This window comes from Pan paniscus, chromosome 20, assembly GCF_029289425.2.
Source record: "Pan paniscus chromosome 20, NHGRI_mPanPan1-v2.0_pri, whole genome shotgun sequence".
NCBI classification, from domain to species: Eukaryota; Metazoa; Chordata; class Mammalia; order Primates; family Hominidae; genus Pan; species Pan paniscus.
Window position 1 is genome coordinate 7289648 of NC_073269.2, and position 70852 is coordinate 7360499.

The 70852-nt window shown below is 48.4% G+C and overlaps 2 protein-coding genes across 3 annotated transcripts; one reads left to right on the forward strand and one right to left on the reverse strand.

Annotated features, from left to right (window-relative positions):
• The first annotated feature begins 2398 nt into the window (after positions 1–2398).
• ZNF57 (zinc finger protein 57) lies at positions 2399–24368 on the forward strand. Its single transcript, XM_003819259.6, has 4 exons — positions 2399–5359; positions 21404–21530; positions 21960–22131; positions 22819–24368. The coding sequence occupies exons 1-4, from the start codon at positions 5357–5359 to the stop codon at positions 24182–24184; spliced, it is 1668 nt and encodes a 555-aa protein (XP_003819307.3). The 5' UTR covers positions 2399–5356; the 3' UTR covers positions 24185–24368.
• Positions 24369–38754: 14386 nt separating this feature from the next.
• On the reverse strand, positions 38755–56416 carry ZNF77 (zinc finger protein 77). 2 transcript variants are annotated; one of them, XM_034944913.3, is made up of 4 exons: positions 50546–56416; positions 44913–45039; positions 42054–42234; positions 38755–40352 (listed from the first exon to the last, which is right to left on the reverse strand). In XM_034944913.3, the coding sequence occupies exons 1-4, from the start codon at positions 50546–50548 to the stop codon at positions 39026–39028; spliced, it is 1638 nt and encodes a 545-aa protein (XP_034800804.1). In that variant the 5' UTR covers positions 50549–56416; the 3' UTR covers positions 38755–39025. The 2 variants fall into 2 exon arrangements, with proteins under 2 accessions (XP_034800804.1, XP_034800805.1); XM_034944914.3 differs by having other exon boundaries at positions 44913–45436.
• Positions 56417–70852: the final 14436 nt, after the last annotated feature.

A 70852-nucleotide genomic window follows, 5' to 3' on the forward strand; every position in this document is an offset into this window, starting at 1 on the left:
GTTTACAGCAAATATAAAAACAGTTCTAGGATTGTTCTAAGAAATACATACGGAACCTTGTGTTTGGCAAAAAAGTAGATTATTTTTGCAAACATAAAAATTGTGATTAACACAGATTTATCATTTAGAAACTGCATTCAGCTCTGAATGACAGAAGACTCCTATAATCTGCTTCGTATATCTACAAAGTGCATACTTCTCATATGTATTGTCCAGAAACAAAAAGTACAGGGTAAATGCCACCACCCAACACTACAATCAGGAAACAATTTCCTGATGCCATAATTGTAACTTTCAGGGTACAGTCAAGAACATGAGGACAGGCCGGGCACGGGGGCTCACGCCTGTAATCCCAGCACTTGGGGAGGCTGAGGCGGGTGGATCACCTGAGGTCGGGAGTTTGAGACCAGCCAGACCAACATGGAGAAACCCCGTCTCTACTAAAAACACAAAATTAGCCGGGCGTGGTGGCGGGTGCCTGTAGTCCCAGCTACTCGGGAGGCTGAGGCAGGAGAGTGGCGTGAACCCGGGAGGCGGAGCTTGCGGTGAGCAGAGATCGCGCCACTGCACTCCAGCCTGGGAGACAGAGCGAGACTCTGTTTCAAAAAAAAAAAAAACGAAAATAAATAACCTTTAAGTTCAAACTTTCAGCCTGCAGAACTATGAGAGAATAAATATGTTTCATTCGGCCACCAACTTTGTGGTGATTTGTTACAGCACCCCTTGCAAACACTTAAAGAAGTATTTACCAGCTGTGTTTCTCTCAAAAAGAATGAGAAATAATCGGCTAGAGGTCTACTTTAACATAAGGCACTAATAAACCCATGGCTAGACTTAAGACCTTTATAAACATTTTCTAACGGTATTGAAGTTATTCAGTACAGTAAGTCGTCTGCCTGGAACCTTTGCCACATTACTTACTAACATAGGGTTTCCCTCCAGTGTGAGTTTTCATGTGTTATTTTCAGGATGGGAGACAACAGAAAGCTTTTCCATGCTGCATACATTTAGAGAGTTTCTCTCCAGTGTGAATCCTTATGTCTTTGTAAGGACGAGAGTCTACCGAAGGCTTTTGTACACTCCTTACATTCGTAGGGTTTCTCTCTACTGTGAGTTCTCAAATGTCCTCGAAAACATGATGACCAACTGAAGACTTTCCCACGCTGCTCACACACATAGGGTTTCTCTCCAATGTGAATTCTCACTTGTGTTCGGAAGTATGAGGGACTACTGAAGACTTTCCCACATTCCCTACAGGCGTACGGTTTCTCTCCAGTGTGAGTCCTTACGTCCCTTAAAGGAGGAGGGAGAAATGAAGGATTTTCCACACTGTTTGCATCCACAGCGCTTTTCCCCAGAGTGTGTTCTCATGGGAACCCTAAGGTCCGAGGGCCAACTGTAGGTGTTCCCACATTCCACACACTTGTAGGCTTTTTCTCCCGTGTGCATTCTGGCATGTATGATCAGGTAGAAGGAACGAAAGAAGGCCTCCCCACATTCCTTGCATTTGTAGGCTTTCTCTGGACCGTGAACTTTTTTTTTTTTTTTGAGACGGAGTCTCGCTCTGTCGCCCAGGCTGGAGTGCAATGGTGCAATCTCAGCTCACTGCAAGCTCCGCCTCCCGTGTTCACGCCATTCTCCTGCCTCAGTCTCCTGAGTAGCTGGGATTACAGGCACACACCACCATGCCCGGCTAATTTTGTATTTTTAGTAGAGACAGGGTTTCTCCTTGTTGGTCAGGCTGGTCTTGAACTCCCAACCTCAGATGATCCACCTGCCTCGGCCTCCCAAAGTGCTGGGATTACAGGCATGAGCCACCGCGCCCGGCTTGTATTTTTTTAATAGAGATGGGCTCTCCCTATGTTGCCCAGGCTGATCTCGAACTCCTGGACTGAAACGATCCACCTGCCTTGGCCTCCCAAAGTGCTGGGAATACAAGTGTGAGCAACCACATCTGGCCCAACTTGCATAAAACCTTCTAAGTAGGCGGCCACATTTTTTTCAATTACTTTCCATTGCTAAAATTTCTCTGGTCAATTTCAGACACAATGACTGACAGGCCAGCCTGCTACTCATAGAAGGTCTGGCTACAGAACATGAGAAGAACAGGTAGGTGCCAGCAGGCTTCCAAGTGAAAGGAACACCATTTTCACTTCAATTATTTATCCCTGCTTGAATGTAACATCGTCAAAAATCACCATGATAGATAAAAAGAATGTAACGGTAGAAGTAAATCTTGTCATTGGAAGTGATAATATTGCTTTTCTGAGAAACTAAACATAACTGCAAAACTGCCAGAACTTGATAAAATACGTGCAATATACATAATTAAATGTATAGATGGACTAAAATTTCATTTTCTGGAAAAACTATATAAAATATTGAGGGAGAGGCTAAACACCACCTGCCGGGTCTGTGTGAGGACAATTTCAGGTATCTCATGAGAAGGTGACAGAGAGGTCGCCCATGGGTATATAAACAACTTTGTGAGGGTGAAGACTCCTCAATTCAAATGCATTTGCATTCTGTAAGCATATTGAGTTCAGTGGGCCAGGCACGGTGGTTCATGCCTGTCATCCCAGCATTTTGGGGTCCTGGCGGGAGGCCATGAGTTCAAAATCAACCTGGGCAACATAGGTAGAGACTGTCTACAAAAAATAAAAAGAGTTAACTGGTCCACGGGTTCTGGTTTACAGTGAGCTGTTTTTTTTTTTTGTTTTTTGTTTTTTGTTTTTTTGAGATGGAGTCTCACTCTTTCACCAGGGCTGGAGTGCAATGGCACGATCTTGACTCACTGCAACCTCCACCTCCCTAGTTCAAGCCATTCTCCTGCCTCAGCTTCCCGAATAGCTGGGACTACAGGCGCTCGCCACCATGCCCAGCTAATTTTTGTATTTTTAGTAGAGACGGGGTTTCACCATGTTGGCCAGGATGGTCTCGATCTCTTGACCTCGTGATCCACCCGCCTCGGCCTCCCAAAGTGCTGGGATTACAGGCGTGAGCCACCGCGCCCGGGTGAGCTATGATCTTGTCACTGCATTCTACCCTGGACAACAGAGCACGGCGTTGTCTCAAAAAAACACACACACAAAAAAACAAGAGACAGAGATTGAGAGACAGTTAACTGGCTTATCCCAAATTTATTTATTTAATTTTAGTTTTAAATTAAATTTAACTTTTTTTTTCAGACAGTATCTCATTCTTTTGCCCAGGCTGGAGTGCAGTGGCAGGATCTCAGCTCACTGCAACCTCCGCCTCCCAGGTTCAAGCGATTCTCCTGCCTCAGCCTCCTGAGTAGCTGGGATTACAGGCATGCGCCACCAGGCCCAGCTAATTTTTGTATTTTAGTAGAGACAGGGTTTCGCCATGTTGGCCAGGCTGGTCTTGAACTCCTGACCTCAGGTGATCCACCCACCTCAGCTTCCCAAAGTGCTGGGATTATAGGTGTGAGCCACCACGCCTGGCCTGGATTTTGTTTTTTTTTTTTTTTTTTTTGAGACGGAGTCTCCGTCTGTTGCCCAGGCTGGAGTGCAGTGGCGCCATCTCGGCTCACTGCAAGCTCCGTCTCCCGAGTTCAGCCATTCCCCTGCCTCAGCCTCCCGAGTAGCTGGGACTACAGGTGCCCGCCACCACGCCCGGCTAATTTTTTTGTATTTTTAGTAGAGACGGGGTTTCACCGTGTTAGCCAGGATGCTCTCGATCTCCTGACCTCGTGATCCACCCGCCTCGGCCTCCCAAAGTGCTGAGATTACAGGCTTGGGCTACCATGCCCGGCCCCGGATTTCTTGATCTAAAGAATGTCCGCCGGGCGCGGTAGCTCACGCCTCTAATTCCAGCACTTTGGGAGGCTGAGGCAGGCGGATCACGAGGTCAGGAGTTCAAGACCAGCTTGGCCAACATAGTGAAACCCCCGTCTCTACTAAAAATACAAAATTTAGCCGGACGTGGTGGCAGGCGCCTGTAATCTCAGCTACTCGGGACGCTGAGGCAGGAGAATCGCTTTAACCCTGAAGGCGGAGGTTGCAGTGAGCCGAGATCACGCCACTGCACTCCAGCCGGGGCGACAGTGTGAGACTCCGTCTCAAAATAAAAAAATCAATAAAACAAAAAACAATGTCCAACAAAAAAACAAATCCGGCGAGGCCAGACAGGATAGGGGCTCCCTGGGGTCAGCCCATCTTCGGGATCAGGTGACTCGAGGTTTGGTCCTTATTTTAGTGCAGGCTCAGATGTCGGGGGCGAGCCAAAGTGCAGGGGCCTGTGGGAAGGACAGGAGGCTGGGAAACGTTTGGGTAAAAGAATCAGGACACTGGCCGTGCGCGGTGGCTCACGCCTGTAATCCCAGCACTTTGGGAGGCCGAGGCGGGCCGATCACGAGGTCAGGAGATCGAGACCATCCTGGCTAACAGGGTGAAACTTCGTCTCTACTAAAAATACAAAAAAATTAGCCGGCGTGGTGACGGGTGCCTGTGTCCCAGCTACTCGGGAGGCTGAGGCAGGAGAATGGCCTGAACCCGGGAGGCGGAGCTTGCAGTGAGCCGAGATGGCGCCACTGCACTCCAGCCTGGGCGACAGAGCGAGACTCCGTCTCAAAAAAAAAAAAAAAAAAAAAAAAAAAAAAAAAATCAGGACACTGACAGCACGTGCTCCAGCACGGGGCCGGGCCTCCATGGGGTCCGCGCCCACGCGGGGCAGCGCGGTGACGTCACGGCTGAGGACCCCGCCCCACGAAGGGCTCACCCCACGCGACCCACGCCGCTCGCTCGCCCCTCCCCTCCACGCAGCACTCCGGCTGCTCCGTGGGGAAACTGAGTCTGGACTAATCGTGCCCGTTCGGGAGAAGGACGCGGGAGGGGCGGCCGAGCTGCGGGGAGAGGTTGGGCTCACCCCGGGCCAGAGCGAGTTCGCGCAAACGCGAGTGTCCACCGCTGGCGGGTCAGCCACTAGCGTTGGCTGCGCGCCGGTCACTCGGGCGACAGGAGGCGGGGCGGCGCGGAAGTTATCTTCCAATCAGGTGCTCCGGGGGCGGGTCCGGACAACTGTCGAATCAAGGCACGGGGCGGACACCAGGAAGCGGATTGCAGGTTTGGAATATTGTCCAATCGAAGGCCCCAGGGGTGAAGGGGGCGTGTCCAAAACGCTGTCCGCTCAGAGCGTTGAAAGGGCGGGGGCTTAGAAATTGTCCAATCAGGGCGCCGCTTCCTGAGCTCCGAGGCCCCGAGGGCGGGACGTTTCGTCCTCCCTGCCGCGCGTGCCCCGCCTACCCCGAGCGGCCCGGGAGTACCTGTACCTTTCAGCTACGCCGGCCGCGAGGCCACGGGGAGCTCGCCTTGGAGAGCCCAGGAGCAGGGGAGACATGGTGAGTGCGGGGCAGGAGCAGAGCCAGGGGACAGTCGGAGCGACGGGAACCGGCTGGAACCAGAGTCTGCCGAAGTCTGCGGCCGGGCTTGGCTGAGGGACGCGCGGGGCGGCGCAGGACTAGCACCTGGGACCCGGGGACGCCATCACAGCGGCCGGGCTGGAGGGCTGGGGGCAGTTTGGGGGGACGGAAGGGGCGGCAAGGAGCTGGGGGGTAACTTAGGGGGAGGCCTGGGCAGGAGGGGGGCTGGAGGTAGTTTGGGGGGACGGTAGGGGCGGTCAGGGGTCAGGGACCAGTTTGGGGGGACGGCAAGGGACGGTCAGCAGGTTGGGGATGTTACGCGTGTCCGTATAAGAGATCACCTGAGCAGGCTTAGTGTGAGCCACAAGGCTGTTTACTCACTTGGGAGCAAGTGGGCTGAGTCTGAGAAAGGAGTCAGCAAAGGGTGATGGGATTATTCTTGGTTTTATTTTTTTGTTGTTTTTTTTTGGGGGGGGGGGAGGGACGGAGTCCCGCTCTGTCGCCAGGCTGGAGTGCAGTGGCGTGATCTCGGCTCACTGCAACTTCCGCCTCCCGGGTTCAAGCGATTCTCCTGCCTCAGCCTCCGGAGTAGCTGAGATTACAGGCGCCCGCCGCCACGCCCGGCTAATTTTTGTGTTTTTAGTAGAGACAGGGTTTCACCATGTTAGCCAGAATGGTCTCGATCTCTTGACCTTGTGATCCGCCCGCCTCGGCCTCCCAAAGTGCTGGGATTACAGGCGTGAGCCACCGCGCCCGGCAATCATTAGTCCTTATAGGTTTGGGACAGGCATCGGAGTTAGGAGCAGTTTTTTTGAGGACAGTTGGTGGGTGTTACAAAGTACATTCTCAAGGGCGGCGACGATGTTTCAAAGTACATTCACAAGGGCTTGGGGGATGTATTGTCACAAGGGCTGGGAGGAATATTACAAAGTACCTTCACAAGGGCGCGAGCGTGTATTGTCACAAGGGCGGGGTACATTCACAAGGGCGAGGAGGACGGATCGTACAAAGTACATTCACAAGGGCGGGGGAATATCACAAAGTACATTATCACAAGGGCGGGGGGCTTGACCATGGTGCGGCCAGCTCAGAGAACCTTACAGGGGACAGCTTGGGGGGACGGCAAGGGACGGTCCGGGGGTCAGAGGCAGTTTGGGGGACGACCTCAGCGGTGGGAGTTACCTGCCCTGGGGGTTTTGTTGCAGGGTATCACTAATGCTGTGAAAGCTTTATTCGGGCAGCCGGTGTCAGTAAATATACTGTCTCCTGTTTGGCTTTTTTCTTCTCCTTAGTGACAATAGGAAAATGTTCAAGTGTGTTTTCTGCCTTCTGGTCCGTCAGGATAACACCTGTTTATTGTGGGTACAGGCTAAGCATGGCCTAAGAAGTCTCTCAGGAATATTCTGTCTCCCACCAGAATTGTAGAGAAAGTGTGCGCAGTTCCACATCTTATAGCAGCTAGAGATGGATTAAAATGTTCATAAAAATAGTTTTTCAAATGCCAAAGCAATCAGACAAAAAATAAGTTATTCTTCCATACAAGGTGCAGAGTTTGCAACAGTGTGTGATCGTGTTCCATTTCAGTTCAGCTAGACATGAGATTAATGCAAATTCTGCAAAAACCTGTAAAACTGAGGCGTGTTCCATTCTGGTTAGTTTCCAGTTTGTCACCAGGAGTATTGCTTCACTGATCCATCATCTGTTTGCTGACTGGGAAAAGCAGTTTCTGGCCATGTAAAGTCATAAAGACTGCCTTGGAACTCCCTTCCCCCACTTACACAAGGGGTGGAAAGCAGTGATTCTGCTGCATTCTCACTCTACGGGATGAGCGTCTTTGTGGCATTTAAAGTGTAGCACCTGGAGCAGGGAGGTGAGCCCCAAGACCTGTGACTCCAGCTGAGCCCACAGTTGAGCCTGCACTGGAGGCCGCTGAGGGTGCAGCCGGGTCTGGCTGGGCAGCCTCCGCCTGCTCAGTCCTCCTGCCTCCTAGAACAGCCACAGCGGGAACTGTTCATGCTGATTGAGGCTGCTGAGCATGGGAAAGACGATTGTCCTGGAGATGTGCTTGTGGGCGTTTTAGCCTTTCTGAGGTTGCACCTGTGCTGTCTTGGAGCCGTTTCTAAGCAGCTGGTTTAGTTTATGCTTTAAGTGTTGTTTTTCTTTTTTGGAGACACTGTGTCTCCCAGGCTGGAGTACAGTGGCGTGATCTCCACACGTTGTATCTTCCGCCTCCCGGGTTCAAGCAATTCTCCTGCCTCAGCCTCCCGAGTAGCTGGGATTACAGGCACCTGCCACCACGACCGGCTAATTTTTATATTTTTAGTAGAGACGGGGTTTCGCCATGTTGGCCAGGCTGGTCTCAAACTCCTGACCTTAAGTGATCCACCCTCCTCCGCCTCCCAAAGTGCTGGGATTTCAGGCGTGAGCCACCGTGCCCGGCCTGGATTAAGTTTTAATATAAACACCAGTGGCCTTACTACCCGCATAAATAGGCCTCTGGCCTCTCTTCAACACCTGTGTGCTGCTCCCAGTGCTCATCTCTGTTCTGCCCCCAGGGTAACCACTGTCCTTTTTTTTTTCATTCTCTCTACCTTTACTATTTATTATTTATCACCATACAGAGTTTTAATTTTGCCTCCTTTGAATTTTTTTTTTTTTTTTTCAGGCAGGGTCTTACTCTGTCGCCCAGGCTGGAGTGCAGTGGTGCGATCTCGGCTCACTGCAGGCTCCGCCCTCCGGGGTTCATGCCATTCTCCTGCCTCAGCCTACCGAGTGGCTGGGACTACAGGCGCCCGCCACCTCGCCCGGCTAATTTTTTGTATTTTTAGTAGAGACGGGGTTTCACCGTTAGCCAGGATGGTCTCGATCTCCTGACCTCGTGATCCGCTCGCCTCGGCCTCCGAAAGTGCTGGGATTACAGGCGTGAGCCACCACACCCGGCCCATTCCTGGCTAATTTTTATATTTTTTTGTAGAGACGGGGGGCCTTGCTGTTGCCCCAGGCTAGTCTCAAACTCCTGGACTCAAGCGATCTGCCCTCCTTGGCCTCCCAAAGTGCTGGGATTACAAGCATGGGCCACTGCACCCGGCCTGAAATGTCAATAAGTGACTGTGACCATTAATGCACCGTGAATAGCAGCTCAAAAGGCTTTTCTGTGGTTTCTTTCCTTTGCGCACATGCTGGTGTCTGAGACAGTGGGTGACGCAGTTAGTTCAATCATTCCAGCGTTTGTCAGGCTTGGGTTAATTCAAGTGTATTCATTTATTTTGTGTACTTATTTATTTTTAGAGACAAGGTCTTGTTCTGTTGCCCAAGCTGGAGTGCAGTGGTGTGATCATGGCTCACTGCAGTCTCAAACTCCTGGCTTTAAGTCATCCCCTCACCTCAGCTTTCCAAGTAGCTGAGACCACAGGTGTGCATCACCACACCCAGCCAAAGTTTTGTTTGTTTCTTTGTTTTTGTTTGTTTATTTGTTTTTGTTTTTTTGAGACAGAGTTTCGCTCTGTGGCCCAGGCTGGAGTGCAGTGGCACCATCTCGGCTCACTGCAACCTCCGCCTCCCGGGTTCAAGCAATCCTCCTGCCTCAGCCTCCCGAATAGCTGCGGTTACAGGCATGTGCCACCAAGCCTGGCTAATTTTTACATTTTTAGTAGACACAGAGTTTCATAATGTTGGCCAGGTTGGTCTCAAACTCTTGGCCTCAAGTGATCTACCTGCCTCAGCCTCCCAAAGTGCTGGGATTACAGGTGTGAGCCACACTGCACCTGGCCTCCCTTGTAGCTTACTGTCTGTGTGTGGGCATATGTGAGCACTTGCCATGCCTGGACGTTGTAAGAACTAACTTCTGAATGGGCTCTGCTTTTGTCATTCACAGTGAGATGTGCATTATGCCGGCGATTGAACTTGCAGTTGATGTGGACGTTCCTTATTCTCCCATAGATAGCATCTCTCCTTGCCCAGGTGTTAAACTGCCCCTCGTTTCCAGCATTGTCGCAAGGCTTGCTCTGTCATATATTCACGTGAGCACCATAAACACAGCTTCCCATCCTTTTGTGTCGGTCTATTTGTCCATCCTGACAATACCATCCTCTAATTACTATTTTTTCTTTTTTTGAGATGGAGTCTTGCTTTGTTGCTCAGGTTGGAGTGCAGTGGCGCAATCTTGGCTCACTGCATCCTCCGTCTCTGGGGTTCAAGCGATTCTTCTGCTTCAGCCTCCCGAGTAGCTGAGATTACAGGCACATGCCAGCACGCCCAGTTAATTTTTAAATTTTTAGTAGAGATGGGGTTTCATCATGTTAGCCAGGCTGGTCTCGAACTCTTGACTGCAGGTGATCCGCCCCACCCTCGGCATTCCAACGTATTCGCATTACAGGCGTGAGCCACCGCACCTGGCCCTCCTAATTATGATTGTGATTTAAGTGCCTTGATGTGTTTTAGAATTGTCCCTCTACCGGCTGAGGCGGGCGGATCACAAGGTTAGGAGATCGAGACCATCCTGGCTAATAGGGTGAAACCCCGTCTCTACTAAAAATACAAAAAAAAATTAGCCAGGCGTGGTGGCGGGCACCTGTAGTCCCAGCTACTCGGGAGGCTGAGGCTGGAGAATGGCGTGAACCCAGGAGGCGGAGGTTGCAGTGAGCTGAGATTGCGCCACTGCACTCCAGCCTGGGTGACAGAGCAAGACTCTGTCTCAAAAAAAAAAAAAAAAAAAAAAAGAATTGTCCCTCTACCTTGTTCTGTAGGAAACCTGGTTGTTCTTAGACATTTGCCTTTCATTTCAGTTCTTAGAAGTAGTTTTTCATAAATTCAAAAACAAGGAAAAAAAATGAGGCTGGTTTTGGATTTAATGGAATTTTATTCAAACCCTAGATCAGTCTGAGAGATCTGCTGACGTGGTGGCATCGTTTCCTTCCTAAGTCTGTGTGCCATCTCCCATTTCTCTCTCCTTTGATGTCATTCGGTAGTGTTTTATAATTGTTCCATGATGATTGTTTTATATCCTTCATTAGATATAAAATCCCTCTGTTGCCCAGGCTGGAGTGCAGTGATGCAATCATGGCTCACTACAGCCTCAAACTCCTGTGCTCAAGCGATCTTCGGCCTCAGCTTCCTGAGTAGCTGGGACTGCAGATTCATGCCACCACACCCAGCTAATTAAAAAAAATTTTTTATAGAGCTGGGGTCTTGCTGTGTTGCCCAGGCTGGTCTCAAATTCCTGGGCTCAAGCGATCCTCCCGCCTCAGCCTCCCAAAGTGCTGGGAGGAAAGGCGTGAGCCATGGTGCCCGGCCCTGAGTGTGAATTTTAAAAGGCTAATGCCCAAGCAGTGTATCTTAGTAAGGACAAGCAGGCCTGAAGGAGCTTTGGAACACTGAAGACAGAGCAAGAAAAATATGCCAGTGGGGCTCAGATCAAGTATTTTAGCAATGTTGATTATTCTGTTGTCATTGTGGAGTTGATTGCACAGCCTTGCCGGTCTACCCATATGCAAGAAGAAGCCCCTTTGCCGAAACCGCCCCCTCCCTGGCTGGCCAGTAAACAAACAGTCCAAAGCCACACGGTCATCTGCTGCGTGGCTACCAGGGAGCGTCATCCTGGCTGTGAAGCTTCCAGACAGTCACTGTCTGCTGTGTGTGGTTAGAAGGATTTGGACATCCGTGTTGTGTGCGCACAAGACTGTCCTCGGGGGATGGGCCAGAGGGCCCAGGTTTGCCTCGGTGCCATAAGTATCATTTCCATTTCAGGAAGGAGGTTGTGTGGACCCGTGAGTGTCACCACCGGAGGCATCAGGGCAGCTCCGGGCAGAGAGGCACAGGGCCCGTGGGAGCCTCCGTCTCTAGTGGGCTGTGGAGGCCACATGGGAGGACAGTGTCCTGCACCGGATCCCCATGGCCAATTCACCGCCACCGGGACTGGTCTGAGATTCCCTGAGGCTGGAGCGGAGGCTTCGAGAGCCTCTCCAGAGGAGTCCGGGCGGGGGCTGGGGGGGGCACAGTGGAATCCTCTCGTCCTTGCATTTTCCACAGAATCTAGAACCTCTTGTTGCCCACAAGTAGGCTGATTTCTGATCGCACAGATGGGTCAGAGTAAAACCTGTAAGTGAGGATATACCTTCTCTCCAAAACCCAGATAGACCTAAAAAGTGTTAGGCTTGCTCTGGCCGTGGGTGTTGATAAATGAGGTATGCTTCCTGCCTGGGCTGCTGCTTCAAATAACGACCAGAAATACGAACAAAGTGGTGGGGACTTGGGTCTAGTGGGGTGCAGCAGCTCGCCCCACCTGGAAAGTTCTGCAGCAGGCCCACGAGCCTGTCCCCGTGCCTGGCTCTTCCGAAAGCGCAAATTAAATCTCTAAAATCTAAAACCCTCTCATCCCCAAGGCCAGCTACCCTCTTCCACTTCATAATGTCATAGGAATTATTTTTCCCCCATCCTACACTTCAGTAGGATTTTCATTATCGTTATGTCACAGAGAGATCCATTCTTTTCCATTGGTTCGTTTGTCCATCCTTCTGCTAATACTGTACTGGCAAGATTGACAGCTCTAAAATCCTTGCCCTGTGTTAGGTAAGCCTTCACCCTGTTCTTCAGAAAGTTTTGGCTATTTTTAGACTCTTTTTCTCTGTTGGGTTTGGAAAGTAGTTTTGTTAAGTCCTAAAAAGTCTCATTAAGAGAGGATCTCACTCTGTTGCCCAGACTGGAGTACAGTGGTGTGATCACAGCTCACTGAAACCTCCTGGGCTCAAGTGATCCTGCTGCGTCAGCCTCCCTAGTAGCTAGGACTGCAGGCACATGCCATCATGCCTGGCTAATTTTAAAAATAATAAAAAAAATTGTAGACTGTGTCTCCTTATGTCGCCCAGGGTGGTCTCAAATTCCTGGCCTCAAGCAGTCTTCCTGCCTCGGCCTCCCAAAATGCTGGGATTATGGGCATGAACCACCTCACAGGGCCCCGATCAAGATTTGTTTCTCCATTGAAATCCTTTACTAGCCTTAAGTACTTATTTAACTTTGGATTTTCCCATAGTATGTATCAGCTTTTAAAAATTAATTTTCCAACTATTATGAAGTAGAAACATAATGCAATTTCTTGGAATCTTGGTAAAAATCTTTTTCCAGGATTATCTCTTTGTTCTGTTGGGGTTTTATGTGCATAATTCTTAGAAATGTGCATAAAGACAAGTTTATGTTTTATAATTCTTGTATATTTCCTGGTGGTGCTGGAACTAGCATAACGTTGACTAGAGGTGAGGTCATGGGCGGCTTCATTCTGTGTATCATGTTTTTGAGGAAGACAGTGAACTTCACATTCTTTATGTTGTTTAAAAACCAGCTTTACTGACATATAGAACGTACAGCCATTTAACGTGCACATTTCATTGTTGTTGTTGTTTTTTTTTTTTTTTTTTGAGACGGAGTCTTGCTCTGTCGCCCAGGCTGGAGTGCAGTAGCGCGCACTCCAAGCTCCGCCTCCCCAGTAGCTGGGACTACAGGCACCTGTCACCACGCCCGGCTAATTTTTTGCATTTTTAGTAGAGATAGCTAGTATGATCTCGACCTCCTGACCTCGTGATCCGCCCTCCTCGGCCTCCCAAAGTGCTGGGATGACAGGTGTGAGCCGCCGCGCCCGGCCATTGGTTTTTACAGTCACAGAATCCTGCAACCAAGACCACAGTCAACTTGAGGACATTTCCATCACCTCACGAAGAAACCCCCAGGCCCTTCAGTTATCACTCTCCTATTGCCCCGGAGCCCCTCCAGCACCCTAAGAAATGACTCATCTGCCTCTGTCTCTAGAGATTTGGCTGTTCTTGACATTTCGTATGTTGTTTCTTTTTTTTCTTTTTTTCCTTTTTATTCTTTTGTTCTTTTGACATTTCATATGAATGGAATCCTAATATGTGTTCTTTTCTGACGGCTTCTCTCACTGGACATGTTTTCTGGGTCATTCATGTTTTAGCCTGTTAGAGCCTCATTCCTTACATGGCTGAGTCATATCTACTGTGTGGACTGTACCACATTTTGTTTATCAGTTGATCAACTTTGAGTTGTTTCCACCTTTTGGCTATTGTGAATAGTGCTGCTGTGAACATTTGGGTACAAATGTTTCTTTAAATGTTTTCAAATTTCTTCAGTATATACTTCGGAGTGGAATTTCCATTTGATAATATTATGTTAACTTTTTTTCCTTATAATAGATTTTATTTTATTTATTTTATTTTATTTTTTTGAGACGGAGTCTTGCTCTGTCACCCAGGCTGGAGTGCGGTGGCGCGATCTCGGCTCACTGCAAGCTCCGCCTCCCGGGTTCACGCCATTCTCCTGCCTCAGCCTCCTCAGTAGCTGGGACTACAGGCGCCCGCCACCACGCCCGGCTAATTTTTTGTATTTTTAGTAGAGACGGGGTTTCACCGTGTTAGCCAGGATGGTCTCGACCTCGTGATCCGCCCGCCTCGGCCTCCCAAAGTGCTAGGATTACAGGCATGAGCCTCCGCGCCTGGCCGGGTATCTTGTTTTAATTTGCATTTCCCTGATGACATGATGTGGAGCATTTTTTATATACTCATCTGCCATCTATATCTTCACAGATGAGTTGTCTTAAGGTCTTTAGCCTCCACACCTGGCTAATTTTTTCTTAATTTAGAAATGGGGTCTCACTGTGTTGCCCAGGGTGATCTGAAACTCCTGAGCTCAAGCAATCCTCCCACCTTAGCCTCCCAACATGCTGGGATTACAGGCACGTGCCACCACACCTGGCCTATTTGTACATGCTTTACTCTACATCGCACTCTCCTGATGACTACAGCTCTCCAGAAAGCCTGGAAAATGCATAGTGTCAGTCTTCCAACTTGAACCTTCCCCTTCAATACTGTGTTGGTATTTTGAGTCTTTTACCTCTCCATATAAACTTTACAATCAGTTTGTCAATATCCACCAAATAACTTGCTGGGATTTTGATTGGGATTGTGTTGAATGTATAGATCAAGTTGGGAAGAACCAATGTCTTGACAATATTGAGTCTTCTATCCGTGGACATGGAATAACTATTCACTTAGTTCTTTGATGTCTTCTGTCAGAGTTTTACAGTTTTCCTAAGAGCTTGTGCACATTTTGTTAGATTTATACCTGTATGTTTTATTTTAGGGCAATGCTGATTTAATTCCAGTATTGTCTAAGAGCATATGATGTATGATACTCTTTTAAACTTGTTAAGGTGTTTTATGTCCCAAAATACAGTCTAGGTTGAGGAGTGTTCCATGTGAGCTTGACAAGAATGTGTTTTCTGCTGTTGTTGAAGTTGTCTACAGACATTCATCATTGGGGGTGCTGTTGAATTCAACTCTGTGCTTATTGATGTTCCACCTGCTTGATCTGGTTTTTTTTTTTTTTTTTTTTTTTGAGACAGAGTCTGGCTCTGTTGCCCAGGCTGGAGTGCAGTGGCGCGATCTCTGCTCACTGCAAGCTCTGCCTCCTGGGTTCACGCCATTCTCCTGCCTCAGCCTCCCCAGCAGCTGGGACTACAGGTACTCGCCGCCATGCCCAGCTAATTTTTTTGTATTTTTAGTAGACATGGGGTTTCACCGTGTTAGCCAGGATGGTCTCGATCTCCTGACCTCGTGATCCGCCTGCCTCAGCCTCCCAAAGTGCTGGGATTACAGGCGTGAGCTACCGTGCCCAGGTGCCTGATCTATTTCTAATAGATGTTTAAGTCTTCAGCTATGATTCTGGATTCATCTATTTTTTCCTTACAGTTCCAGCAGTTTGTACCTCCTCTGCCTGAAATTAATATATGTGCTCCAGCTTTCTTTTGAATAGAGTTAGCATGATTTATCTTTCTCCATCCCCTTACTTTTAATCTATTATGTATCTTTAACGTGGGTTTCTTACAGATAAGGGGTCCCCGGCCCCCAGGCCACGGACCAGTACTGGGCCACCCAGGAGGAGGTGAGTGGCGGGCAAGCGAGCAAACCCGAGCTCCATCTCCCGTCAGATCAGCAGCGGCGTTAGACTCACATAGGAGCCTGAACCGTGCTGTGAACTGTGCATGAGAGGGATCTAGGTTGCGTGCTTCTTATGACAATCCAATGCCTGATGATCTGGCACTGTCACCCGTCACCCCCAGATGAGACTTTCCAGTCACAGGAAAACAAGCTCAGAACTCCCACTGAGTCTACCTTGGGGTGGGTATGTAATAATAATGTGCACAATAAATGCCATGCGCTTGAGCCATCCTGAAAGCATCCATCCCCCACCCCGTCCACCTGTGGAAAACTGTCTTCCACAAAACCAGTCCCAGTGCCAGCCAGGCTGGGGATTGCTATTATAGACCACATATAGTTGGGTCTAGTTTTTTTGGTCCATCCTGACAATCTGTTAATTGTAGTCCATCAACTTGTAAAGGGATTGTTGACATAGCTGGATTAATAGCTTCCATATTTGTTACTGTTTCCTTTTTTCTTTTTTTTTTTTTTTTTGAGGCAGAGTCTCCCTCTGTTGCCCAGGCTGGAGTGCAGTGGTGCCGTCTCAGCTCACTGCAAGCTCCGCCTCCCGGGTTCATGCCATTCTCCTGCCTCAGCCTCCCGAGTAGCTGGGACTACAGGCGCCTGCCACCACGCCCAGCTAATTTTTTGTATTTTTAGTAGAGACAGGGTTTCACCATGTTAGCCAGGATGGTCTCAATCTCCTGACCTCGTGATCCGCCCGCCTCAGCCTCCCGAAGTGTTGGGGTTACAGGCGTGAGCCAATGTGCCCGACCTAATTTTTGTATTTTTAGTAGAGACGGGGTTTCACTGTGTTAGCCAGGATGGTCTCAATCTCCTGACCTCGTGATCTGCCCGCCTCGGCCTCCCAAAGTGCTGGGGTGACAGGCGTGAGCACCGCGCCCGGCCTGGTTACTGTTTTCTGTTTTTGTTGCCCTGGTTCGTTGTTCCTTATTTTGTCTTCCACTCTTTTTCTGCCTTTTTTGGTTTTGATTGCATGTTTTGTGTGATTCCATTTTTTCTCCTTTCTTAGCAAGTCAGGTATGCTTCTCTTTCCTTTTTTTAGTGATAGCCCTAGAGATATTTATTTATTTATTTGGCAGGGTCTTGCTCTGTCAGCCAGGTTGGAGTGCAGTGGTATAATCATGGCTCACTGCAGCCTTAATCTCCCGGGCTCAAGCCATCCTGTTACTTCAGCTTCCCAAGTAGCTGGGACCACAGGGTACATGCCTCCAAGCCCAGCTTATTCTTAAAAACTTTTTGTGGCCGGGCACGGTGGCTCATGCCTGTAATCCCAGCACTTTGGGAGGCCGAGGTGGGTGGATCACCTGAGGTCAGGAGTTTGAGACCAGCCTGGCCAACATGGTGAAACCCTGTCTCTACAAAAATACCAAAAAAATTAGCTGCGCATGATGGCGGGTGCCTGTAATCCCAGCTGCTTGGGAGGCTGATGCGGGAGAATCTCCTGAACCCGAGAGGCAGAGGTTGCAGTGAACTGAGATTGTGTCATTGCACTCCAGCCTGGGCGACAGCGGGGGAGTCTGTCTCAAAAACAAAACAACAACAACAAAAAACTTTGTAAAGACAGGGTGTCACTATGTTGCCCAGACTGGTCTTGAACTCCTGGCCTCAAGCAATCCTCCCGCCCCAGCCTCCCAAAATGCTGGCATTTCAGGCATGAGCCACCGTGCCCAACCTAGAAGTTTTCATTACATGTCTTCAGGCTCAGAGTCTTTCCTCAGCCACACCCAGTCTACTCATGTGTCCATTAAAGTCATTCTCCATTTCTGTTACAGTGCTTTTCAAATCTCTCCCATGGCTTTTTCATTCTTAGGATTTCCACTTCTCAGCCTGTATTGCCTGTTTTTGCATGTTGTCTACTTTTTCCATTAGAGCACTTCACCTGTTAATCATACTTGTTTTAAATTCCCAGTCTGATAATTCCAACGTCCCTGCCATATCTGAGGGGTTCTGCTTTATCTCTTCAAGCTGTGTCTTTTGCCTTTTAGTATGCCTTGTCATTTCTTTCTGGAAAGCCAGACGCAATGTACTGGGTGAAAGGCACTGAAGTAAATAGACCTTTAGTAACGCAGTGGTGAGATGCGGGCAGAGGGCAAGGATTCCCTGATCCTTTGATGACATCTCAGTCTTTTCTTGAGCCTGTGCCCCGCAACACTGAACTTCACAAGTGCTTCTCAGTTCTTCCTTCTCCTCTCACTTGGCGGGACAAGATGAATAGAGGAAGATGATGGGGGATACATCTCTTTCCACAGGTCATTTAGACACTGATGAAACCCCAACAGGTGAGGCTCTGATCAAATAGTTTTAAGGGAAAGGCCCGGTGAGAAAGAGCAGAAATATCTGGCCTATTTCAAAATCATCATTCTTCTCCTCTACAAGACTGGGCGCCCTGAGATTGCTAACTCAGACTTGGGCCCGCTGTGCCCCCAGCAATTCATCAGTTACAGCTCAGGGTTTCCCATCTAAGTAACGGTTCCCACAGAGGCTTCTGTTCATGGTTGCGTGTTCTGGTAAGTTATGACTCTCTGTATCCGCCTCTCTCTTCAGTTTGAGGGGGCAGAGCTTGCCTTGTGACATCAGTTCTCTGAAGGATGGAAGAAGAGCTTGTTGAGGTTTCAGTTTGTTCAGCTTTTTGTTACAACGGAGTAATAACTTCCAAGCTCCTTACATGCTGGACCGAAAACTAGAAGTCATTTAACTTTTAAAAAGAAGTGCCACACTGTTTTCTTAATTGGTTGTACCATTTTACATTCCCACCAGCAATGTGTGAAGATTCCTGTTTCTCCATGTCCTTGCCAAAACTTATTTTCCTTTTTAGTTCTTTATTTTACCCATCCTAGTGGGTGAGAAGTGGTATCTCCTTTTTGTTTTGATTTGCATTTCTTTGATGACTAATTACTGACAATGTTTATTTTTCTTGGAGAAATGTGTATTTACATCCTTTCCCCACTTTTTTGTTGTTGAGACTGAGTCTTGCTCTGTCACCCAGGCTGGAGTGCAATGGTGCGATCTCGGCTCACTGCAACCTCTGCCTCCTGGGTTCAAGCGATTCTCCCTCCTCAGCCTCCTGAGTAGCTGGGATTACAGTCATCTGCCACCACGCCCAGCTAATTTTTGTGTTTTTAGTAGAGACGGGGTTTCACCATATTGGCCAGGCTGGTCTCAAACTGCTGACCTTGTGATCCACCCACCTCTAAAGTGCTGAGATTACAGGTGTGAGCCACTGTGCCTGGCTGCTTAATCAGTTTTGTTTGATCTTTTCAAACAACTAGCTTTGGTTTCATTGATTTTTCTCTATTTTACTGTTCTCTATTTCATTAATTTGCCTGTAATATTTATTATTTCCTTACTCCTAATTGCTTAGGTTTAGTTTTATTTTCCTATTTTCTCGAGGTGGACCAGGTTAGGTTGTTGATTTGCAATCTTTAGGATAGGTATTTATAGCTATTGATTTCCTTTATATAAGTTTTGGTATATTATGTCTTTATTTTCCATCCATCTCAAAGTATTTCCCTTTTGATTTCTCTTTGATCCATTAGTTATGGAGGAGTGTGTTAATATCCACATATTAGTGAATTTGCCAAATTTTCTGTATTAGTTTCAAATTTCATTTCTCATTCCATTGTGGTCAGAGAACATACTTATTTCTGGGTTTTTTTTTTTGGGGAGACTAACTCTCACTCTGTCAGTGGTGTGATCAGAGCTCACTGCAACTCCTGTCTTCAAGCAATTCTCGTGCCTCACCCTCCCAAGTAGCTGGGAATCCATGTGTGTGCCACCATACCCAGCAAATTTTTGCATTTTTAGTAGAGACAGGGTCTCACTATGTTGCCCAGGCTGGTCTCGAACACCTGAGCTCCAGCGATCCATCTGCCTTGGTCTCCCAAAATCCTGGGATTACAGGTGTGAGTCACCAAGCCCAGACAATATTTTGTATTTCTATTGTTTAAAATGTGTTGAGGTTTCTTCTATGGCCTAGCAAAGGGTCTCTTTTACAGAACGTTCTTCTGCACTTGAAAAGAATGTATGTTTTGCTGTTGCTGGGTTCAGTGTTCTGCAGATGTCTGCTATGTCTAAATGACTTATAGTGTTCAATTATTTTATTTCCTCGTATTTCACCTAGATGTTCTCTCATTAAAAAGTGGGGTAATTGATGATGCTGTGCTCAACTAAAAAAAAAGAATGGGTGTTTATGTTTCAACTTGTAATTTTAATTATCCATATCTTTTATTTTTATTTATTTTTTTGAGTCTTGCTCTGTCACCCAGGCTAGAGTGACAGTCTTGGCTGGAGAGCACAATCTCGGCTCACTGCAACCTCCGCCTCCCGGGTCAAGCGATTCTCCTGCCTCAGCCTCCTGAGTAGCTGGGATTACAGGCACGTGCCACCATGCCCGGCTAATTTTTGTATTTTTAGTAGAGACAGAGTTTCACTATGTTGGCCAGGCTGGTTTCGAACTCCTGACCTCCAGTGATCTGCCCACCTCGGCCTCCCAAACTGCTGGGATTATAGGCGTGAGCCACTGCGCCCAGCCCCATCCTTTACTTTCCATCTGTTTGTATCTTTGGATCAAAAGTGTGTGTCTTATACAGCGTATATAGTTGGATTGTTTGTTATCCGTTTTCTGACAGCCTCTGCCGTTTCACTGGGTTCTGTGACTCATTCCCAGTTAGTGTCATTACTGACGCAGACATACTTAACGTTTGTCATCTTACTTTTTGTTTTCTGTGGGTTTTATGTCTTTGTTGTTGCTTTACTCCTTTACTACTTTTTTTTTTTTTTGAGATGGAGTTTCGCTCTGTCGCCCAGGCTGGAGAGCAGTGGTGTGATCTCAGCTCACCGCAACCTCCACCTCCTGGGTTCAAGTGATTCTCTCTCCTGCCTCAGCCTCCTGAGTAGCTGGGATTACAGGCATGCACCACCATGCCCAGCTAAATTTGTATTTTTAGCAGAGACGGGGGTTTCTCCATGTTGGTCAGGCTGGTCTCAAACTCCCGACCTCAGGTGATCTGCCTGCCTCGGCCTCCCAAAGTGCTGGGATTACAGGCGTGAGCCACTGCGCCCGGCCACTACTTTCATTTTCATTAAGTATTTTCCAATGAAACCTTTCAATTGTTTAACTTTTTACTGTTTGTTGGTCTCTTTAGGGGTTACTGTATTATAAATGCGAGGCTTATCACATGAGCTTCAGGTTTATATTCATCGCTTGATGCCAGTGAGATACAGAAATGCTGCGTGTGTAGCTCTATTCCTTCCTGCCCCTCCAACTTTTATGGCAATATGAATACATACTACATCCATGAATGTTATACGCCAAAACAGCGCATTTTAGTTAGTACTCTACCATCTATAGTCATGTCCCTTGCTTAAATATGCCTTTGCTCCCTCCCACCCTCCGCCTCCGTGCTGTTATTGGCAAATAGGTATTCTTATGTGTTATACATCCAACAGTGCTTTCCAAACATATTCATACAGTTGCCTTTAAAATAATTTAAGAAAATAAAGGGGGAAAACGGATACAATGTTGCCTAGGGCTCCAGGCAGACAAAGACAGGAATTCTTAAGTCACATTGTTAGAAACTCTGGCCAGCCTCAGACCCGTCCATACAAAGATCCCCTCACCAGGCAGGGGATTCCAAGGACTTACCATTTTCTCCAGTAGCTGATGGAAGGCTTGTCCGAAAGACCTGTGAAACGTGCATCGTTTGGACAACCGAGGCCTGCTGCGTTATGCAACGTTTCAAATGGAAAAGTTACTTCATTTGCATAGCATTTCTCTAGACCCTCCTGGTAGAGGAAAATAAGAGCAGTCGCAGTAAAAAGGCAGAGATAAGTTCAGACTGATAGTGGTGCTAAGAAGTTTACTAGGAAGTGATTGTGAATAAGTAAAAGATCTAAGATTCGCGTCATAGAGGAGGTGTTGGGACACCACAGAATCTTGTTTGAATTTATGAATTGAGTCCAGTTCCCCAGTACTTTCAGTGTCGCCAATCCTCCTGCACACCTGTGTGGTTTGTCTTAGGACTCAGTGGTCTTTGAGGATGTGGCTGTGGACTTCACCCTGGAGGAGTGGGCTTTGCTGGATTCTGCTCAGAGGGACCTCTACAGAGATGTGATGCTGGAGACCTTCCGGAACCTGGCCTCAGTAGGTGAGGATGGCATCATTCCTTCCCTGGGTTTTTAATGAACTCATTTCTTTCTCATCAGTTCTGTTGCAAGATGTGAAATGTGGGAAAGGGCTTAGACAGACATGTTCACAGCCACCATGGACCTAGAATCTAGTCATTATTCCCTAACAGTGAAAACGTGTGTGAAACAGATGTTATTTCTGTCTTGGTTTAAAGGACTTGAAGTTCCTTTAGTGTCATTAGTAGGGGTATAGATTTCACTGGTCATTTAGGATCACAGAGTGGTTCCTTGTTTGATACCCGTGACTTACTGTGTTTGTGAAATACCTAACATTTTGACCCCTTATGTCTGTTACTGATGAGGCCCTCAAAATGCTAAACTCCTCAGTGTCTTCCTTTGCTTAATACGTGTCTTATTCCTTATGAGATTTGTTTACTTTTTTGTTGCAGATGATGGGACTCAATTTAAAGCCAATGGGTCAGTTTCTCTGCAGGATATGTACGGGCAAGAAAAATCTAAGGAACAGACAATACCAAACTTCACAGGAAATAATTCCTGTGCCTACACTTTAGAAAAAAATTGTGAAGGCTACGGCACCGAAGACCACCACAAAAATCGGAGGTGAGTTGCACTCACAAGAGAAAAATCCTTGTATGCAATTAAATATATATCTAAGTATTACTCCAAATATATATTGCTCCAAATATAAGCATTGCTCCTAATTTGTTTATTCCTCAGAATTTTAACCAAAAAAAAAATTTGTATTTGACTAAGACATTGAGAATTTGAAACATAATTGTTAGAAGTAATTACAGGGGGCCGGGCGTGATGGCTCACGCCTGTAATCCCAGCACTTTGGGAGGCTGAGGCAGGCAGATCACGAGGTCAGGAGTTCAAGAGCAGCCTGGCTGACATGGTGAAACCCCGCCTCTCCTAAAAATACCAAAAAAAATAGCCGAGCGTGGTGGCAGGCACCTGTAGTCCCAGCTACCTGTGAGGCAGAGGCAGGAGAATGGTGTGAACCTGGGAGGCAGAGCTTGCAGTGAGCTGAGATTGCGCCACTGCACTCCAGCCTGGGTGACAGAGTGAGACTCTGTCTCAAAAAATAAATAAATAAAAAGAAATTACAGGAAAACCCCATATATAATAAATACTGCATTAAAAAATATGTCCCTTCAAACAATTCAGAATAGAAAAACTTCACGTATACTGAAATGTACTTAGACATTATTTCTAATACTTGTTAATACATCTCAACACATCATTACTAAACATACCATACATAAAAATGTTTCTCATTTTTAACAGAAATCGTGTGGTGGACAGATTCTGTACACATAATGAAGGTACTCAATATGGAGAAGCCATCCATCAAATGCCAGATCTTACGCTGCAGAAGGAAATTGCTGCTGGAGAAAAACCATATGAATGCACCAAGTGCAGGACAGTCTTCACGCGTCTTTCTTCTCTTAAAAGGCACGTCAAGTCTCACTGTGGACGAAAAGCGCCTCCAGGTGAGGAATGTAAGCAGGCCTGCATTTGTCCCTCACACCTACGCAGTCACGGAAGAACCGACACTGAGGAGAAGCCGTATAAGTGTCAAGCATGTGGACAAACTTTCCAACATCCTCGTTACCTCTCTCACCACGTAAAGACTCACACAGCAGAGAAAACCTACAAATGCGAGCAGTGTCGGATGGCGTTTAATGGGTTCTCAAGCTTCACTAGACATGTGAAAACTCACGCAAAAGACAGGCCATATAAATGTCAGGAATGTGGGAGAGCCTTCATTTATCCCTCAACATTTCAAAGACACATGACAACACACACTGGAGAGAAGCCCTATAAATGTCAGCACTGTGGGAAAGCCTTCACTTACCCCCAGGCTTTTCAAAGACATGAGAAGACGCACACGGGAGAGAAGCCCTATGAATGCAAGCAGTGTGGGAAAACATTCAGTTGGTCTGAAACCTTGCGAGTCCACATGAGGATCCACACTGGGGAGAAACTCTATAAATGTGAACACTGTGGGAAGGCTTTTACCTCTTCCAGATCATTCCAAGGTCATTTGAGGACGCACACTGGAGAGAAACCTTATGAGTGTAAACAATGTGGGAAAGCCTTCACTTGGTCCTCAACGTTTAGAGAACATGTGAGAATTCACACGCAAGAGCAGCTCTATAAATGTGAACAATGTGGGAAGGCTTTTACCTCTTCCAGATCATTCCGAGGTCATTTGAGGACGCACACTGGAGAGAAGCCTTATGAGTGTAAACAATGTGGAAAAACCTTCACTTGGTCCTCAACGTTTAGAGAACATGTGAGAATTCACACGCAAGAGCAGCTCCATAAATGTGAACACTGTGGGAAGGCCTTTACCTCTTCCAGAGCATTCCAAGGTCATTTGAGGATGCACACTGGAGAGAAGCCTTATGAGTGTAAACAGTGTGGAAAAACCTTCACTTGGTCCTCAACCTTACATAATCATGTGAGGATGCACACTGGAGAGAAACCTCACAAATGTAAACAATGTGGGATGTCCTTCAAGTGGCACTCCTCCTTCCGGAACCATCTGAGGATGCATGCAGGACAGAAATCCCACGAATGTCAGTCATACTCAAAAGCCTTCAGTTGCCAAGTCATTCTTTCTAAAACCAGTGAGAGCACACACTAATGAGAAATTCTATAACTCTAACGGGGTAACCTCACATTAATTCATGTATAATGCTCCAGAAAATTCACACCAGGAGAGAAATCTTACAAGTATGATATTGTCTTTGTCAATACCTCATTTGTAAAACAGACCCATTAGTCATGAATTTCCAGCTCTTTCAAAAATAAATGTTTATGTGAGAAAATAATTCTCTAAGTCCTCTTTCAGCTATAATACCTAAGTTTTAATAGTTAAGTGTTTTGTCTCTTAAATATTTTCATTTCAAACCATATTAGACCCATGGTGATTTGAAGCGTACTTTGAACATGACACAATTTTTTTTTTTTTTTGAGACAGTCTCGCTCTGTCACTCAGGCTGGGGTGCAGTGGCGTGATCTCCACTCACTGCAAGCTCCGCCTCCCAAGTTCACGCCATTCTCCTGCCTCAGCCTCCCAAGTAGCTGGGACTACAGCCGCCGGCCACCACGCCTGGCTAATTTTTTGTATTTTTAGTAGAGATGGGGTTTCACCGTGTTAGCCAGGATGGTCTCGATCTCCTGACCTCATGGTCTGCCCACCTCGGCCTCCCAAAGTGCTGGGATTACAGGCGTGAGCCACCATGCCCGGCCGAACATGACATAATTTTTATAGTTTCTATATTTTTCTGTATGGGATCATTACAACAATAAAACTTTGGTATTTCTTACTGGCCTACTGCTACAGATAGTGGATATCACTTACCTATTTTATATATTGTACCTTACCAAATTTTTTTTTGCAAAACCTTGTAAATATGCAGAGTTCTCTATAAAGTATAGTCTCTAATCATCTTTTGCAATTTGTGTTTCCTCATTTCTCACTGGGAGTTAGACAGCAGCCTTTGAATTAGGAATGGGGACCTACAAAACAAGAATGAAATCTGTAGATGGTTTTGTTACGGATATATGTGTAAGGCTGGGAACGACATTTCCCTGAATGTCTTTCCTTTATGGCACCAAGTTAAAATCTGCTGATTTTCTACTTTGCATGAGGTTTGGCAGTCAGGACTAGAGAAGTCATTACCCGCTTTGTAGAGCCAGCATACTCAGAGACATAAAGGTGGCACACAGGCGCACCATGCACACGGCCTTCTGGATCATTGTATTGATTCCTGCCCCTGTTAATGAAGAGTATCTCTACAACAGACACCAGCTGCCTAACTTTCAGCCAGACATCTCCATGAGCTCTCCCAACATGAAGACATTTAGTGTGGATTGCTACAACACCTGCCACGTCCACCAGGCCACTGATCCTGACTGTCGTGGTGATCATCTCTGAAGCTAACTCCCTCCTTTAGGTCTTACCTTATTTTTATTTTATTTATTTATTTATTTTTGAGACAGAGTCTTGCTGTGTTGCCCAGGCTGAAGTGCAGTGGTGTCATCTCGGCTCACAACCTCTGCCTCCCGGGTTCAAGCGATTCTCCTGCCTCAGCCTCCCAAGTAGCTGAGACTACAGGTATGCACCACCATGCCCCGCTAACTTTTGTATTTTCAGTAGAGACGGGGTTTCACTATGTTGGCCGGGCTGGTCTTGAACTCCGGACCTCATGATCCACCTGCCTTGGCCTCCCAAAGTGCTGGGATTACAGGTGTGAGCCACCGTGCCCAGCCCAGGTCTTACCTTATTTTTATACTAAACATTTTCTTTTGTTCTCTTAGTACTGCTTATGGTTCTGTGTGCAGACACAACCATGACAGCCTATGCACCAGCCAAAAAGCGCACACACAGTTTGATCGTGTACAGCATCGCTGAATGACTACTTAGTCCATGTAAGAATAATCACCTCTCTCATATCAGGCAGACTGGTGGAGTTTCCTATTACTCAGAGCCAAGTGCAACCCTTCAGTATATGTTCAATACTATGTTTAATTATATGCTATTAAGAACAAGACACTTTTTGTCAAATTCCTCTGTAGTGGTTTCTTAGATTTTATCAACCATGTTCAGATAAATTATATACTAACAAATATTTTTACTCTGAAGATATAAATATTCCATTGCAATTATGGAATATGAAATCAACTTTGTAATTGTGTCAGTTTAGGCACTATCAGCATTACCAGATGTGTACCAGCTCATGCACTCTTCCTAAAGGTCAATTTTTCATATACTTAAAACTTTTGACATTAACATAAATTCTTTTTTTTTTAGATGGAGTCTCACTCTGTCACCCAGGCTGGAGTGCAGTGGGGTGATCTCGGCTCACTGCAAGCTCTGCCTCTGGGTTCACGCCATTCTCCTGTCTCAGCCTCCCGAGTAGCTGGGACTACAGGCGCCCGCCACCACACCCGGCTAATTTTTTTGTATTTTTAGTAGAGATGGGGTTTCACCGTGTTAGCCAGGATGGTCTCGATCTCCTGACCTCGTGATCCACCTGCCTTGGCCTCCCAAAGTGCTGGGATTACAGGCGTGAGCCACCACACCGGGCACTTCTACCCTGACAATCTTAACCAAAGAACTACTCAGGGGTGTTTAAATGGTGGGGAGCAATAGATACACAGGTGTGCATTGTTGGAGTTAACAGTAATGACTCCCCGTAACAAACACAGGGGTATGCTTCAGCTTCATTTTTGCAATGGTTTAAACTTTTAGGCCATGTGATATGCAGCCATGAGTTTGAACACGATTGTCACTGATCAGAGGGTTCCCATTTGATGTGGACCACAGAGCATCTTACCTACAGGAGCTGTAAGTTGAGTGTTAGCCTAGCTCCTGCTGCAGCAGGTCCCTCCCCCAGCCTCCTGCATTCCAACCTGGGTGCTGGATGACATCCAACATCTGACGGCTATGATGTTAAGACTACAAATGCTGCATTTGATACTGGGGGCACAATTGCCATTATTTTATAAAGCGGGGGGCCTCCATAAAAGCCTGGGCGCGGTGGCTCACGCCAGGAATCCCAGCGCTTTGGGAGGCCGAGGCGGGCAGATCATGAGGTCAGGAGATCGAGACCACAGTGAAACCCCGTCTCTAGTAAAAATACAAAAAATTAGCCGGGCGCAGGGGCGGACGCCTGTAATCCCAGCTACTCGGGAGGCTGAGGCAGGAGAATGGCGTGAACCCGGGAGACGGAGCTTGCAGTAAGCTGAGATCACGCCACTGCACTCCAGCCTGGGCGACAGAGCGAGACTCTGTCTTTTAAAAAAAAAAAAAAAAAAAAAAAGCCTTTGTATGGCGAGGCTCGCCAGGCCAGGTGGCTGACGCCCGTAAATCCCAACACTTTGGGACGCCAAGGCAGGCAGATCACTTGAGGTAAGGAGTTTGAGATCAGCCTGGCCAACGTGGTGAAACCCTGTCTTTACTTAAAAAATACAAAAATTGGCTGGGCGCAGTGATGGATGCCTGTAATCCCAGTTTCTCAGGAGGCTGAGGCAGGAGAATTGCTTGAACCCGGGAGGCGGAGGTTGCAGTGAGCTGAGATCACACCACTGCACTCCAGCCTGGGCGACAGAACAAGACTCTGTCTCAAAAATAAATAAATAAAAATAAAAGCCTTTGCAGTATGTGGCTCTTGCATCTGAATGTTAAAAATTGACATAAAACATTCAATTTTTGAAATTTCATAAATAGTAGAGGGTTCATCTTATACGGAGAATGACTGCATGGCAAACGTGATTGCTGCCAAAAGCTGGAGTTTGGTAAGGGCATAGCCAGGCACTGTGACCTCCACCCATTCCTGACACTGGGCTCTTGACCCCCCACCTGGGGGATGCCTCACTGCTGATGGCTTGTGTTTGGCTTTCTGGATTCACTGCAGTTTGTAACAGTGGATGGACAGTTTGACCCTGCTTCCCTCACCATCTCCTGGTACACACAACTTAGTAAGGCAGTTAGCCCTCGGAAACAGACGGATCTTTTCTGAGCTGCTCACTGGATAAACGATCAGGACAAAAGGGATGGGAGGTTATGTAAAGCCATCTTGAAATTTTTTTGATAATTTCAGATTTTATCACAACCAATTTTTAAACCTGTGTCTTTGAGTAAATAGCATTAAAAGGTTTTTCTGTGGAAAAACTTTGTTCCTATTCCATACAACCCTTCCAGAAGAAAGGTCTGGATGACACTAAAGGATGATTTTTTTAAATGTAAAATGATTGCCCAATGGGACACAGTGACTTTGTAACAGGAGGAAATATGCGAAAGCATCTGAGGAGGTGGCTGGGGGAGGGCAGAGGCCAGTGTTCACCTTCGTTTTCAGAATCTTTCCTGCAACTTTTTCCTTCCTCCCGAAGGAAAACCCTCTGTGCTGCTTTCCAAACTCCCGTGAGTTCTTTTTATTTTATTTATTTTTTTGAGACAGAGTTTCACCTTGTTGCCCAGGCTGGAGTGCAATGGCGTGATCCTGGCTCACGGCAACCTCCACCTCCTGGGTTCAAGCGATTCTCCTGCCTTGGCCTTCCAAGTAGCTGGGATAACAGGCATGCACCACCATCCTTGGCTAATTTTGTATTTTCAGTAGAGACGAAGTTTCACCATGTTGGTCAGGCTAGTCTCAACCTCCTGACCTCTGGTGATCCACCTGCCTCAGCTTCCCAAAGTGCTGGGATTACAGGCGTGAGCCAATGTGCCCGCCCAGTAAGTTCTTTGAACGCAAACTGACTGCTGAGCCTAGACCACCCTGACACGCCGTGAGGGAGCCACCCAGCTGCTATTCCTGCCCTGCAGAACACCCTGAGGGCCACACTGGTGAAAGTGATGATCTGTGGTCATAGACAAGCAAACCATGTGGAACTGACTGCCTCAGGCAGTCCCTCTGAAATCGGGGACTCAACTAACCTCATTGGACAGGACTGAGAATTCTCCCTACAGGGGGAGTCCGCGCTGAGTGTCTGTTAACCTTCACTGCTGACTAATGGATGTCTTGCTTAGGTTGCCCTGACAATTGTAAACTCAGTTTCCAGCAGTACCTTGTGTGTCCTGTGGGACTGTAATCAGGTGTGGAACCTATTGCGACACCGTCTGAGCTGTGGAAGCTTCAAATTACTGGCAAGAGTTCTGCTCTACCACACACTTGGTGAGTCAGGACAGGTAAAAAGGATTCATACATAAGTTTGAGGAGGAGGCCAGGTGGCTTTCTAAAACAGACCTGTATTTTAACTAAGTCCGAAACCCCTAAAGGGCATAGCTGGAATCATTCCTGCAAACTCATTCCCCCCCATGCTGTGACGGTCTTACTGATGATTATTTTGCTGTAAAGCAGGGGCCAATAGGCTGCACTGCAAAAAACTTAGCAAAACAGGCCTGAGTGCTATCCCTTGAAAGGCCCGTTTACAAGGTCAGCTGTGTCAAAATTGCACAAGCAATATGGTTTATGCAAAACACCTTTCATTCCAGGCATCTGGAATCTTGGTATTTGCCAAGCAGTGAGTGCATCATAACCAGCTGGCAATAAAAAAAAACCCTGGCAGAGTCTCTATTGAGCTTCTCAGGTTGGTAAATAGTCACACATGCTGTTACAATTAGTTTCCCGGGCAGTAAAAGCATCTTGTACGCTGCCAACCAGGGAGGACCCTTGGAAGCTCATGCCTGGTTTCCCCGACTTCACCCCGTGTGCCTCATCCCTTTACTAATAGTTGGCTCTGTTTCCTTGCACTGTAATAAGTCTTAGCTGTAAGGCTGACTATATGCCAGTTCCCTTCAGTACCCCTAACAAATCACTGAACCACTGGGGGTGGCCTTGAGGCCCCCCAGCACACTTGACATCCTGAAACTGGGAAATTTTAAATGCATTTTCAAAAGAGTGGATGGAAGCTTTGTGTTTTAATAATCTGCAAAACTCAAAAAGGCCATTTTGCTTTTCAAAGATATGATTTTCATAAGTTTGCACTTCCACCAAATGGGCTCACAGGAAAGAGAAGAAAATGTAATAGCTTTCTGTGTGTGTGTGGTGGGGGGCGTTGTTTCTTTGTAAAGCTGAGGTCTCACTATGTTGACCAGGCTGGTCTGGAACTCCTGAACTCAAGTAATCCTCCCGCCTCAGCCTCCCAAAGCTCTGGGATTAAAGTTGAGAGCCACAACCCCTGGCCAATAGCTTTGCATTTTGTTAATGAGGAAAGCAAATGAAATTCTGTCAATTTCTCGATGTTAAGTACTGCGGAGATTAATATGACTTATCATCTCATTGCACCTCCTGTTCCCAGCTTCCCTCCCATCATACAAATGAAGAAAGTTAAGCACAAGGAACACAGAATCTTAACCTTAACTCACATATCTTGATGTAAACGTAGTAATCTAACCTCTCAGTTTTGAAGGCCTGTTATCTGCCACCTCTTATACTTAGCTCTGTCGATTGTTTTGTTTTTTTTTTTTTTTTCCCCAGACGGAGCTTCGCTCTTGTTGCCCAGGCTGGAGTGCAATGGCGCGATCTCGGCTCACCGCAACGTCTGCCTCCTGGGTTCAAGCGATTCTCCTGCCTCAGCCTCCTGAGTAGCTGGGATTACAGGCATGCCCGGCCAACTTTTTGTATTTTTAGTAGAGACGGGGTTTCTCCATATTGGTCAGGCTGGTCTCCAACTCCTGACCTCAGGTGATCCGCCCACCTCGACCTCCCAAAAATGCTGGGATTACAGGTGTGAGCCACTGTGCCCAGCCTGTCAAAAGTTTTTAAACTGAAAATTCTACAAGACAATAATAGGCTGAGCGCCATGGCTCACACCTGTAAACCCAGCACTTCGGGAGGCCAAAGTGGGAGGATTGCTTGAGCTCAGGAGTTCGAGGCCAGCCTGGGCAACATAAGGAGACCTTGTCTCTACTAAAAAAATTTTTTTTTAATTAGCAAGGCATGGTGCTGTATGCCTGGAGTCCCAGCTACTGGGGAGGCTGAGGCGGGATGATCACTTAAGCCCAGACGTTTGAGGCAGCAGTGAGCTATGACTGTGCCCCTCCCACTCCAGCCTAGGTGACAGGATGTGACCCTTGTCTCAATCAATCAATAAATGACAAGTATAATTAGCTAATTTTACAAATATGGCATCGAATTTTACAAACAGGGCTCAAAAGGCTACATATTTCACATAACATGACATTCTGGAAAAGGCAAAGATACAGGTGGCTAAAGCAGATCAGTGGTTAGGGGTGAAAGGTTGAGTACAAATGGGCAACCCAAGAGTATCTGGGGAGTGATAGAATGTTCTCTATTTTGGTGGTGTAAATATGCATTTATGAAAACTCATAGAAATATGCTTAAAATAGTCACTGTATGTATATTAAAAATAATAAAAAACAACAAACCACTTTCGCTTACTAAGAGAAAATGTAAACCCTCCTGAACTTTGAAAACGTGTAATGTGGCTGGGTGCGGTGGATCACGCCTGTAATCCCAGCATTTTGGGAGGCCGAGGTGGGCGGATCACCTGAGGTCAGGAGTTCAAGGCCAGCCTGACCAACATGGTGAAACCCCGTCTCTACAAAAATACAAAAAATTAGCCGGGCGTGGTGGCAGGTGCCTGTAATCCCAGCTACTCGGGAGGCTGAGGCAGGAGAATCGCTTGAACCTGGGAGGCGGAGGTTGCAGTGAGCCCGAGATAGCGCCACTGCACTCCAGCCTGGGCAACAAGAGCGAAACTCCATCTCAATAAATAAATAAATAAATAAAATAAATAAAAGAAAACGTGCAACGTTTCTTTTACCACCTTTGGATACTCAGGAAGCACTGAAGGTCTGAGGAAGGAGGGCTCATGCCCCAAATTTGCCTGTACTGATGTTAGGAAATGCCCTTTCGGGCCGCGCCTGCCAAGAACGCTTCTGTGAGAGTTGAGTTTATTCAGGTCCCCAGGGTCAGATCTCTGGAGATGCTGTGGTTTTGAAAACCTAAAAGCGCACTCCAGTTCTCCCAAAGGGGACCCTTCCTAGTGGGGGGTCCTAATCCTCAAGCATCAGCCGAGGACTTGGCTTCAGGCCAGTTTCGACTCTCCAGCTCCCATAACAACCCAGTTCCACGACTTCTTCCCAACAAGCCTCATTAAAGACCCGCACCTGCACCCTCTCGGGAGCACAGTTGCGGCTGCGGGGAGAAAGAGCTGGAAAAAGAGTGGCTGGGTCCATGTTCCACGGACACCCGCCGACCACGGCCACAGCCACCCCACAGCCGCGTAGCCACCTCGGCTCCCCAGGACAACCGCAACCACCAACCTCAAAGGCGCCCCACCACGACCAGCGCAGACGCACCCACACCCACCCTAGGTTCCCCCGACCCACTGCCTCTCGGTCCCCCACATCTGCAGGCGCACCCACACCCACCCTCTGTCCCCCACACCGGCAGCCACACCCAAATGCACTGCCCCTCGGTCCCCCACACCCACCCTCACCAGCAGGCCCACCCACACCCACCCTCACCAGCAGGCCCACCCACACCCACCGCCCCTCGGTCCCTCACACCTGCAGGCGCACCTGCACCCACTGCCCCTCAGTTTCGCAATCACCGAGGCCGGAGGCAGTGGCTGCACAAGCACCAGCCACACCAGACCCCGAAGCTCACCGCAGCACCCGCGCAGTCCCAGCCAGACAACTGCGCCGGCGAGGTCCCTGCCCCGGGGGCTTGTGGGAAACGGCGACCTCAAACGGAGGCCGCACAGTCGCTCAAAGCCCCGCCCATCGAGCTCCTCCCGGCATGCAGCGCGCCCCGCCTCTTAAGCCTCGTGCCGTGGGGCCCCCTGGGATTACGGAAGCCGCTGTAGCACCGGCGAAGTTCCCTACTTCTGCGAGGGCGGCTGCTGTGGTTTTTCCAGGCGACAGAAAAGGAGACTCAGACAGGGCGAGGCGGGAGATTACGGACATCCTGAACCCCTGCCCCGCGTTGCAGCAGCTTGCGGTCATCTTCTGGGTCTGGGGAGTGGCATCTGTGGCGGGGCCCCCACCCACGATGGACGATGCTCTGTGTATGGGGGTGACTGATGACAGATTCTGGAGGGACCAGAATCAGGGGGCCGCTGTGAGGCTGAAGAGTGGGGGCGATGATTTGTGGGTGTGTCCGTGTCTCTGGATGTGTCCATCCTTTTGTCCCTGGAACAAATGTGATTTTTGTCAGCCTTGGGGGCTACTCCTGCGTGTCTGGGAGGACTCGCTTGTTCGTGGCGGTCCCTGTACCTGGAGTGCGGTGACTCCCAAGTGTCAGTGGTCTCAGTGCACAGCTGTAGTTTTCTGCGTCTCTCTATTCCTAGTCTGAAATAACCAAAATAGAAAATAGGGCCGGGCGTGGCGGCTCACGCCTGTAATTCCAACACTTTGGGAGGCTGAGGCGGGCAGATCACGAGGTCAGGAGATCAAGACCATCCTGGCCAACATGGTGAAACCCCGTCTCTACTAAAAATAAAAAAATTAGCTGGGCATGGTGGCCTATGCCTGTAATCCCAGCTACTCAGGAGGCTGAGGCAGGAGAATCGCTTGAAGCCGGGAGGTGGAGGTTGCAGTGAGCCAAGATCTCGCCACTGCACTCCAGCCTGAGTGAAGCAGGAAGACTTCCATCTCAAAAAAAAAAAAAAAGAAAAGAAAAGAAAATAGAGGCCAAGGACGCTGGCTCATGCCTGTAATCCCAGCACTTTGGGAGGCCAAGATGGGTGGATCCTTTTAGCTCAAGAGTTCGAGACCACCCTGGGCAACATGGTGAAACCCTGTCTCTATTTTTTTTTTTTAATAATTAAAAAGAAGACCAGGCATGGTGGCTCATGCCTGTAATCCCAGCACTTTGGGAGGCCGAGCCAGCTGGATCGCTTGAGGTCAGGAGTTCGAGACCAGCCTGGCCAACATGGTGAAACCCTGTCTCTACTAAAAATACAAAATTAGCTGGGCATGGTGGCGTACGCCTGTAATCCCAGCTACTCAGGAGGCTGAGGCAGGAGAATCGCTTGAAGCCGGGAGGTGGAGGTTGCAGTGAGCCAAGATCTCACTAGTGCACTCCAGCCTGGGTGAGGCAGCCAGACTCCATCTCAAAAAAAAAAAAAAAAATAGAAAATAGAGGCCAAGCACGCTGGCTTATGCCTGTAATCCCAGCACTTTGGGAGGCCAAGGTGGATGGATCCCTTTAGCTCAAGAGTTCGAGACCACCCTGGGCAACATGGCGAAGCCCTCTTTTTTTTTTTTTTTTAATAATTAAAAAGAAGAAGACCAGGCATGGTGGCTCATGCCTGTAATCCCAGCACTTTGGGAGGCCGAGCCAGCTGGATCGCTTGAGGTCAGGAGTTCGAGACCAGCCTGGCCAACATGGTGAAACCCTGTCTCTACTAAAAATACAAAATTAGCTGGGCATGGTGGCGTACGCCTGTAATCCCAGCTACTCAGGAGGCTGAGGCAGGAGAATCGCTTGAAGCCGGGAGGTGGAGGTTGCAGTGAGCCAAGATCTCACCAGTGCACTCCAGCCTGGGTGAAGCAGCAAGACTCCATCTCAAAAAAAAAAAAAAAAAAAAAAAAAGAGAGAGAAAGTAGAGGCAAAGCACGCTGGCTTATGCCTGTAATCCCAGCACTTTGGGAAGCCAAGGTGGATGGATCCCTTTAGCTCAAGAGTTCGAGACCACCCTGGGCAACATGGCGAAACCCTGTCTCTTTTTTTTTTTGTAATAATTAAAAAGAAGAAGACCAGGCATGGTGGCTCATGCCTGTAATCCCAGCACTTTGGGAGGCCGAGCCAGCTGGATCGCTTGAGGTCAGGAGTTTGAGACCAGCTTGCCAACATGGCAAAACTCCATCTCTACTAAAGATACAAAAAATTAGCTGGGTGTGGTGGTGCACTCCTGTAATTTCAGCTACTCAGGAGACTGAGGCAAGAGAATTGCTTGAACCTGGGAATTGGAGGTTGCAGTGAGCCAAGATTGTGCCATTGCACTCCAGCCTGGGCAACAGAGTGAGACTTTGTCTCAAAAATAAGTAAATAGGCCGGGTGCAGTGACTCACACCTGTAATCCCAGCACTTTGGGAGGCCGAAGTGGGCAGGTCACTTGAGGTCAGGAGTTCGAGACCAGCCTGGCCAACATGGTGAAACCCCATCTCTACTAAAAATACAAAAATTAGCCTGGTGTGGTGGCGCATGCCTGAAGTCCCAGCTACTTGGGAGGCTGAGGCAGGAGAATGGCTTGAACCCAGAAGACAGAGGTTGCAGTGAGCCAAGATCTCACCATTGCAGTCCAGCCTGGGCAACAGAGTGAGACACTGTCTCAAAAAATTAAATAGATAAATACAAATACAGAAAAGCCAGCTGTGGTGGTGTGCACCTGTAGTCCCAGTTACTCAGGAGGCTGAGGCAGGAAAATCACTTGAACCTGGGAGGCAGAACTTGCAGTGAGCCAAGATCATGCCACTGCACTCCAGCCTGGGCAACAGAGTGAGACTCAGTATCCAAAAGGAAAAGAAAGGGTGGGTGTGGTGGCTCATGCCTGTAATCCCAGCAGTTTTGGAGGCCAAGGCAGGTGGATCACCTGACGTCAGGAGCTCGAGACCAGCCTGAGCAACATGGTGAAACCCTGTCTCTACTAAAAATACAAAAAAATTAGCCAGTTGTGGTGGCACACACCTGTAATCCCAGCTACTCGGGAGGCTGAAGCAGGAGAATCACTTGAACCTAGGAGATAGAGGTTGAGCCGGGCGCGGTGGCTCACGCCTGTAATCCCAGCACTTTGGGAGGCCGAAGCGGGCAGATCACCTGAGGTTGGGAGTTCGAGACCAGCCTGACCAACATGGAGAAACCCTGTCTCTACTAAAAATACAAAATTAGCTGGGCATAGTGGCGCATGCCTGTAATCCCAGCTACTCGGGAGGCTGAGGCAGGAGAATTGCTTGAACCCAGGAGGTGGAGGTTGCGGTGAGCAGAAGACGTGCCATTGCACTCCAGCCTGGGCAACAAGAGCAAAACTCCATCTCAAAAAAAAAAAAAAAAAAAAAAAGGAGATAGAGGTTGCAGTGAGCTGAGATCATGCCATTGCACTCCAGCCTGGGTAACAAGAGTGAAAATCATCTCAAGGAAAAAAAAAAAAAGAAAATGGAGGCTCAGTGGTCACTGCCACCACTCAGCATCAGCAATGCAACGAATGCATTCTTGGCTGCAACATTAAAACTGTCAGGGTGGAGTGAGGAAACAGGTTACGATTAAGGAACAAGACGCTTACTACAGAAATCATGTAAATATGAGAAGAGTTGGAGATAAAGGGGTTCACAGGAAGAGAGGAGATCACTAAATGCAGTAGCCTGGAATGGCCTGATGAAAACCAGAGGGATGGTGAAATCCAAGGATCTCTGTGTACCTGAATCCTAAAGAGGGGACGGTGGTGGGGATGCTTGTGGAACAGTCTATGGAGTGTGCTAAGAGGAAACTAAAGTCAAATGTCATGTTGGCTTTGGGGGCTGTTCTAGACTAGCAGAGCCAGAAGTCAGAAAAATGAATTGCAACTTAGGTTCGTAAGGTTACCACGTGTTTGTTTCCGGGTAGTCTATTAGAACTGAGAATAGGCAGGGTGCGGTGGCTCACACTTGTAATCCCAGCACTTTGGGAGGCCAAGGAGAGTGGATCACGAGGTCAGGAGATCAAGACCATCCTGGCTAACACAGTGAAACCCTGTCTCTACTAAAAAATATATATATATACAAAAAATTAGCTGGGCATGGTGGCAGGTGCCTGTAGTCCCAGCTACTTGGGAGGCTGAGGCAGGAGAATGGCGTGAACCCGGGAGGTGGAGCTTGCAGTGAGCCAAGATCGCACCACTGCACTCCAGCCTGGGGGACAGCGTGAGACTCCATCTCAAAAAAAAAAAAAAAAAAAAAAAAAGAACTGAGAATAATGCCTTCTTCGCTTCTACTTTTCAAAACTCATGTGCCTTCATCTTCTCATGAACATTAACTCACAACCATAAACAGAAGGGACTCTTGGATATATAGTTTCCAACCTTATTAGGGCTGACAGTACAATCAAGTAGAACAAGCTATACACTAACTTTCATCTTCATGTCAAAAGGTCTTTCTTCTTAATGCAGTTTGTCCAATTTCCAACCAAGATCAAGGACAATGAACAAGAAAATAGGGCCAGGCGCAGTGCCTCATGCCTATAATTCAGAATATGATCAGAAACCAGTTGAGAATGATGTCTGTCAAGAGTCTTCTATAAGGACTAATGTATCTGAGTTACACACAAGTGGTATCCACAAGGAACAAACAAATGTGGAAGACACATTTTTTTTTTTTTTTTGAGATGGAGTCTTGCTCTGTCACCCAGGCTGAAGTGCAGTGGCGCAATCTCTGCTCACTGCAAGCTCCGTCTCCCGGGTTCACACCATTCTCCTGCCTCAGCCTCCAGAGTAGCTGGGACTACAGGCGCCTGCCACCACGCCCAGCTAATTTTTTTGTATTTTTAGTAGAGACAAGGTTTCACTGTGTTAGCCAGGATGGTCTCAATCTCCTGACCTCGTGATTCGCCTGCCTTGGCCTCCCAAAGTGCTGGGATTACAGGCATGAGACACCGCACCCAGCTGGAAGACACATCTTTAAATAATAAAGACTGAAGGACACTGGGCATGGAGACTCATGCCTGTAATCCCAGCACTTTAGGAGGCCAAGGCGAGAGGACTGCTTGAGCCCAGGAGTTCGAGCCTAGCTTGGGCAACATAGCAAGACACTACCTCTATAAAATAAAACTTTTAATTAAAAAAAAAAATGACTGAAGGGAAAGGCAGAGTGACAGCAAATTCCAGTACCTGCAATAGTGGACTGGAAAAGAAATAACAGTCTCATGATCACACACTGGAAATATAATGGCAAGTGGGAATGAGGCCAGGCATGGTGGCTCACACTTGTAATCCCAGCACTTTGGGAGGCTAAGGCGGGGAGATCCCCTGATGTCAGGAGTTCGAGACCAGCCTGGTCAACATGGCAAAATCCCCATATCTACTAAAAATACAAAAATTAGCTGGACATGATGGCACATGCTTGTAGTCCCAGCTACTTGGGAGGCTGAGGCAGGAGAATTGCTTGAACCAGGGAGGTGGAGGTTGCTGTGAGCCAAGATCGTGCCTCTGTACTCCAGCCTGGGCAACACAGCAAGACTCCGTCTCAAAAAAAAAAATGGCCAGGCGCTGTGGCTCACGCCTATAATCCCAGCACTTTGGGAGGCCGAGGTGGGCGGATCATGAGGTCAGGAGATCAAGACCATCCTGGCTAACACGGTGAAACCCCATCTCTACTGAAAAATAGAAAAAATTAGCCGGGCTACTCGGGAGGCTGAGGCAGGAGAATGTCATGAACCTGGGAGGCGCAGCTTGCAGTGAGCCGAGATTGCACCACTGCACTCCAGCCTGGGCAACAGAGCGAGACTCTGTCTCAAAACAAACAAAAAACAAAAAAAAAAAACAAGAAAGTAGGAATCAAAAATGTTTTTCATCTAAACTCAGCGAGACTCTGTCTCAAAAAACAAAAAAACAAAAAAAAAAAACAAGAAAGTAGGAATCAAAAACGTTTTTCATCTAAACTCACACCAAGTTGTGCATCCCTGGGTCTAAAAGACATTTCAATGGAAATGAGACAGATTTTATATACCTATAATTATTTAAAGTCCTAAATGACAAAACATACATAGCTGAAAGTGTACAAAACAGGATATTTATTAAATGTTTACATCACAAACATACACTAGAAATTAATACACAAGGAATCACTATTAAGGCTGAGGCATGTAAAGGCAATACCATATTAATCATAATTAAGAGATTTCTCTCCTACTCTGAGTTTTTAGGTACAAAATAAGTGCTATACCAGGTTTTCCTACATGCTCTACATAAATAACGTTTCTCACATTTACAACAAGGTTTTACGGTTGAACACTCTCCCAGGTCCACTGTATTCGTAGATTCACGCTCCAGCATGTGTTCTCACATGTGCTTGAAGTGATGCGAGATACCTGAAGGTTTTCCCACACTGCTTGCATTCATACGGTCTCTCTCCAGTGTGCGTTCTCACGTGCACACGAAGGGACGAGGAACAACTGTAGGCTTTCCCACATTCAGTACATTCGTAGGGTTTGACCCCACTGTGTGATCTCACATGCTTTTGAAAGTACTGAGCGTGGCTGAAGGCTTTCCCACATTGATTACATTCATACGGTTTCTCTCCGCTGTGGGTTCGCACATGCTCTCGAAGGGAGGAGTGACAGCTGAAGGCTTTCCCACAATGCTTACACTCAAAGGGCTTCTCTCCAGTATGCGTCCTCACGTGGATTCGAAGGGAGGAGGAAAAACTGTAGGCTTTCCCACACTCTTTACATTCATAGGGCTTCACCCCGCTGTGTGTTTTCACATGTCTTCTAAAGTAAGTGGGACATCCGAAGGCCTTCCCACACTGCTTGCACACATAGGGCTTCTCTCCAGTGTGCATTCTCATGTGTGCTCGCAGAGAGGAGGGGTACCTGAAGGCTTTGCCGCATTCCTTACATTCATAGGGTTTCTCTCCACTGTGCGTTCTCCCATGTTCTCGAAGAGACGAGTAACAAGTGAACGCTTTTCCGCAATGTTTACACCGACAGGGTTTCTCTCCAGTGTGCGTCCTCACGTGATCTCTAAAGGAGGAGTAACAGCTGAATGATTTTCCACAATGCTTACATTCATATGGTTTCTCTCCAGTGTGTGTTCTGACATGTTCTCGAAAGTATGAGGGACAGCTGAAGGCTTTCCCACACTCCTTACACTCATAGGGTTTCTCTCCTGTGTGAGTTCTTATGTGCCGTGTAAGGTAGGAGTAATACATAAAGGTCTTCCCACATACTTTACATGCATGGGTTTTCTGCCCATGGTGACTATTCACATGTGCCCTGAAAGATGAGGGACAAGTGAAAGCTTTTCCACATTTCTTACATTCATAAGACTTTTTACTGCTGAGACTTTTCACGTATGTCGCAGATGCTGTCCTTGAGTCCTGGCAATTACAGGGTTTCTCTACAGTCTGCGTTTTCATAGGAGGGCTTTGGCAGGAGAGGCAGCTGCAGGCTTGCCCACATTCCTTACACGGTCTCTGTCCGGTGTGAGATCTCTGCTGATTCTCGAAGGCTTTGCCACACTTAGTGCACTCAGAGGGTTTAGCTTCGGTAGGGTAACTCTTGTGCACAAGAAGGTTCGCAGTCTGGCTCAAGGTCTCTCCGCATTGATGACCTTCATTACTTTCACAGAGTCTCCACAGCTGACTTCTGTTCAAAATGGGAAGCAAGCTACTAGTCATGAATGATTATAAGTGATTAATTTATTAATGGTTTTTAGTGATTATTTTGATTACATTATTTGCCAATTTCACTGAATGGGTCTATTTTCAGCACTGTCTGCCGGGTTTCTATGGAGAACAAGCTTAATGCTCTAGCTGAAGGCTCAACTGCAGCCATAAATTTCACAGTGTTTCTTTTCTTCTTTTTTTGAGACAGAGTCTCCCTCTGTCACCCAGGCTGGAGTGCAGTGGCGCCATCTCGGCTCACTGCAAGCTCCACCTCCCGGGTTCATGCCATTCTCCTGCCTCAGCCTCCCAAGTGGCTGGGATTACAGGCGCCCGCCACCACGCCTGGCTAATTTTTTTGTATTTTAGTAGAGATGAGGTTTCACTGTGTTAGCCAGGATGGTCTTGATCTCCTGACCTCGTGATCCGCCTGCCTCGGCCTCCCAAAGTGCTGGGATTACAGGTGTGAGCCACCACACCCAGCCTTTTTTTTTTTTTGAGACGGAGTTTCACTCTTGTTGCCCAGGCTGGAGTGCAATGGCATGATCTCAGCTCACCGCAACCTCCACCTCCCAGGTTCAAGCGATACTCCTGCCTCAGCCTCCAGAGTGGCTGGGATTACAGGCATGCACCACTACACCTGGCTAATTCTTTTTTGTTTTTTGTTTTTTTTTTAATAGAGATGGGGTTTCTCCATGTTGGTCAGGCTGGTCTCGAATTCCCGACCTCAGGTGATCCACCTGCCTCAGCCTCCCAAAGTGCTGGGATTACAGGCGTGAGCCACTGCGCCCAGCCCACGGTGTTTCTTATAGATGAAGTTTCCTGATATCGTTTCCAACTGTTTCAGACACGTGACATTGACATCACATTTATAAAAATACTCTCTTAGAAAAAGTCTCAGCTAGGGATGGTGAATCACACCTGTAATCCCAGCACTTTGGGAGGCTGAGATGGGTGGACTGCTTGAGTCCAGGAGTTTGATACCAGCCTGGGCAACACGGTGAAACTCCGTCTCTACAAAAACACAAAAATTAGCCAGGTGCGGTGGTGTGTGCCTATAGTCCCAGCTACTTGGGAGGATGAGGTGGGAGGACTGCTTGAGCCCAGGAGGCAAAGGTTGCAGTGAGCCAAGATCAGTGCCACTGCACTTCAGCCTGGTTGACAGAGTGAGACCCCCATCTCAAAAATAAATAAATCAATATAATAAAAATAAAATAAAATAAATAAAAGTAATTATTAAAATATATTTTTAAAAAGAGAAAATAAAAATTAAAAAATGTCTCTGTGAGTCTGAAATTGTGTAGCTGGTTTATACTTTTTTTTTTGAGATGGAGTTTTGCTCTTGTTGCCCAGGCTGGAGTGCAATGGCGCGATCGCGGCTTACTGCAACCTCCGCCTCCTGGGTTCAAGCGATTCTCCTTCCTCAGCCTCCTGAGTAGCTGGGATTACAGGCATGTGCCACCATGCCCAGCTAATGTTTTGTATTTTTAGTAGAGATGGGGTTTCTCCGTGTTGGCCAAGCTGGTTTCGAACTACTGACCTCAGGTGATCCACCCGCCTCGGCCTCCCAAAGTGCTGGGATTACAGGCGCGAGCCCCTGCGCCCGGCCGATACTTTTCTTTGAATTGCAAGTTAGTCTGATGCTCTGCAGAGAGGCCCATCCCTCTGGTTGAGCGCCACTCACCTCAGATGCCTCTGTGGGATTTGGTGCTGATCTCCAATGTTATCAAATCTCCAATTTTCTCCAAAAAGAGACCAGGAATCACTTCCTGTGAACTTTACAATTTCTTCATCATTGGATATTCCATTCCCAAAAACGTCCCTCTGAGAACTTGATCCACTGGTTCTAACATAAATGTAACAATCTGCAACAATCAATTACACAGTTTCTTAGGGGAAACATGTTGGAATAAAGGAAATAGACCACATACGGATTTCTTCTCATATAGTAATCCAGAAATGTACCGTTTATAAGGAAGAATAGACATGCTATCCAAGTGAGACTCTGAGGACCTCACCTACTTGAGAATTTGGCAATAATAAAAAACAGATGAGCCGGGTGCAGTGGCTCATGCCTGTAATCTCAAAGCACTGCGGGGCCAAGGTAGAAGAATTGCTTGAGCCCAGGAGTTCAAGACAAGCCTGGGCAACATAGGAAAATAAGAAGACCTCATCTCTAAACAACAATAAAAAATTTAAATTAGCCAGGCGTGGTGTTGTGTGTCTATAATCCCAGCTCCTTGGGAGGCCAAGGAGGGAGGATCACTTGAGCCCAGGAGGTCAAAGCTGCAGTGGGCCATGATCACACCACGGCACTGCAGCCTGTGTGACAGAGTGAGACCCTGTCTCAAAAAAAGAATAGTGCTGGATGCGGTGGCTCACGCCTGTAATCCCTGCACTTTGGGAGGCTGAGGCGGGTGGATCACCTGAGGTCAGGAGTTCGAAACCAGCCTGACCAACATGGTTAAACCCCATCTCCACTAAAAATACAAAAAATCAGCCGGGCATAGTGGCACGTGCCTGTAATCCCAGCTACTCGGGAGGCTGAGGCAGAAGAATCACTTGTACCTGGGAGGTGGGGGTTGCATTGAGCCAAGATTGCACCATTGCACTCCAGCCTGGGCAATGGGCAATAAGAGTGAAACTGTGTCTCAAAAAAAAAAAGGAAAAGATGAATGTGGCAACCCATTTACTAAGAAACGGAATAGTTCCAAACAGATGGAGACTGATGTTAAGTAAAATATTATCAGAAAAGCAAAGTTTGCACATGCACAAATGCTCCTCGTATACGAGGAAATCCAGAGGCTTTCCCCTGCGAAGGAGGACAGTGCAGGGGGGTGCAGGAGAAGCCACACAGGGCAGCTGAGAGAGGACACACCTCCTCCTCCTCAGAGAAGGGTTTGTGTTTCTTTTTTTTGTTTTGTTTTTTGAGACAGAGTCTCACGCTGTCACCAAGGCTGGAGTGCAGTGGCACTGTGTTGGCTCACTGCAACCTCCGTCTCCTGGGTTCAAGCAATTCTCCTGCCTCAGCCTCCCGAGTAGCTGGGATTACAGGCACCTGCCACCACGCCCAACTACTTTTTATATTTTTAGTACGCATGGGGTTTCACCACGTTGGCCAGGCTGGTCTTGAACTCCTGACCTTAGGTGAACCGCCCACCTAGGCCTTCCAAAGTGCTGGGGTTACAGGCGTGAGCCACTGCGTGCGGCCAAGGGTTTGTACTTCTAACCCACGCTGCCAAACGGAACCTTCTTATCCAGAACCCACTCCTCCCGAGGGCTGCTGCTCTCCTGGTGCCCACAGGCACAGAACCCGCTCCTCCCGAGGGCTGCTGCTCTCCCGGTGCCCACAGGCACAGAACCCGCTCCTCCCGAGGGCTGCTGCTCTCCTGGTGCCCACAGGCACAGAACCCGCTCCTCCCGAGGGCTGCTGCTCTCCCGGTGCCCACAGGCACAGAACCCGCTCCTCCCGAGGGCTGCTGCTCTCCTGGTGCTCACAGGCACAGGGCCCTCACAGGAGCCCTTCCTCCACTACGCCCGGCTGCCCTCAGGTGTGAGCACCGCCCACTCCTAGAGAATCACATGATGAGGAAGGATTGTGAAGGGCAACAAATGTTCCCCTGAGACAGGCCAACACTTTGACTTCCCAGACCACCGATGATGGCCGAGTGTGAGTTTTAATTGCAGCAAAATTACCATGTCAAACGTGGATTACTCACAGTGTAACTTGGATTTACTTTATCACAGTGTACTTTGATTTTCAAAGTACAGTTACTCTGTGTGGTGAACCACAAAGCTGCTTTCGTTGCCCCAACGTGACACAGAATACTCTACTTGGACTTATAAAATGTGGGCAGCCAAAGACTGGTGATCAAGAAAACCTAAATATCAATCATACACAAAACTTTGTTTTCATGGAGAAGCGTTTTGACTCCCATGTTCCCTGGGTGTTGGGGTCATGTCTATCTCTTTTCCAACATATTTCAATTTTTGAGCTCAAATAAAAAGAAAAACAAAGTATCTTAGGCCGGGCGCGGTGGCTCACGCCTGTAATCCCAGCACTTTGGGAGGCCGAGGCGGGCAGATCACGAGGTCGTGGCTAACACGGTGAAACCCCGTCTCTACTAAAGGTACAAAAAATTAGCCGGGCGTGGTGGCGGGCGCCTGTAGTCCCAGCTATTCAGGAGGCTGAGGCAGGAGAATGGCGTGAACCCGGGAGGCGGAGCTTGCAGTGAGCCGAGATCGCGCCACTGCACTCCAGCTTGGGCGACAGAGCGAGACTCCGTCTCAAAAAAAGAAAAAAAAAAAAAAGAAAACCAAGGTCTCTTTGCTCTCCAGGACGCAGTGAGGGAATGATGCCACCCTTACCCAAGGAGGCAGTGAGGGAATGACGCCACCCTTACCCAAGGAGGCAGTGAGGGAATGACGGCACCCTTACCCAAGGAGGCAGTGAGGGAATGACGCCATCCTTACCCAAGGAGGCAGTGAGGGAATGACGCCACCCTTACCCAAGGAGGCAGTGAGGGAATGACGCCACCCTTACCCAAGGAGGCCAGGTTCCTGCAGGTCTCCAGCATCACATCTCTGTAGAGGCTCCTCTGAGCATGATCCAGCAATGCCCACTCTTCTGGGGTAAAGTTCACAGCCACTTCCTCAAAGACCACAGAGTCCTAAAACATTCCACACATCCCACTTCAGCAAAGGCACCGCCTCCCCCATGTGCGCAGGAAGAGGGGTGAGGCTGACAGCCTGGGGAACTGAGCCACACAGAGCTTATGTCCTTGTGAGAGGTGACCAACAGTATGAAAAAGTGCGGTACACTCAATGCCGTGAGTACCTTCCCAACAGGGAGCAAAGCGCAATGACAGCCTCTGCCAGAGACTTACAAAGAATTACTGAGAAACGGCAGGTATGAGGGTGGGGAAACACTGAAAAATCTGAAAACATCATTAAGCTAAGGCTGGTGGCTCATGCCTGCAATCCCAGTACTTTGAGAGGCTCAGGTGTGAGGATTGCTTAGGGCCAGGAGTTGGCGACCAGCCTGGGCTGCATAGCGAGATCCCGTCTCTACAAAAAAAATAAAATACAATAAATTAACCAGCCATGGTGGTACACACCTGTAGTCCCAGCTACTTAGGAGGGTGAGGAGGGACAATTGCTTGAGCTCAGGGGTTCAAGGCTGCAGTGAACTATGACTGTGCCACTGCACTCCTGTCTGGGCAACAGAGTGAGACCCAATCTCAAAAAAATAAAATCAATCAATCATTCAGGTAACATGGAAATTGACATGACTTGCTCAAATTTTATTATTTCTTATTCAGCTATAATATCAGCACTTTGGGAGGCCAAGGTGAGAAGATCGCTTGAGGCCAGGAGTTCAAGACGAGCCTAGGTGACAGAGCAAAGACCCTGTCTCTTAAAAAAAAAAAATTAAATTAAATTAAAATTTAAAAATACAACTATGAAGAAAAGCAAGGAGATTATTTCCTTATAATTTAGGATATTGGCCAGGTGTGGTGGTTCACGCCTGTAGTTCCAACACTTTGGGAGGCCAAGACAGGCAGATCACTTGAGTTCAGGAGTTTGAGATCAGCCTGGACAACACAGTGAAACCCTGTCTCTACCAAAAAAAAAAAAAGGCTAAAAGAATTTAGGATAGGCCGGGCGTGGTGGCTCACGCCTATAATCCTAGCATTTTGGGAGGCTAAGGTGGGCGGATCACAAGGTTAAGAGATCAAGACCATCCTGGCCAACATGGTGAAACCCCATCTCTACTAAAAATACAAAAATTAGCTGGGCGTGGTGGCGGGCGCCTGTAGTCTCAGCTACTCAGGAGGCTGAGGCAGGAGAATCGCTTGAACCCAGGAGGCGGAGGTTGCAGTGAGCCAAGATGGCACCATTGCACTCCAGTCTAGCAACAGAGTGAGACTCCATCTCAAAAAAGAAAAAAAGAAAAAAAAAAAGAATGTAGGATACTGGCCTGATCTGGAGGGAGAAGCCTACCATTACACATCATTTCAAATTGGATGCCAAGGCTTCTTCGAAGACATGGCCTGGCTGTCGTTACACACTGTTCACTTTAGGACGTTTCCACTGACTCTGTAATTGTCTTACAAAAGTTCTACATGTGTTCTATTTTATAATAAAATGCTATCAGCAGCTGGGCTTGGTGGCTCAGGCCTATACTCCCAGCACTTTGGGAGACTGAGGTGGGAGGACTGTTTGAGCCCAGAAGCTTGGGACCAGCCTGGGCAATATGGTGAAACCCTGTCTCTACAAAAAATACAAAAATTAGCCAGGCATGGTGGGGCACACCTGGAGTCCCAGCTACTCAGGAGGCTGAGGTGGGAGGATCATTTGAGCCCAGGAGGTTGAGGCTGCAGTGAGCCAAGATGTCACCACTGCACTCCAGCGTGGGTGACAGAGAGACGCCCTACCTCAAAAAAAAAAAAAAAAAAAAAGGCTGGGTGAGGTGTCTCACACCTGTAATCTCAGCACTTTGGGAGGCCAAGGCGGGAGGATCACTTGAGGTCAGGAGTTCATGAGCAGCCTGGCCAACATGGTGAAACCGCACCGCTACTAAAAATACAAAAATTAGCCAGGCGTGGTGGTGCATGCCTGTAATCCCAGCTACTCGGGAGGCTGAGGCAGGAAAATCACTTAAACCCAGAGGCAGAGGTTGCAGTGAGCTGAGATCAAGCCACTGCACTCTAGCCTGGGTGACAGAGTGAGACTGTCTCAAAAATAAAAATAAAAATAAGTAAGAACACAGCCAAATCACCACTTTCAGCCCGTGTTAAAGGACAAAGGGGTGAGTGGTGGATTCTAGAAGATCTAGAAGTTTTTCTATCCCACAAAGGGTCCCATGCAGAAAACAGGTATCAGTTAATGATTAGGGTCTCATGCAGAAAACAGGTATCAGTTAATGATTATCCTCATGATAAATTGTTCATCAGTCCCCTAATCGGAATTGCCGCTTCTCTGTACTGTGGGTCGTATATTACAGAATGTGCATCTGTCTGATGCGCAGATACTAACAGGAGACGGAGCAGGGTCCCCCACTGTCACAAACTCTGCAACCTGCCTAAGTCAGTGCTAGTTTCATGAATGTTTTCAATCCACACCTTCGCCCACCTCACAATAAAGCATGGGGCTGTGTGTGCGCCTTTCCCCTCATCCTAATGGAAGATGCAACGTCTTCCGAGCTTGAGAGTTTTCCACAGCAGCCTTCTCGGGCTAAGCCACGGTATAACACCAGGCAGTGGCAGAAGGCAAAGAACACATCCAAGACAATGACTGCCCTCACTAAGGACAAGAAAAAAAGGCAAAAAGCATTTATTCCTTTTTTTTTTTTTTTGAGACAGGGTCTTGCTCTGTCTCCCAGGCTGGAGTGCAGTGAAACGATCTCAGCTCGCTGCAACCTCCGCCTCCCGGGTTCAAGCGATTCTCCTGCCTCAGACTCCCAAGTAGCTGGGATTGCAGGCACTTGCCATCACACCTGGCTAATTTTGATATTTTTAGTAGAGACGGGGTTTCCCCATGTCAATCAGGGTGGTCTTGAATTCCTGACCTTGTGATCCGCCCACCTCAGCCACCCAAAGTGCTAGGATTACAGGTGTGAGCCACCGCGCCCGGCTCTTTTTTTTTTTTTTTTTTTTCCAGACAGGTTCTAGCTCTGTTACCCAGGCTGGAGTGGAGTGGTACAGCCTCAAACTCATGGGCTCAAGCGATTCTCCCCCCTCAGCCTCTCAAGTGGCTGGGACCACAGGTGCGCATCCCCATGCCCGGCCTCATTATTTTACATTTACTAAAACCTGGGGCTGAAATAGGAACAATACCAATGCTGAGCTGGACACAGATGAGGCTGTTCGCAGCTGTCAGGTGACAATGTTGAACTGACTTCAGCTCTGTGCTCCTGGAAACCAGCAAAGGTGAAACCCCATCCTGCTGTGCTCTGGAATTGGGACAGCCAGGACCCTCCCTTCCCATACAACTTAGATAAGATTCACGCAGATGACAAGGCCAGATTCAGACCCTCCGAAATCCCATTCTTTGTCATCAGAAATGATTCACTAGGTTAGGTGTGCCCAGGCTGGAGTGCAGTGGTGTGATCATGGCTCACTGCAACCTCTGCCTCCCGAGTTCAAGCAATTCTCCCTGCCTCAGCCTCCCAAGTAGCTGGGATTACAGGCACACACTACCACGCCCGGCTAATTTTTGTATTTTTTAGTAGAGATGGGATTTCACCATGTTGGCCAGGCTGGTCTTGAACTCCTGACCTCAGGTGATCCACCTGCCTCAGCCTCCCAAAGTGCTGGGATTACAGGCATGAGCCACCGCGCCAGGCCTAGCCAACTCTTCAGATGCCTGCATACTTGATGGTCACAGAGCTCTCCCCCTGCAGCTGTCCCCCTGTGGCTACAGCATTAGTCCCGCAGCTCAATCATCAACTGTCCCCATGCCCCTGTTGCTTATACCCCCACCCCACTGCAATAGAACCCCAAGCCTCTGGCATTACTCTCCTGCCCCTAATCCAACTAACCCTTCTCCCTATTGCAACAGCCCCTACTCCCCCTCCCCCAATACCTCGCAATAATCCTTTTTCATAAAAGTTTCCTTACTACGTTTGGGTTTACACAAGCTTGACCACATGTTCGCAGCCTCCCGTTTCTTCCCCAAACTTTACTCAGCCTTCTGTCCTCTCCACAGGCCCCTGAACTTTGAGTGGCCCCCCCGAGTCTGAGCAAGCAGTAAGTGTGGAGTCCCCTGTCACCTCCCCTGAGCTAGCTGACCACAAGGAGGTACATTTACTGTCAACCCCCTTTCTGCTTGTCCCCTAAAACGTTCTTCCAAACCTTTTCTTGTGTATGAAAGTAAAGCCTTTTCCTGGTTGATTTGGAGACCTGGCAGGTTTCGGAGGCTGGGGCTTATCCCTATTTTTCTCTTTCCTTCTCTAGCCAGGATTTTTTGTTTGTTTGTTTTTGTTTTTGTTTTTGAGACGGAGTCTTTCTCTGTCGCCAGGCTGGAGTGCAGTGGCGCCATGTCGGCTCACTGCAAGCTCCACCTCCCAGGTTCACGCCATTCTCCTGTCTCAGCCTCCCTAGTAGCTGGGATTGCAGGCGCCCGCCACCACGCCCGGCTAATTGTTGTATTTTTAGTACAGACGGGATTTCGCCATGTTGTCCAGGCTGGTCTGGAACTCCTGACCTCAGGTGATCCGCCCGCCTCGGCCTCCCAAAGTGCTGGGATTACAGGCGTGAGCCACCGCGCCCGGCCCAGGATTTTATTATTTGACAGGCTCCAGGACAGGGCACCACCTCCTCCTTGGCAGACTTTCCCAAACTGACCACCAAAAACCCCTGACGGCTCCTGCCCTCTCCTCCCACTCTCCCCGATCCCCTGACTGCCTCTACTGTCCCCCAACACATCCCTCGAGCCCGACTCCCTTTACTGTCCCCCCAAACTGCCCTCAAGCCCCTGACCGCCTCTACTGCCCCCCTTAAAGTGCCCCTGAGCCCCTGACTGCTTCTGCTGTCCCCTCGAGCTGCCCCCAAACTCCCGACTGCAGCTACTGTCCCCCTAAACTGCCTTTGAGCCCCTGATCACCTGTCCCCCAAAACTGCCCCTTCAAACCCATGACCGCCTCTACGGCCCCCTCAAACTCTCCCCGAGTTCCTGACCGCTGCTATTGGCCCCCTAATCTGCCCTTGAGCCTGACTCCCTTCCACTGAACCCCCAAACTGCCGCCGAGCCCCTGACCGTGTCTGTTCCCGCAAACTGCCCCTTCCCTCCTCCACTGTCCCAAAACTGCCCTTGAGTCCCTGACCGCCTCTACTGTCCCCGCAAACTGCCCCTGTGCCCCTTAAACCTCTACTGTCCACTTAAATTGCCTCAAGCCCCTGACCACCTCTGCTGTCCCCACAAGCTCTCCCCAAACTCCTGACCTCTACTGTCCCCAGAAACTACCCCTCGAGCCCCTGACCGCTTTTGCTGTCACCCCAGACTGCCCCCAGCCCTACCCCTCGGCCGCTGTGACCACGTCCTCGGGGCCCAGGCGCTCGTCGTGCGCCGCCCCGCGCGTCCCTCAGCTTTCTCCGGCTGCGAACTCGGGCGGAAGCCGGTTCCTGCCGCCCCACCTCGCCCTGGGCCCGGGCTCGGCTCCCGCCCAGCACTCACCATGTCCCGCCCGCTCCTGGGCTCTCCAGGGTTAGCGCCCCGCGGTCCAGCGACCGGCGCAGGTGAGCACGACAGGACACCTGAGCCGCTCGGGGTAGGCGGGGAAGCGCGCAAGGCAGAGGGGAACTCGGCTTACCGTCCTCGGGGTCTGATTGGACAGATCTCGGGAAGTGGAGACTCTGATTTGACAGTGCTGTCGACTCCGCACCCCTGATTGGAGAATTCTCCAGTCAGTCCCCCTAGCGCCCTTGATTGGGCAGGGCTCCACTTCGGATTAACGTCTCTGATTGGACAGTTCCCTGGGCCCCGCCCCTGCCTGTCCTGATTGGATAATTCTCTCCTCCGTGACCGGCTCGTCGAGAACACGCGTGGCTGACCCTCCAGCCGGGCACCCGCGGATCTGGGAGAACTCACTCCAGTCCAGGGAGGGCGCGGCGTCCTCCTCCCTGACTGCACGGCAACTCCAGACTCAGTTTCCCCTCGGAGCGGCCCCTCGTGCGGGGAGGAGAGGAAGGGCACGGAGTCCCATGGGGCGGAGTCCTGCGTGGGGGCGGGACCCGCGTGCGTGACGTCACCGTGCTGTCCCGCGTGGGCGCGGACGCCTGGGGTCCAGAGACCTGGAGATCTGGAGACCAGGCGACGAGGCCCCAGGAGGCCGGACCCCACCAGGCGCTCCCTGTGTTCTTTAAAACTCTCGGCCGGGCGCGGTGGTTCACGCGGGTAATCCCAGCACCGTGAGAGGCAGAGACCGGCGGATCACCAGAAGTCAGGAGTTCAAGTCCAGCCTGACCAAAATGGCGAAAACCACTTCTCTCCTAAAAATACAAAAATTAGCCGGGCACGGTGGCGGGCGCCTGTAATCCCAGCTACTCCGGAGGCTGAGGCAGGAGAATCGCTTGAACCCAGGAGGGGGAGATTGCAGTGAGCCAAGATCAGGACACTGCACTCCAGCCTGGGCAGCAAGAGCGAAACTGAGTCTCAAAAAAAAAAAAAGCAGCCCTCCCACAAACAGAACCACGGAAGGTCATGAAGAGAGAGGTCTCACATTTATAGGCTTAATAACGAAAAAGACTCTACAAAAACCACAGGCTTAAACAAAAAATACTTTTACAGGGACACTCAGACTGGTGTGACCCTAGTTACTGATCTTTGTAGACAAGGATAATTATTTCTGAAAAATGATGTAATCCTCATTTAAAATTTTTTTTTTCCTTTATAAACCTTTGTCCCAGTCTGGGCAACATGGCAAAACCCCATATATACAAAAAATACAAAAATTAGCTGGGAATATAGGAGTGTGCGCCTATGGTCCCAACGACTTGGTAGGCTGAAGCAGGAGGATCGCTCGAGCCCGTGGGGATCGAGGCTGCAGTGAGCTGTGATCTCACCATTGTACTCCAGCCTGGGCAACAGAGACCCCCGTCTCAAAAAAATGAAAACAAAAAACAACCTTTGTCTTCCTTTACCTCCCTGAATAAGCACATAGTTTGCTATGCCGCGCATATTCCCACTGCAATGAACTGTTACCACCGTTTTTAGACAGCCTGTTATTTAGGTCAACACAGTAAAAACATGAATTATGACAATTATGTTTGTATGTAAAATGGCAAGCGATATAGAGTTTATACTTCTACTCTGTCTCAAGCTGGAAAGTCTTTTCGGAGATGAGCAGTCGCGTTCCAGGCTTTAGGAATTGCGGCTCAACTGAATAAAAGTATTCAGAATTTTCACGTCGAGTTCAAATTTATTTAAACTTCTATGATTATTTTCTCAAATGAGTTAAAATAACAATTCAATTACCATAGGAACAGGACAGCTTTTTACTTTAAAAAATTCTCTAGGGCCGGGCGCGGTGGTTCACGCCTATAATCCCAGCACTTTGGGAGGCTGAGGCAGGTGGATCACCTGAGGTCAAGAGTTCGAGACCAGCCTGGCCAACATGGCAAAACCCTTGTCTCTACTAAAAATATAAAAATTAGCCGGGCTTGGTGGCACACGCCTGTAATCCCAGCTACTTGGGAGGCTGAGGCAGGAGAATCACTACAGCCCGGGAGGCAGGGATTGCAGTGAGCCAAGATCGCGCCACTGCACTCCAGCCTGGGTGACAGAGCGAGACTCCATCTCAAAACAAAAACAAACAAAAAAACGCCATTTGAACGACACGTTTTGTTTCCCCCCGCTTTATTATTTTTAAAAAGTACCATGGTGTACACATTGCATTACAATTGTTTTTGTGGCTCAATGAAAAAAATAAATCCTCCAACTCTCTTCATCTTAATAGGTGACTTCCTTACTCCTTACAGATGTAAGATGATGTAAGTTGATGTAACAAGGTCTCTCTAAATAGACAGTGGACTTGTTTCCAATCTTTTGCTACTCAAAGCTTGTCTTATGTTGCACCACCATGCCTGGCAGATTTTTGTATTTTTTGGTAGAGATGGGGTTTCACCATGCTGGCCAAGTTGGTCTGGAACTCCTGACCTCAAGTGATCCGCTTGCCTCAGCCTTTATCAATGGATATTAATGAAGCTTAGGATACTCACATTGTGTCAAAGATAAGAGGCAAGGAAACTACAAAGAAATTGGAAGTGATAGGAAAACAATGGAATAACTGTCAGAGAGGAAGCAGTGGGAACAAAAGACAGGAAAGAAAAACATGCCTATTATCAGAGTCCCTGAAGAAGTAAACAGTAGCACAGCTTTTCACCTTAAATCATTAAGAAACACATAAATAGGCCGGGCGCGGTGGCTCACGCCTGTAATCCCAGCACTTTGGGATGCCAAGGTGGGCAGATCACCTGAGGTCCAAAGTCCGAGACCACCCTGACAAACATGGAGAAACCCCATCTCTACTAAAAATACAAAAATGAGCTGGACGTGGTGGCAAATGCCTGGAACCCCAGCTACTCGGGAGGCTGAGGCAGGAGAATCACTTGAACCCAGGAAGTGGAGGTTGCAGTGAGCCGAGATCATGCCACTGCACTCCAGCCTGGGCAACAAGAGCAAAACTCTGTCTCAAAAAAAAAAAAAAAAAAAGGAAAAGAAACACATAAATACTATAATAAATGTAGCAACATACCTTGCAGAAGATCCAAAGGTTGCTTGTGGAATTGGGCAAGGGAATCTAAATTTCCAGAGTTAGTATGCAGTGGTGGAGAGAGGGTTGTCGGAAATCTAATGTTAAGTTTTAAAGCAGAGGAAACAGTGTGACTTGGTATTTGAGGTGTGTGTGCGCATTTTCTGTTTTCCTACCAGACTCTATTCAGTTACGTGCAATTTCTTCTGTTCACTTAGTGTTTCTTGGGGTTGAAACTGAACATAAATATGAAATTCGTGTTATACTCACATTACTCAACATATCAGGTAATTTGTGAAGACAGAGATGTTTCCTGATCAATTGTTCTAGCCGACTGACAGCCTGTGTGTACTCACTATCTACATAGAATTATTTCAAAGTCGCAGGGCGCGGTGGCTCACGTCTGTAATCCCAGCACTTTGGGAGGCCGAGTTGGGCGGATCACAAGGTCAGGAGATCGAGACCATCCTGGCTAACATGGTGAAACCCCGTCTCTACTAAAAATACAAAAAATCAGCTGGGTGTGGTGGCGAGTGCCTGTAGTCCCAGCTACTCGGAAGGCTGAGGCAGGAAAATGGCGTGAACCCAGGAGGCGGAGCTTGCATTGAGCTGAGATCACGCCACTGCACTCTATCCTGGGCAACAGAGCAAAACTCTGTCTCAAAAAAAAAAAAAAAAAAGAATTATTTCAAAGTCAATTGAGTGGCTGGGGGCAGTGGTTCACGCCTGTAATCCCAGCACTTTGGGAGGCCGAGGCGGGCGGGTCACGAGGTCAGGAGTTCAAGAGTAGCCTGGCCAAGATGGTGAAACCCCATCTCTACTAAAAATACAAAAATTCGCTGGGTGTGGTGGCAGGCACCTGTAGTCCCAGCTACTCGGGAGGGTGAGGCAGGAGAATCACTTGAACCCGGGAGGTGGAGGTTGCAGTGAGCCGAGATCACACCACTGCACTCCAGCCTGGGCGACAGCTCGAGACTCCATCTCAAAAAAAAAAAAAAAAAGTAAATTGAGGACACTGTAACACTCTGCTCTTAAACACCTCCCAAATGCTATTTTAGAGAAAAATCTGTATTTTTATCTAAAAGTCCACACTTCATATTCACACTTTACATAGTTAACAATCATTCCTTTATACCTAGCCCATAATCATATTTCCTTCAATTATACCCGAAATGGTCTTTATAGCTGGTCCTCCGAAGATCCAACCCCAAACCAGGTATTGCATCTTCTTTTATTTTATAGTATTATATGGTCATGTTGAATTTTTCTTTTGAGGTGTAGTCTATGAATTTTTGTGTATGTATAGTGTTAACGGGTGAATTGCGTCCCCACAAATCCGTAAGGTGAAGGCCTAACCCACAGTACCTCAAAAGGTATTTGGAGATAGGCCTTTAAAGAGGCAATTCGATTAAAATGAGATTAAGATGGGCTCAAATCCAAAAGACTGGCGTGCTATTCATTGCAGGGTGTTGAGCAGCACCCTAGACCTCCTCATCCACTGGATGCCAGTAGCCCCAACCCCATCCCCGGTTGTGACAACCAAGTCTGCAGACACTGTCCAGTGTCCCCTGGGCGTAAAATTTCTCCTCCCCTCTTTGATAATCACTACTTTAGACTCTATTTGGTCTTAGAGTCTTTTCTCCGAAGTCCATCATTTTATCCGCCGTAACCCTGCTGTCTTCACTTAAGGGGTCCAAGACGTTTACAGGAGGGTGATAATGGTGATGATGAGCTGCCAATAATAATCCACACACAGCACTCATTATTTGACAAATGCAGGTAATGTTATGTACTTTCATTTTACAGACCTGGCAACTGAGGCACTGAGGGGCTTGGCAACTTGCCTAATATCACCCGAGAGCTGATTAAGGCTTGGGGCCAGGACTGGGACCCCAGGATGAAGCCCAGCTGAGCAGAAAACCTCTGTGCACAGGATGCAGCAATCAAGATAATAAAAATCAACTCCGACTGAGAAAGTATCTGCCTACACATTCACCAGGCTGGGAGGACAGACCCAGATGGTATCAGTTGGAAAATTAACAGAAAACAGTATTTTTGCCAAGGACACCTTTTTCTGAGCCATCAATGTCTTCTAGCTCGCTAAATGCCTTCCTTGCCCATTACAATCATACACAGTGATTGACATTTTATCAGTAAGAATAAACTTCCCTTTTCCGGCCGGAGGGTCTGATTTCCTTGGACACAGAGAATCCGTCTCCATTTCCAACCCAGGTGCAGGGCTCTGATAAGGGGTTTCCGGACATAACAATCTACAGCGGTCTTATCTTGTGGGTTCCCAAGGAAACAGGACCCGGCTGCACTTCGCAGCCCAGACCCGAGGGTGACCCCTTTACAAGCTTGCTCTTTGCCAAATGGAAACCACGCAGTATTTACATTTCACCTAAACCCCACCCTTCTCTCCAAATCCGATGGGTTCTCAGGCCTAGGATCCTCAGGCCTAGGGGGTCAAAACGCCCCGCGTCCCCAACCAAGACCCCTGAAGTCTAGCGGGGTTCCACGGGCCTCCGGAGCCTCCTCCCTGGGGCGCGGTGCCAGGAATTCGCCATTAAACGAGCCCGCCCCCTGCACTTTGAACTCTGCCCCCATCCTTTGACCCAAACCCCCCTATGCCCCGGCATCGGAGTCCCCTTGCTTGGCCTCTGCCACCAAGATACGGGGCCAGGTCCAGCAGTACAAGGAGGAGAAACCGCTCTCACGGGAGGCGCTGCGGCCACTAAGGGAGACGGCCGCCCCGGGTCACAGACGGATGCTTCCGTTTCCGGTTCCGGGGCGGCTGGGAGCAGAAAAGTGGGCTAGTAATGAGCTTGGGATTGCTGGAGCCTCAATGGTAGGCGGGACGACCTACGTCGTCCAATCGCTGCGCAGGAAAAGCTAGTTTCCGCCCTCTGGGAGATAATTGGCATTGTTGGCAGATCCGCCCCTCGAGGGCAAGTCTCAGGACAGAATCGCGCTGTGGGCGTGGCTTGTACTGGATCCGCCCCGGGGCGTGGCTAAAACCAGACCGAGGTCCCGGGACGAGGTTGGGGGCGTGGTCTTTCGCGCAATCCTCCAACGCCCAATTACCCTGATAAACAATAAACGCTAAAATAAGTAATAAATGCTCATTTCCTCCAGCCAACACATTCCTCGTGATAACATACTCCTGCACAAAGATATTCCCATTGTTGGGATTTTTCTTCCTTGAATGTCTGTTATTTCTTCCAGAAATAAGGTCATTTTTATGCATTTACATATGGCTTTTCTTATTAATGAGTGCGTTGTGATGTTCCCTTCTGGCCACTAGATGGCCACGTAGCTCACATTTTCAAATTCGCGGATATTTTGTTGTGTTGCTTTAGACATAGATGTCCAATTTTTGGCTTCACTGGGACACATTGGAAGAATTGTCTTGGGCCACACATAAAATACAGGAACACTAACTATAGCTGATGAGCTAAAACAAAACAAAAATTGCAAAATAATCTCATAATGTTTTTTTTCTTTCTTTTTTTTCTTTTTTTTGAGAGGGCGTCTCGCTCTGTCTCCCAGGCTGGAGTGCAGTGTCGCGATCTCGGCTCACTGCAAGCTCCGCCTCCCGGGTTCAAGCCATTCTCCTGCCTCAGCCTCCCGAGTAGCTGGGATTACAGGCGCCCGCCACCAAGCCCAGCTAATTTTTTGTATTTTTAGTAGAGACGGGGTTTCACCGTGTTAGCCAGGATGGTCTCGATCTCCTGACCTCGTGATCCGACTGCCTCGGCCTCCCAAGTGCTGGGATTACAGGCGTGAGCCACCACTCCCAGCCAATAATCTCATAATGTTTTAAGAAAGTTTACCAATTTGTGTTGGGTGCATTCAAAGCCATCCTGGGCTTCATCCGGCCTGCAGGCCCTGAGTTGGAGAAGTTAGCTTTAGAGTTTAGACACAGGAAAAATGCAGGGGTCTTTGCCTTCCATTGTGAGGCATGATAACTAAGATTAGGAGGCCATCCTGACTTGTCCCCTTGTGTGACGCCCAGTGGGCTCCGCATCCCTTGCATTCCCATGTCTGAGCACCTATCTCTTTTACAAGGTAAGCAGTCCTGAAGGATACCAGCAGACCGCCAGATGGGTTACAAGTTCCTCATATCTGGTACAGCCCGCGAAAGAGAACAAAAGTCCCTTATTCCTGAATCGGCTTCATCAGCTTCCCCAATCTCCAGCCAATCAACACCAAAAAGCCCAAGAAGCTATTAGCTACAAATTCCTGCCTTAAGGCCGGGTGTGGTGGCTCACACCTGTAATCCCAGCACTTTGGGAGGCCGAGGCGGGTGGATCATCTAAGGTCAGAAGTTCGAGACCAGCCTGACCAACATGGTGAAACCCTGTCTCTACTAAAAATACAAAAATTAGCTGGGCTTGGTGGCACATGCCTGTAATCCCAGCTACTTGGGAGGCTGAGGCAGGAGAATCGCTTGAACCTGGGAGGTGGAGGTTGCCGTGAGCCGAGATCATGCCATTGCACTTCAGCCTGGGCAACAAGAGTGAAACTCCATCTCAAAAAAAAAAAAAAAATTCCTGCCTTAAAAGGGGCCAGGGACTTCTTCCAGGCCCCACATGTGCAGCTAGAGTCAAGGTTTAGCTAATAGTAAACTTTTCCTCATTTTATTTTTTTGAGATGGAATCCCACTCTGTTGCCCACGCTGGAGTACAGTGGAACAATCAAGACTCACTGCAGCCTCCACGTCCTGGGTCCAAGCGATTCTCCTGCCTCAAACTCCTAAGTAGCTGGGACTACCAGCACCTGCCAATACACCTGCCTAATTTTTGTATTTTTAGTAGAGACGGGGTTTCACCATGTTGGCCAGGCTGGTCTCAAACACCTGACCTCAGGTGATCTGCCTGCCTCAGCCTCCCAAAGTGTCAGGATTACAGGCGTGAGCCACAGCGCCCGGCCAACATTTTCCTCATTTTAATAGTTAAAAAAAACAAAAAACAAAAAACAAAAAAAAACCTGAGGCTGAGGCAGGAGAATTGCTTGAGCCCGGGAGGCGGAGGTTGCTGTGAGCCGAGATCGTGCCACTACACTCCAGCCTGGGCGACAGAGCAAGACTCTCGAAAACAAAAACAAAAACAAAACCCACCCCTAGGTGGAGATTTTGTATGCTATTGATACATGCAATGTGTGTTAGAGCAGGCAGATGCTGAGTGCAACCGTAGGTCCACCTTTGCACACCTGACCTCACCGGTATTTTCTGACTATGTACGTACAGCCCCCAAAAAGGAATTTATCTTAAGGCACTAGCTGCTGCCTCTCCCTGTGAACAGTCTGCTCTGCGTCTCAGAGAGCACTTTCATTTTGCAATAAATTTCTTTGCTTACTCACACTTTGGACTTGCTCTCAAATTATTTGTGCAGTGAAGCCAAGAACCTGCCCAGCCCACCAGCAACAGTTGTAGCTGCCCAACAGGTTCTCCCTGCTCACTGCACAAACAAAATCGATTCACAAAGACCGTGGCATTGCAGTAAAGAGAGTTTAGTTGGCCTGAGGCTGGCTATGCCATGCAGGAAACGGAGTCATTCCTCAAACCAAGCTCCCTGAAGGCTCTGTCGCCCAGGATGGAGTGCAGTGACATGATCTCAGCTCACTGCAACCTCCGCCTCCCAAGTTCAGGCGATTCTCCTGCCTCAGCCTCCTGAGTAGCTGGGATTACAGGCACCTGCCACCACGCCCGGCTAATTTTTGTACTTTTAGTAGAGATGGGTTTTTGCCACGTTGGCCAAGCTGGTCTTGAACTCCTGACTTCAAGGGATCCACCAGCCTTGGCCTCCCAAAGTGCTGGGATTACAGACGTGAGCCACTGCACCCACTCAGGGGTTTTTTGAAGATAGTTTGGTGGTCAGGAGGCTAGGGTCTAGGTGCTGCTGGCTAGTTGGGGATGGGATCATAGGGATGTGGAACACGGCCCTCATACCCTGAGTCCACTTCTGGGTGGAGGCCACAGGATGGGCCAGGGGTGTCCATCTGGTTGTCAGAAATGCAAAAGCCTGGCCAGGCGCGGTGGCTCACACTTGTAATCCCAGCACTTTCGGAGGCCGAGGCAGGAGGATCACTTCAGGCCAGGAGTTCGAGACCAGCCTGGCCAACATGGTAAAACTCCATCTCCACTAAAAATACAAAAAAAATAGCTGGGCATGGTTGTGCATGCCTGTAATTCCAGCTACTTGGGAGGCTGTGGCAGGAGAATCGCTTGAACCTGGAGGGCAGAGGTTGCAGTGAGCCGAGATCACATCACTGCACTCCATCCTGGGCGACAGAGCAAGACTCCGGCTCAAACAAACAAACAAACAAAAAAACCAGAGCAACTCCATCTTGAATAGGGGCTGGGTAAAATGAGGCTGAGACCTGCTGGGCCACATTCCCAGGAGGTCAGGCATTCTTACTCACAGGAGGAGATAGGAGGTTGGCAGGACAGTATCACAGGACACAGGTCACGAAGACCCTGCTGTTAGAACAGAATGTGGTAAAGAAGCCACCAAATCTCACCAAAACCAAGATGGCGAAGAAAGTGACCTCTGGTTGTCCTCATTGCTCATTATGTGCTAATTATAATGTATTAGCATGCTAAGAGACACTCTCACCAGTGCCATGACCGTTCACAAATGCCATGGCAATGTCCGGAATTTACCTTATATGGTCTGAAAAGGGGAGGAGGCTGAGGCGGGCGGATCACCTGAGGTCGGGAGTTCGAGACCAGCCTGACCAACACGGAGAAACCCCGTCTCTACTAAAAATGCAAAATTAGCCGGGCGTGATGGCACATGCCTGTAATCCCAGCTACTCGGGAGGCTGAGGCAGCAGAATCGCTTGAACCTGGGAGGCGGAGGTTGCAGTGAGCCAAGATCGCACCATTGCACTCCAGCCCAGGCAACAAGAGTGAAACTCTATCTCAAAAAAAAAAAAAAAAGACGTGTGTGTGTGCACACAGAAATGTGTGCCTATTGTCTAATAAATACTCATAAAGCATCTCCTATGTCCCAGACTCTGTTTTCTGCACTGGGAAACACAGCAGTAAACATCACAGATATCCTTCTCTATATCCTTTAGATTCCAATAGGGAAGGACAGAAAGTTAACCATGTTGATAAATAGCATGTTAATAGATATATCCCAGCCAGGCACGGTGGCTCATGCCTGTAATCCCAGCACTTTGGGAGGCCAAGGAGGGCAGATCACCTAAGGTCAGGAGTTCGAAACCAGCCTGGCCAACATGGTGAAACACCATCTCTACTAAAAAAAAAAAAAAAAAAAAATAGCCAGGCAAGGTGTCACATGCCTGTAATCCCAGCTACTCAGGAGGCTGAAACAGGAGAGTTGCTTGAACTTGCTTGAACTCAGGAGGTGGAGGTTGCAGTGAGAGAAGATCGCGCCACTGAACTCCAGCCTGGGCAACAGAACAAGACTCCATCCCCCCATAAAAAAAGAAAAAATATTTGTGAAATGTATACACGCAGTTGTCCCTCAATGTCTGCAGGAGATTGCAAGATCCCTGCAGGTATCAAAGTCAGTGGATGCTCAAGACCCTGATATAAAATGGTGCAGTAACCAGACGCGGTGGCTCACACCTATATTCCTAGCTCTTTGGGAGGCCGAGGTGGAAGGATTGCTTGAGCTCAGGAGTTTGAGACCAGCTTGTCCAACATAGTGAGACCTCATCTCTACAAAAAATACAAATATTAACTGGGTGTGGTGGCTGGGGCCTGTGGTCCTAGCTACTTGGGAGGCTGAGGTGAGAGGATCACTTAAGCCTGGGAGCCCAAGGCTGCAGTGAGCTGAGATCACACCATTGCCTCCTACCCTGGGGGACAGAGTGACAGCCTGTCTCAAAAAAATAAAATAAAAAGGCGTGACCGGGTGCGGTGGCTCACGTCTGTAATCCCGGCACTTTGGGAGGCCGAGGCAGGTGGATCACCTGAGGTCAGGAGTTCGAGACCAGCCTGGCCAACATGGTGAAACCCCGTCTCCACTAAAAATACAAAAATCAGCTGGGCGTGGTGGCGCATACCTGTAATCCCAGCTACTCAGGAGGCGGAGGTGGGAGAATTGCTTGAACCCAGGAGGCAGAGGTTGCAGTGAGCTGAAATCATGCCGTTGCACTCCAGCCTGGGCGACAAGAGCAGACTCCGTCTTAAACAAAATAAATAAATTAATTAATTAAAATAAAATGGTGCAGTATTTGTGTAAAACCTCCACACACCCTCCCATATACTGTAGATCAGTTCTAAGTTGCTTATAATAACTAGTGCAACATCAACGCTATGTAAATAGTTGTTATACTGTATTTTAAACTTTGCATTATTTTTCTTCTTCTATTGTTACTTTTATTGGTTTTTTTTTATGCTTTCTTCTTCTTTTCTCTCCTTTTTTTTTTTTTTAATTTTTTGTTTTGAGACAGGGTCTTGCCCTGTCACCCAGGCTGGAGTGCAGTGGTGGGATGGCGGTTCACCGCAGCCTCGAACTCCTGGGCTCAAGCAATCCTCCTGCCTCAGCCTCCACAGTAGCTGGGACCGCAGGTGCAGCCACCACGCCTGGCTTCAAATATTTTCGATTCTGCTGAATCCACGGGTATGGAACCAGCAAATACAGAACTCGAGGACAAGAAACCCGCAGATACCGAGAATGAATTATACTAATTGTATCCAGAATATATAATGACGTCAATGGAAAAATTGCATGACCACCAGAGGGCGCACTTTTACACCCAAAACGTCCCACTTTGCTGTTTGTTTTTTTGTGGGTTTTGTTTTGTTTTGTTTTGTTTTGTTTGAGACGGAGTTTCGCTCTTGTTGCCCAGGCTGGAGTGCAATGGCGCGATCGATCTGATCTCGGCTCACCGCAGCTTCTGCCTCCTGGGTTCAAGCAATTCTCCTGCCTCAGCCTCCCAAGTAGCTGGGATTACAGGCATGCGCCACCACGCCTGGCTAATTTTGTATTTCAGCAGAGACGGGGTTTCTCCATGTTGGTCAGGCTGGTCTCGAACTCTCAACCTCAGGTGATCCGCCCGCCTCGGCCTCCTAAAGTGCTGGGATTACAGGTGTGAGCCACCGCACCCAGCCCACCACTTTGCTGTTCTTTGGAAATGTTCACAGAAGGTAAACAATGCTATTTGCTCTGAGTTAAGGGGGAGAATATGCATATATTAAATACGCATGTCCATACACACACAGAGAAGGATAAAGCAACAGAAGGCACAAAAATAGCATGGGGGAAGCGCGGGGAAAGATGCGTTCAGGGGTTCTTGGTACTATTCTTCCAACTTTTCTGTAAGTTTGAAGTTATATCAAAGTAAAAAGTTGGGCTGGGTGCAGTAGGTCACACCTGTAATGCCAGTACTTTGGGAGGTTGGGGCAGGAGGATCGATTGAGCCCAGGAGTTTGAGATCTGCCTGGGCAACATAGCCAGACCCCATCTCTACAAAAAAATATGAAAATTAGCAAGTGTGGCAGCAGTACCCGCAGCCTCATAGCTCACTACAGCCTTGACCTCATGGGCTCAAGTGATCCTCCTACCTTAGCCTCCTGAGAAGTTGGGACTACAGGCACACGCCATCACACCCAGCTAAGTTTTCTTTTTATTCTTTTCTTTTCTTTTCTTTTTTGTGAGATGGAGTCTTGCTCTGTCGCCCAGGCTGGAGTGCAGTGGCGTGATCTTGGCTTACTGCAACCTCCGCCTCCCAGGTTCAAGCAGTTCTCTGCCTCAGCCTCCTGAGTAGCTGGGATTGCAGGCACATGCCACCACGCTCAGCTAATTTTTGTATTTTTAGTAGAGACGGGGTTTCACCATCTTGGCCAGGCTGGTCTTGAACTCCTGACCTCCTGATCCACCCGCCTCGGCTTCCCAAAGTGTTGGGATTACAAGTGTGAGCCACGGTGCCCAGCCACGCCTGGCTAATTTTTCAATTTTCTTACATGTTGTCCAGGCTGGTCTCAAACTCTTGGTCTCAAGTGATCCTCCTGCCTTGGCCTCCCAAAGTGCCAGGTGCAGGAACCACTGTGCCTCGCCCTTTCAGGAATTTGAGAATAGTCTGTTGGCAGTTGAAGACGGGTCATCCAAAACAAAGTTGCTAAACTGAATCACCCAGAAGCTCTTTGCTTTTTGTATTTAATCCTGGATGTTATTCTTAAATTTATCGTGGTAAAAGCATTGTAATTGGACAATGACAGGGAAAATTCATTCATTTAGCTCCAAATGACCATTGCTTGCAATCTGCAGACAATGTATCCGTTTATTTTTCTTTTCTGGTTTCTAACGCTATTGGTATTCTCATCATAACATGGTTTTCTTACATTTCTATTAGCTTGTCTCTTTTTTTCACTGAAATTGTTATTGAGATAATTGTAGAATCATATGCAGTTCTAAGAAATAACACAGACATTGGCCGGGCATGGTGGCTCACTCCTGTAATCTCAGCACTTTGGGGAGCTGAGGCAGGTGGATCACCTGAGGTCAGGAGTTTGAGAGCAGCCTGGCCAACATGGCAAAACCCTGTCTCTACAAAAAATACAAAAAAAAAAAAAAAAAAAATTAGCCAGGCGTGGTGGCGGGTGCCTGTAATGCCAGCTACTCAGGAGGCTGAGGCAGGAGAATTGCTTGAACCTGGGAGGCGGAGTTTGCAGTGAGCAGAGATCATGCCACTACACTCCAGCCTGGAGGACAGAGCGAGACTCAGTCTCAAATAATAATAATAAATAATAATAATAATAAAAAAATACAGACAGATCTTTTCTTTTCTTTTTTTTTTGAAACAGAGTCTTACTGTACAGACATCTTTTCTATACTTGGCCTAGATTCCTCCAATGGTGACATTTGCAAAACTAAAGTACATTACCACATCCCTGATATTGATGCTGTTAAAATCTATCCATCTTCTTCCCATAGCCCCATTTTACTTGTGTGTGTGTATGTGTGTGTGTGTGTGTGTGTGTGTGAAGTTAACCTGGGTAAGTTTGTGTATCCATCACAGTCAAGGTACAGAACTTTGTCCGCACCACAAGGATGTCCCCTTAGATCCTTCTACAATCACACCCACCTCCCTCTAGCGCTCCCAGCCCCCAAACCCATCAGGAAGCTCCCTAAAAAGATGTTAGTCTCCTAGGGATCCCCCAGGTTCCACTCCCCAGTCTGCTGAGCTAGAAGCCCAACGCTGGGGTCAGAAATCTGCATACTTAATAAGATGCCCAACTGACTCCAAGGCTGAAGATAGGATTGGTGCAAAAAGTGAGCCCGGCTGGGTGCAGTGGTTCATGCCTATAATCTCAGCACTTTGGAAGGCTGAGGTGGGAGAATCTCTTGAGCCCAGAAGGCGGAGGTCGCAGTGAGTTATGATTGCACCACTGCACTCCAGCCTCCACAACACAGCAACAGAGCAAGATCCTGTGTCAACAAAAAAAGGAAGAAAAGAAAAAAGAAAGAAGGAAGGAAGGAAAAAGAAATAAAAGAAAGAAAGAAGGAAAGGAAGGAAGGAAGGAAGGGAGGGAGGCAGGCAGGCAGGCAGGCAGGCAGGCAGGCAAGCAAGCAAGGAAGCAGGCCAGACGCGATGACTCACACCTGTAATCTCAGCACTTTGGGAGGCCAAGGCAGACGGATCACCTGAGGTCAGGAGTTCAAGACCAGCCTGGCCAACATGGTGAAACCCATCTCTACTAAAAATACAAAAATTAGCTGGGTGTGGTGGCAAGTGCCTGTAATCCCAGCTACTCAGGAGGCTGAGGCAGGAGAATCACTTGAACCTAGGAGGCAGAGGTTGCAGTGAGCTGAGATAGTGCCACTGCACTCCAGCCTGGGTGACAAGAGCGAGACTCTGTAGAAAGAAAGAAAGGAAAAGAAAAAATCCCAAGGGCCCTTCAAAAGCCATTCCAAGGATTTCAGTTTTGCTTCTGAGTGAGTGGGGCCATAGGATGAGTATCAGCAGAGGAGGGACGGGATCTTACCTAACTTTTTTTTTGAGTCTCTACAAAAAATACAAAAATTAGGGGAGCATGGAGGTACACACCTGTTGTTCCAGCTACTTGGGCAGGGCTGAGGCAGGAGGACTGCTTGAACCTGGGAGGTTGAGGCTGCAGTGAGCTATGATCGTGCCACTGCACTCCAGCCTGGGCAACAGAGCAAGACCCTGTCTCAAATAAGAAGACAGAGAGCGGGCAGCGAGATAGGGGGCAGGGTGGGGGTGTAACAAAGCTCTGTCCTCTATTATTGCATGGAATCAAAAATCTCCACCATTGCAAATCCAAAAATAGAACGCTGAGCTTTAGTTTAGTTTTTTTTTTTTTTAGACAAGGTCTCGCTCTGTAACCCAGGCTGGAGTGCAGTGACACAATCTTGGCTCACTGCAACCTCAGCCTCCCAGTTTCAAGCGATTGTCCTGCCTCAGCCTGTTGACTACCTGGGATTACAGGCATGTGCCACCATGCCCGGCTAATTTTTGTTTTGTTTTGAGATGGAGTCTTGCTCTTGTCACCCAAGCTGGAATGCAGTGGCACGATCTCGGCTCACTGCAACCTTTGACTCCCGGGTTCAAGCAATTTTCCTGCCTCAGCCTCCCGAGTAGCTGGGATTAGAGGTGCACGCCATCACTCCCGGCTAATTTTTTAATTTTTAGTAGAGACGGGGTTTCGCCATGTTGGCCAGGCTGGTCTCGAACTCCTGACCTCAGATGATCCGCCTGCCTCCGCCTCCCAAAGTGCTGGGATTACAGGCGTGAGCTACCATGCCCGGCCCTAATTTTTATATTTTTAGTAAAGGTGGGTTTCACCATGTTGGCCAGGCTGATCACCATGTTGGCCACTCCTGGGCTCAAGTGATCCTCCTGCCTCAGCCACCTGAAGTGCTGGGATTACAGGCGAGAGTCACCGCGCCCGGCCTGAGCTTTAGTATTGAGAGTAGCAGTTCTTGGCCGGGCGCGGTGGCTCACGCCTGTAATCCCAGCACTTTGGGAGGCCGAGGCAGGCCGATCATGAGCTCAGGAGATCTAGACCATCCTGGCTAACACAGTGAAACCCCGTCTCTACTAAAAACATAAAAAATTAGCCGAGCCTGGTGGCGGGCGCCTGTAGTCCCAGCTACTTGGGAGGCTGAGGCAGGAGAATGGCGTGAACCCGGGAGGCGGAGCTTGCAGTGAGCCGAGATCGCACCACTGCACTCCAGCCTGGGCGACAGCGAGACTCCGTCTCAAAAAAAAAAAAAAAAAAAAAAAAAGAGAGAGTAGCAGTTCTCAAAACGTGGTTCCCTGAGTGGCGGCAGCAGCATTGTCACCTGCGAGCTTGCTAGGAACGCACGTTTTCAGGCCCCAGGCCCAGATTTGCTGCCTGAAAAAGTCTTAGGTTGGGGGTCCACAATCTGAGTTTTAACAACCCCCCCAGGTAATTGTGATGCACACTCAAGTTTAAGAACCACTGACTTAAAGATATGAAAGTCTTTGGGAGGCTGAGGTGGGAGGATCGCTTGAGGCCAGGAGTTCAAGGCCCCTCTGAGCAACACAGCGAGACCCCATCTTTGCAAAAAGAGAAACAAAAACAGAGAAGAGGCCGACCGTGGTGGCTCATGCCTGTCATCCCAGCACTTTGGGAGACTGAGACGGGCGGATCAGGAGTTGGAGACCAGCCTGACCAACATGGTGAAACCCTGTCTCTACTAAAAATACAAAAATTATCCGGGCATGGTGGCGCCTGTCTGCAATCCCAGCTGCTCAGGAGGCTGAGGCAGGAGAATTACTTGAACCCGGGAGGCGGAGGTTGCAGTGAGCCGAGATCGCACCACTGCACTCCAGCCTGGGCGACAGAGCAAGACTCTGTCTCAAAACAACAACAACAACAAACAGACAAGAGGAACATTCTTCTGATGAGGGAAATTTTATTTCTTTCTTTCTTTTTCTTGAGACGGATTCTGTCGCCCAGGATGGAGTGCAGTGGTGCCATCTCAACTCATTGCAAGCTCCGCCTCCTGGGTTCACGCCATTCTCCTGCCTCAGCCTCCCGAGTAGCTGGGACTACAGGCGCCCGCCACCACACCCGGCTAATTTTTTTGTATTTTTAGTAGAGACGGGGGTTTCACCCTGTTAGCCGGGATGGCCTTGATCTCCTGACCTCATGATCCGCCCGCTTCGGCCTCCCAAAGTGCTGAGATTCCAGGCGTGAGTCAGCACACCCGGCCTGGTGATGGAAATTTTCTAAAATTGGATTGTGGTTATGGTTGTGCAGTTGGACACATTTGCTAAAAGTCATTGAACAATATGCTTTAAATGTATGACGTCATCTTATGTAAATTACGTCAACGAAGCGCTCATATAACATTTGACCTGTAGGGGGTAGCAGAGACCATAAGTTCAATTCAGAACAGCCCCTCCCTGCCTTGAGGGTCTCAATGGGATGAATCCATCCCTTTCACTTAGGAGTCGTGATTGGAATGAAGAATTGGGCAGCTGGGAATTTCCCCTCAATAGCCTAAAATGCCTTGTTTAAGTAACTGTGGCCACACTCAGTTCTAAATTTATACCAGTTGGCTGGGGGGGAGTCGAGTCTCTTGACCATGCAACCAGGAGAAGCCACATCCCCTCTCCAAGCCCGGAAGAGATGGTTCTCTTCTTTTTTTTTTTTTTTTTTTTAATGGAGTCTCACTCCATCGCCCAGGTTGGAGTACAGTGGCATGATCTCGGCTCACTGCAGCCTCCACCTCCTGGGTTCAAGAAATTCTCCTGTCTCAGCCTCCCGAGTGGCTGGGACTACAGGTGCCTGCCACCACGCCCAGCTAATTTTTGTATTTTTAGTAGAGACAGGGTTTCACCTTGTTGGTCAGGCTGGGCTTGAATTCCTGACCTCAGGTGATCCACCCGCCTCAGCCTCCCAAAGTGCTAGGATGACAGGCGTGAGCCACCGCGCCTGGCCTTCTTTTTTGTGTGTTTTTTTTTTTTTTTTTTTTTTTTGAGACAGAGTCTCGCTCTGTCACCCAGGCTGGAGTGTGGTGGTGCGATCTTGGCTCACTGCAACCTCCACCTTCCAAGTCCAAGCGATTCTCCTGCCTCAGCCTCCCAAGGAGCTTGGATTACTGACATGCACCACCATGCCTGGCTCATTTTTGTATTTTTAGTAGAGATGGGGTTTCACCATGTTGGCCAGGCTGGTCTCGAAATTCTGACCTCAGGTGATTTGCATGCGTCAGCCTCCCAAAGTGCTGGGATTACAGGCTTGAGCCACTGCACCTGGCCCAAGGGGATGGTTCTTAAAGGGTAAAATGTAAACTAGGATCCATAGCTTGACCTTCAAAAGACTCCAATCCTTTTCTTTCTTTTTTTGTTTTTTATTTATTTATTTTTTGTAGAGATGGGATCTTGCTATGTTGCCCGGCTGGTCTCGAACTCCTAGGCTCAAGCAAGACTCCTGCCACAGCCTCCAGAGTAGCTGGGACTGAGGGTGTGAGCTACCATGACTGGCCTTGATGGGAATCAGTGTCCAGAGGAAGTGCAGGGCCCTATCAGTCCCAGGCATGCCATAGGGGCGAAGCTAGCGTGGACCCTCACAACTGAGACATCCAAGGAAAGCAGACACCAAAAAACATGCATGTGGGTGGGTTAAAGTGCTCCCCACTCTGGCCAGGCACGGTGGCTCACTCCTGTCATCCCAGCACTTTGGGAGGCTGAGGCGGGCGGATCACTTGAGGTCAGGAGTTCAAGCACAGGCTGGCCAACATGGTGAAACCCTGTCTCTATTAAAAATACAAAAATTAGCCGGGCATGGTGGCGCACACCTGTAATCCTAGCTACTCAGGAGGCTGAGGCAGGGCAATTGCTTGAACCTGGGAGGCGGAGACTGCAGTGAGCCGAGATCACGCCACTGCACTCCAGCCTGGGCGACAGAGCGAGACTCCATCTTAAAAAAAAAAAAAGTTCTCCCCACTCAGTCATCTCCTTCTAGCAATAATTTACGGAGCCCGTCCAGGACAGACAAGGAAGAATGAAACAAACAAGAAAATATCACAGGGTGGTGGGACGATTAGGAAAACTCGGGAAAGATGGAGTGATTTAAATCAGAGAAGTGTCTGCTGGGTGCGATGGTTCACACCTGTAATCCCAGCACTTTGGGAGGCCGAGGCAGGGGGATCACCTGAGGTCAGGAGTTTGAGACCAGCCTGGCCAACATGGCAAAACCCCATCTCTACTAAAAAAAAAATAGACTGGGTGTGATGGCTCACGCCTGTAATCCCAGCACTTAGGGAGGCCGAGGCAGGCGGATCATGAGGTCAGGAGATTGAGAACATCCTGGCTAACCGGTGAGACCCCCGTCTCTACTAAAAATACAAAAAAAAAAATTAGCCGGGCATGGTGGCAGGTGCCTGTAGTCCCAGCTACTTGGGAGGCTGAGGCAGGAGAATGGCGTGAATCCAGGAGGCGGAGCTTGCAGTGAGCCGAGATTGCGCCACTGCACTCCAGCCTGGGCGACAGAGGGAGACTCCATCTCAAAAACAAAACAAAACAAAACAAAAATTAGCTGGGCATGATAGTGCGCCCCTGTAATCTCAGCTACTCAGGAGGCTGAGGCAGGATAATCACTTGAACCCAGGAGGCAGAGGTTGCAGTGAGCCGAGATCACACCACTACGCTCCAGCCTGGGCAACAGAGAGAGATCCTGGGTCTCAAAATAAATAAATAAATAAATACAATAAGAGAAACATCACTGAGAAGAGATTTGTTAAGTGAATTCTGGATGACAGAGGGTGTTCGATTGAAGAGGGGATAAAGAAAAACTCAAACACCCAGGAGTTCGAGACCAGCTTGTGCAATATAGGGAGACCCTGTCTCTGCAAAAACAAACAAAAATTACCTGGGTGTGGCGGCAGGGGACTGTAGTTCCAGTTACGCAGGAGGCTGAGGCCAGAGGATCGCTCGGGCCTGGAAGTTTGAGGCTGCAGTTAGCTGTGATCACCCCACTGCACTTAGCCTGTGAGTCTCAGTCCCTGTCTCAAAAAAAAAAAAAAAATAGAGGCTTGAACATGAATAATTATTCATCAGTGACCCTATGTTGAACCAACAAAGCTGCCCCCTGATTCTGGACCATCAGAAACTGTGAGATAATAAATGTTGATTGTTTCAACAATTCGTGTAAATGGCCCAGCAAGTTTAGGGGCAATTTGTTACACAGCAATAGCTAACTAATGTCTCTGGATTTCTTTTGAGGGGAAAGCTAGGTCCAGGAGATTCAAAACCCA

Coding starts and splice junctions, on each gene's coding strand:
- ZNF57 (XM_003819259.6), top strand. Junction 21,531..21,959: donor CCGGAACCTGGCCTCAGTAG/GTGAGGATGGCA, acceptor TTTTTGTTGCAG/ATGATGGGACTCAATTTAAA. Junction 22,132..22,818: donor GACCACCACAAAAATCGGAG/GTGAGTTGCACT, acceptor CATTTTTAACAG/AAATCGTGTGGTGGACAGAT.
- ZNF77 (XM_034944913.3), bottom strand. Junction 42,235..44,912: donor CAGGAACCTGGCCTCCTTGG/GTAAGGGTGGCG, acceptor TGATTGTTGCAG/ATTGTTACATTTATGTTAGA. Junction 40,353..42,053: donor ATCCCACAGAGGCATCTGAG/GTGAGTGGCGCT, acceptor CATTTTGAACAG/AAGTCAGCTGTGGAGACTCT.